This window comes from Sciurus vulgaris, assembly GCF_902686455.1.
Source record: "Sciurus vulgaris genome assembly, chromosome: 17".
Taxonomy (NCBI): Eukaryota; Metazoa; Chordata; class Mammalia; order Rodentia; family Sciuridae; genus Sciurus; species Sciurus vulgaris.
The window spans coordinates 29283220-29354917 of NC_136478.1; the positions used below are offsets into that span (position 1 = coordinate 29283220).

The 71698-nt window shown below is 50.8% G+C and overlaps 1 long non-coding RNA gene across 1 annotated transcript; it reads left to right on the forward strand.

Annotated features, from left to right (window-relative positions):
• Positions 1 to 41264: 41264 nt before the first annotated feature.
• Positions 41265 to 42621, forward strand: LOC306647946. The gene is made up of 3 exons (XR_013760225.1): positions 41265 to 41305; positions 42042 to 42123; positions 42262 to 42621. It is a non-coding gene; the product is annotated as an uncharacterized lncRNA (long non-coding RNA).
• Positions 42622 to 71698: the final 29077 nt, after the last annotated feature.

Here is a 71698-nt window from a genome sequence, read left to right on the forward strand (position 1 = left end):
GAGGTCCTCATCAATGATTCCACAATGGAGCAGCAAAGATAGTGGCAGAAAATCATCCCAATCATAACAATCATCTCCTCCTCCTCCTCCTCCTTCACCATCATCATCAACCTCACCGCTGTCACCGTCGTCACAGCCCACTAGCTGGTACTGGCAGGTTATTATCTGCCAGGAGCTAAGCCTTGATATCTATTATTTCGTTTAATTTTTACAGTTTTTACGATGATGCTCTGAGATGATTATCTTTATTATTTCCACAGAGGCACAGAGAGGACAAGCAAGTCGCCTAAACTCACACAGCATTGCCTTGCAGCCTGGCAACTGTCTGAGGCTTGAATAATGGCTCTGAGCCCAGACAGCAGGCAGCAGCCAGGACTGGGATGAATCCTGCCACATTCCTGGCCCAGGAAGCACACTGTCACTAGGACTGAGTGGACACTGCAGCCCTGTGGCCTCTGCTCTTCTTTCACCAGAATGTGGCTTCCACTGACAGATCCCTCTCTGCTCTGTGCCCACTTGGCATTTTTAGCTCCTGTGATCCTGTGATTCCTCGTCCGACCTGCGTGTGTGCGTACACAGGGTCCTGGCACTGCTTCTGAAACCCTGGGACTCCAGGGAGGTAAGTGTGCCTTTTGTGTGATAATGAGCTGACCAGTGGCCTTTTGTGTGATAATGAGCTGACCAGTGGCTGGGGCCTCTGGACAGTGTCAGGGTATATCTGGTCACCAGGAGGACTCAGGCAGGATTGGAGGGTGGGGACTTCAGCCCTGCCTCCTGCTGCCCCTGAGGAGGGAACCCTGGCTGAAGGCTGGGTGGCTCCTCGGTGACAGGAGGTCTCATCAGTCACGCCCCCTCAGGAAGCAACCTAAAGCCGCAGAAGTGCGGTAGGAGACTTCAGGAGGGCGGAGGGCGTGGAGATTCCCAGAAGGTGGCGCTCTGTCTCCCTCAGGCCTCCCCTGCCCTCTTCCCTTGACTCTTCGCAACATCCTTTAAAATAGGCAAATGTAAGTGAAGCATCTCCCGAGTTCCATTAACCACTCCGTCACAGCCATCAAGCCCGAGGACGGGGCCATGGGAACCCCCAGTTTACCCAGTCGGTGAGAAGCACAGGTAACACCTGGGACTTACGCCTGGCATCTGAAGCGGGAGGCCGACTTTTGGGACTGAGCCTCAACCTGTGAGGTCCGACCACATCCAGGTAGGTAGTGGCTCATGTACAGGATGCCCAGCTGGGGTCAGGAGGGCCCATTGAATGGTGTGTGATGGGAATCTACTGAGGGTCTGGTGGCAGAAGTGTCACGCTGAGTGACTGAGTGCTGGGAAGATCTTTATCCTGTCTCAAATAGCTGCTCACCCAAAGATGGGGCTGGACACATCCATCTGGCTGGCCTAGGTCATAAAGGTACACCCAGTTCCTGGGGCAGCCGGGGAAGAGGGTGTCCCGCCATCTTGCCTCTGTACCATCACGGGCTCTGCCCTGTTAGGATTCATGTGGTGGACAATCCCTGAGCATGGCTCTTCTCAAACTTTTTCATCTTGGGACCCTTTGGCATTTTTGTTTGTTGACTTTCTTCATTCTTTGGTCCTGGTAACTAGCTCTTCAAAATGTTACCACTTTTGAGGAAACTTTAGGTGACGTGTAGCTATTGATATTTGCCAGGTTAGAAATTAAAAATAAAAAGTTAATTGTGTCCTCATCTATTTAAAATAATGATGAATCCACCACATATTTAAATAGATCACCACAGCCGTGACATTCGTGGTCATTTTTGCTCTCTTTTCACTGCCTGACTTAATCTGGCGGCCGGATTCTCATTTCCTCCCGCGTGGATCTGTGGCGACATGTCAGGTCGCGTAGCCTCTGCGAAACGTGCCTGCAGACACGGAAGAGAATGTGGGTACAGAAGGCAAATAAGCTTCGAGTCAGCAGCATTATGAACGCAGCAGGTAAATTCCAGGATCCCCAGGGGTTCCCTGGCCTCACTTTGAGAACAGATGTGCCGGACAGAGTGAGTCGGTAGTCAGACAAGAGCCAGTACCTAGAGCATGTCCTCTGTCACCTGAGCCAAAGCTCCTTCAACTCATCGGCCTCTATTCTTCACTCAGACCTCAGAGCAGCACCAGTGTCACCTTGACCCCAGGTCCCCTTAGCCTGTCCGCATTCGCTCTGCGTAGGGAAGACGGCCCAGAGATCACCTGCCGTTCGCTGTCTAGGGGATTCCACCAGATCCGGGCAAGAGGCTCCCTTGCTCTTGGGTGGGATGACGGAGGGACATTCTCCACAGTGTCACTGAGGTCCTCAGAGGCCACAGGGTCCTCCATTCCCCACTCTTTTTGACGGGGTCCTTTCCTTATCTGCCTTACTTCCCCACTGCCAGCACATCCTGGGACCCTCTCCCCACTAAACTGTTGACCTTTGAACCTCCACCTCAGGGGTCTGCTTCTGGGGAAGCCTGCAGGTACTTCTGTAGTTTCTTTTTATTTAATTTTGATTCTTTCCACGTTTATTGGCACATGACAGCTGTGTGTGTTGATGGTATTTATTGTCACCTATTCCTACAGCACACTTTAGTCCCCAGAGCTCCTTGAGCCTCCGGCACATGGCTGGTCTCAGTTTAGCAGGGGACGTTGGTGGGATCATTTGTTGGATGTCTACGTCCCCTCTAGGCGGTGAGTGTCTTGGTGGGGAACTGTGACTCTTTTCCTCACTAACTAATTATTAACACTCCTTGGAAAGAATGCGTGTTGACTGATTGATGGATGGATTACATGGAGGCCACAATTTGCTGACTCGTGTTCTAGGACACAGGTGTCAACTGCCCCTGTGTGGTGTTTGAAGCATGAGGCTCCATTCCCGTGGAAGGCGTGTGTCCTGCCGCGGACATATGGTTGCCCTCCCGCTGGGAGCCACCTCCCCCGCCCTGGGGAAGCTGCCTTTTTCCTGTCCCTGGGTCTCTTCAGTAGACTGCTCAGCCTTAAGGCCGCGGCTCTGCCCTGTTCCCCAGCCGCTGGCTGCCCGGTCAGTAGCTGCTGCTGCTGTCCTCTGGCCTGTTCACTGACTGGGCCTGGGCCTGGAAGTCCTCCTTCCCATCTATCCTGCTGACATCGACGCTGCTCACGCCGTGGAACCCCAGGTCTCGCCACATCCTCCGTCTCGCCCCAGACTCAGGCTGAGGTCTCCCCAAGGGGTCACCTGGCTCCTTCCCTGACCACCTGTCACCTTCTAGGGCTGCCACAGGAAAGGACCACAGACCGCGTGGCTTTAGCGACAGAAATGCGTTGTCACAGTTCTGGAGGCTGGAGGCTGAGATCAGGTGTCCGCAGGTGTGGGTCCTTCTGAGCCCTCTCTCCTTGGCTTGCAGGTGGACACCTGGTCTGCCCTCCGTCTGAGTGTCCTGATCTCCTTTTATAAGGACACAAGTCTTATTGGGTCAGGGCCCAGGCATAGGACTTCATTTTAAATCGAACACCTCTTTAAAGACCTTGTCTCCAGATATGGTCGCATCCTAAGGTAGAGGGGGTGAGGAGTTCAACATGTGGATTTTGTCCAGCCCACAATGAGATGAGTGGCCAAGGTCCATGTGTCCCTTGGAATCTCCGGCTCCCTACGGCACCCAGTGGGAGGCCAGGGGGCTTGGCCTGCTAGCTCAGGTCCCTCCCCGTCACTGTGTCCTACTGTCTTCTAATTCCTCTGCATCTGTCCTCGCTAGAACAGGGCCCCTTCTCTACTGATGTCCAGTTTCCAAATGGGAATCGGGGCGCCAGCTCCCCCAATTTCACTTTTTCCTGCAAATCATCAAGCCCCTCGCCACTGTGATTTTGGTCCAGAGGGCGGAATCCAGCCATCTTGCTATCTTTCCTTCCAGAAGAGCATAATGGGAGAGCAGCATTTGGAACCAGCAGGCCAGCCTTCCGATTCAGCAAGATCTTTACCCTTCAGGGGCTTCGGCTTCCTCATCTAAGACCCCAGAGTTTGTTGTCAGAACTAAATTAACATGCATACAGTGTGTAGAGCTTTAATACACGTCGATTAGTACGTGCAAGCACATCTACCTGCGTTTGATGAATGCGTGAAGGACCTGGTGCTGTCAGCCCTCACATGTGACCACGGTGAGTGCTCTTACCTCTGGTTTTCTTCTCCCTCGCACGTTCCTGGGGCTCCCTGTCCTAGGTATCACCATCCCCCCTTCCTCATATCTGTCGCCTTTCAAGGAGTCTTCATTTCCCACTGCCCGGGGTCATGGGGGGCAGCTGCTGGGGAGGTAGGTCATGGGGGAGGTAGCATGTCCCAAATGGGCTTCTTGAATATTTAAAAAATCCTCTTCATATGATTATGCCAGGTGCCCGGCTAGTCAAGGGAAGAAGGAGGCTTTTACAGAAGGACGTGTTTTCTCTGGTTCATTTCTCAATGCTGGAAACACAGTCAAGAGGACAGATTCAAACCCCGGCTCTGACCTTCACTACCTTTGTGTCTTGAATACATTCTTTTTCCCTCACAGCCTCACTTTACTCAGTTTATACCAAAATAGTAACAGAAACTACTGTGGGCAGTTGAAGGAGACAATGCATACAAAATCCCCAGCAGGCCGAGTGTGGTTCTGCACACCTGTAATCCCAGCGGCTCCAGAGGCTGAGGCAGGAGGATTGCAAGTTTGAGGCCAGCCTCAGTAATTTAGCAAGGCCCTAAGCAACTAGTGAGATCCTGTCTCAGAATAAAAAATAAAAAGAACCAAGGATGCTGCTCCTTTGGTTTAAGTGCCCTGGGTTCAATCCCTGGTGTGAAAAAAAAAAAAATATATCTGGCAGATGATTCACACAAAATAGCTATTAAATAATAACATAAGTAAGTTCAACAGTCTGGCGATAAATCTAGTCACACAGACCAAAAGCCTGCCATGGTGCTGGCCACACACCTAATAAGCACAACCTCCCAAACACTGGTAAAAATACAAATAAGACGGAGTAGAAAATGCTGAAGTGGTCCCCACTACTACTGTTACAGAGGAAATTGGAACAAACCAAATGTTGGGGTTGGGCCTGGAACAGAGGCCACTGCCCCAGGGAGATGAAATTCCAGCCAGGAACCAGGGAGAGCTGGGAAGGAATCTCTCGGTCCCTGAAGGCAGAGGACAGAGGCACACTGTCTATCTCTCAGCCCTGTATTTAAGAAGAAAAACAGGAATTAGCATTTGGGGCCATCAAGATGCCTGGATGACTCACTGCCAGGCCAAACCTGGGCCCTGTCCAAAAGCTGCTTGCAAGGACAGCAGGGAGAACGGCGGTCACAGGCCCAGCGGTGTGATGACAGAGGCCTTGCCGCTCTATTTCCACTGCTTCTGCATCTACGGCAGCCTCTCCCTGGAGTCTGGCTGTTGGCCGTGGGGCTTGGGGAGTGGGGAGCTCTGGGTGTCCATCCCGAGCGGCACTTCTGTGTTCGGGAGCCAGCAGTGTGTGGGCGCGTCCCTCTCCCAGCCCACCACCCTCCCCTGACTGCCACAGCTGTGAGGCTGAGCCTCAGATTGTCCCATTATTGATCCCCGCCCCCCCCATAATGAACTGTAACAACAACTCCATTACTCCGCGCTCGCCCATTGGCTAAGGATAATATAAAATTAGCCAGCGTGCATGGGGCCTCTCAGGATCGATTTCCCTACTCAGATTACTTGTTACGAAAGAATAGAGCTGTCTCCCCCGTAATTGAACAAGTTAACTCCTTGTCTCATAAAATGTAAACCCGTATTGATTGGCTGTTGTGCACCAGGGTTGGGGGTGGGGCTGGCATGAGCACCAGGCGGTGGGGATGCGCCCCCCTCCCTGCCTCCCTCTCAGCAGCCCCCTCCCTCGCTTTACAGGCTGGGACAGCAAACCCTGGGATGGATGCTGGGCCTGTACGGGCACAGGGAGGGTGGTCTCTGAAGCCCACCTTAATGCCCTCAGCCCCTGCCTTTCCAAGACAAGGGCATTTACACCTGTCAGGCCCCTTGGAGCTTTGGATTCATGCAGATCTGGATTCGAATTCTGATTCTGCTAGATGATAACTAGATGTGACTTTGGCGCGGGTACCCGGTTCCTTGGAGCTCACAATAATAATAATAACAATAATAGCATTTAATAATATAATATTATTTCATATCTAATATTAATAGGATTTGTAATGTTATTTAATGTCAGTGAAGACAGAAGCTATAAGCACCTTAGCAGTATTGGGAAGTTCCCAAGGGCTAGCCCTGGGCGGGACCAGGCAGGCAGGCCCTGGGCGTCCATAAGTGATCACGGCCTTTGGTTTTGAGCTTGTTTTCATGCTCGTCAGTACTAGAAACCCGTCCAGGCAACTTCGAAAGCTAAGACACACCATTTTCAATTTGAAGGGTAAATGGAGCCTTTAAGGAGCGGGAGAAAAGTCTAGTTTCCAGTCCCTCTGACTAACTTTCTTATGCGGTCAGAAGCCGCGGGCTTCATGATGACTGTTTTTAAACTGGAGGGACGAGTGCCACCCAGAAAGGAAGAGCTCATCCTGGCCACCACATCAGCTCGCCAGCCACACCTGGCCACACCTGCCCCCTCCTCCTGTGGCAGCCCCAGCATCTCACACAGCCTCTGCAAACCCAGCCAGTGGGACCATCAGCTGCCGGGAGGGTCTCAGGTTCTCTGGCTTTGGGACCATTGCCCATGGCCTACTCACTCGACAGCGGGCAGTTGGTGCCTGGGCAGGCCAGTTTCCAAGGCAGTCATCCCTGTTGACCTTGGCAGGAAGATGCAAGGGGAGAATAGGGCGCAAGGCCAGAAGGAAAAGGAATAAACTGCAGCCTACATTTGAACTCTGGGCTCATCATTTATGGCTAGGGAAGACAGAGGCCGTGAAAGGTGGTCTGGACAGATGGATTTGGCCTTTGCATAGGGGTGAGGGTGTGAGGCTCCTTGGGCAGCTGGGAAGAACAATGCTCACCCAGAAATTGCTTCTTTGTCATGCAACTTGAGAATTTTTTGTTTGAATAATAATGTCAATAGTAGTAATAAGGTCAATGCTTACTGGGTGGCCTTATTATGTGTCAAGCTCCATCCTAGGACTCGATCAGTGTTTGCTGACAGAAACCTGCCAGCAACCCTCCATCAGGGTGACATTACTAATAGGCATCGCTTGGTCAGAACCTCTGTGCATGTGTCGGGGGGATTGTTGTATGACCTTCTCATTGGTCCTCACCACATGGTAACATCTGCCGTTGGGACAAAGTCTTAGTCAGCTATTTTTTCACTGTAACCAAGAGACCTGACAAGAACAACATAAAGGAGGAACAGTTTATTTTGGCTCACAGTTTAGGAGGTTAAGTCTGTGGTCGGCCAACTCCATAGCTTTGGGCCCAAGGTGAGGCAGAACATCATGGCGCAAGGGCACGGAAGAGGGAAGCAGCTCAGGACTTGGCAATGAGAAAACAGAGCTCTGCCCACCAAGGACAAAATGTAAACCCCTGACGCACACCTCAAGTGACCTACTTCCTCCAGCCGCACCCTACCCGCCTACAGTTACCACAGTTGGTTCGTATCAGTGGATGAATCCAGTGATGATACTAAGCCGTTCACCTCTGAACCTTCTTGCATTGCCTCACGTGAGCTTTGGGGGACACCTCACATCTAAACCACAATGCTGATCAAGGCTCGCCAGGACCTGCATGCTTGGCCCCAGGTCCCCTGGCTGCATGTGACCTTGTTCCTCTTCCAGGTGTGTCAGTCTCCTCAGGGTCCTAGAGCAACCAAACCCTTCCTTCTCTAGGGCTCATATACCCAGGGGTCCTTTTGCAAAGCGTTCTTCCTGAGGCTTATTACCCACATCCGGGATGATACACGACGTGTTACCTCTTCCCCAGAGCCCTTCCAGGCCACCTAGGCCCTAAAGTGGCCACCCTGCCCTCTCTGTCACTCTTCCCTCTTTATTATCTGCACAGATTCGTCCCCACCCAAAGCATGTGCTTGTTTATGTTTTTATCAAATGTGTTCCTCCCTGGGACATGAGCTGCTGACGGCTGTGCTTGGGTGGACTTATGCCTTCCCTTCTCGTTCTGGAGAGTCTCCGACTTGAATGGGCGGGAGGATTTGCTGGACTCAGCCCGGCAGGCACGAGACACGGCAAGGAAGCAGGTGATCGGGGCTGCAGAAGGAAAAGCCAGGACAATGTCTTTTCAGAAAAGGAATCAAGACCAGCCAAACAGTGAAACGCGATGTCATCCCTACCTCTGTCACTGAGCTCTTCTGAGGAAACTCACCCAACGGAGATGCTCAGCAGAAGGTCGGAGATGCTCAGCAGAAGGTCAAGGAGGCATTTTGAGGTTCTTGGTTTTAAAAATTCTCTACAAGCTCTCTTTCCCAAGGACCCTGCTCCCCAGAGCCTGGGCCCTGTCTTGGATTGGGGCCTATATTTCCTACCATGGAGTAATGATAGGAAGGAAGGAAGATAGGAAAGGAGGGAGGGAGGGAGGGAGGGAGGAAGGAAGGAAGGAAGGAAGGAAGGAAGGAAGGAAGGAAGGAAGGAAGGAAGGAAGGAAGGAAGGAAGGAAGGAAGGGAGAGAGGGAGGAAGGGAGGAAGGGAGGAAGGATGAGAGGAAGGAAAGAAGGGAGGAAGGAAGGATGGGAGGAAGGAAGGAAGGAAGGAAGGATGGGAGGAAGGAAGGAAGGGAGAGAGGGAGGAAGGGAGGAAGGAAAAGAGAGGAGGCAGTGAGGAAGGAAATTGGAAGAAAGGAAGAAAACATGCCCAAGTTCTCAGGGTTTTACTAGAAATCTAAAAAACCACATTTTCTCATTTTGGAGCAACTTCTATACCCTTACCCTTGATTTTCCTGCAGAAAAAAAAAATCATTTTTAAGTATATTGTAATATATGCCTTTTATAGAAAAAGTTCAAAGCTTAAAGCAAATCAAAAGAAAATGAAATCATCCTTAAATCCATGATCTCACTGTTCTGGGGACCACAGCTGTTTTGTTGTGTATTTCAGATTGTTTTTCTGTTTGGATGAGATACACGTAAGCACCTATCCTGCCCACATGGGATATTAGTCCTTCTATTTTATGATATGCCTTTTATTTATCATTATACTTTGGGTACTTCCCCATGTCAATGAATATACATTCAAAGTAATATTTTGTAGAAGCTAAGCAAGGCAGTATTTTTCAAACTGCAGGGCAAGACCCATCAGTAGGTCAGAAAATGAGTTAAGCGGGTCGAATATTTAAAAGTAAATGAAGCAGGGGCTGGGGGTGTGGCTCAGTGGTAGAGCCCTTGCCTAAGACATGTGAGGCACTGAGTTCAATCCTCAGCATCATGCAAAAATAAATATAATAAAATAAATATAATATAATAAATATAATAAAATAAATATAATAAAATAAATTGTGTCCATCTACAACTAAAACATTTACAAAATAAATAAATAAAGCAAAATAGCATTATATAGAATAGAAAACTATGACTTTATCATATTAATAAAGATGAGAATTTTTAAAAAATTCTGTGTACTCTAGCATCTATGTGTATATCAGACTGTGATATAATGTATATTTATTATGTGAATTCTGAAAAAAAAGTTTTATAACTTCTGATATGCTCTCAGTAAGATTCATCAGAACTGATTTAACCTGTCCCCTAAGTTTAGACATGTGTTCTTTGTTGTTGAATTCAGTGTGGTTTTTTTTCTAATTATTTCCTAAAATTTTCTAATGAGATTAGGTGGGTTGTAGGGGTTTGCCCGTTTTCAATGTGTTTTCCAGAAAGAATGAGTCGATGTGTATTCTGATTAGTTATAAATGTAAGTGTTGATTTACCTGTACTCTGACTACCACCAGTTTCTATCACCACTGGGCTTTATTATCATTTAATAGCACCAACCTGGTAGTTTCAATATAACATCAAATAACTAAGAATAGTAACTATTGTGCTTTGTGGCTAACTATGCTCCAGGTTCTTTGTGAAGTGCTTAATCAGCTCATTATCTCCTCTGAGGCTTGCATTCACCTTCTGAAAGATGTGCTACTCTTATTTCACTTGCAGGTGAAGAAGCCGAGGTTTAACAAAAGATCTGAATTCTGAAAAATTGAGATTTGCATTTATGCCTGACTGTCAAGGGCATGTATATTTGGTCAGCTTTCCATGACTGTAACAAACTGAGATAATCAACTTATAAAGACAAAAGGTTGATTTTGACTCACGTTTCCAAATTTCCTGTCCATGATTTATTGGTCTTGTTGCTTTGGGGACTATAGTGAGGCAGCGCATCATGGCAGGTAGCACATGGAGGAGTAAAACTGCTCACACACGGCTGTGATGTGAAAGAAAGAGACCAAGATCCCACAGTCCCTTTGAGAGTAAGCTCCCAGTGACCTAAGGCCTCCCATTAGGCTTCACCTCTTAAAGGTTCTGCCATATCCTGAGAGCACCACACTGGGGACCGAGCATTGTTAGCACAGGTGACTTTGGGGACCCTCAATATCTCAAGCATAGCACCATACATCCCTTTTACCATTGTTCTCAGTGGATGCTCAGAGTTAGGACTGATCGCATAGCGGATATCTGCTGAGGTGGAAGATCTTCCATATGTTTACCAAACAGTGCAAATTCAAAGCATTTTCGAAAACATTTGAGTGATTCTTCAAAGTTCTTACATTGATTCCCTTGGGACGTAGGGTGCAGAATTTGGCCCCAGGATTGAAAAAAAAAAAAAATAACTTGTTTAACTGGGTTATGCATTCACCAGGGATGTTCTTGGGGGATATATAAAACCACAGGATAAACAAGCAAGATCTTCTTGAAGCCTTAATTTATGCCAAAATTTTGAGGGGAAATGTAACAACCACTGATATACTACAGAGTACAAAAAAGTTCAAACACCAAACTTCAAATAGATTTTCTCTTGCTGCAGGCAGTTGTATCAATCAGTACGGGCTAGGTTATGCTGTGGTAACAAACAGTTCCAAAATCTCAGTGGCTTAAAGCAACAGGCTTTATTTCTTCGTGAGGTGACATGACTATTGCCTGTCATCTGGGGGCTCTGCTCCACTTCCCCTTCACTCCGGGATCCAGGTCAGTGGAGCAGATTCCTCTTGGAATGCTGCTCGTCACTAGGGAAGAGGGAAATTGTCTTCTGCAAGGTCTTAGGCCAGAGACTACCTGTGATTTCTACTCACAACGCTTCCGGCAGAACTAGTCACAGTGCCTCGCCCAAACTTCCATTAGGAGCAGGAAAAACAATCCCACCAAGTGCCTGAAATGTAAAGAGCCAGACGCATTTGGGGACTGTGCTAGTGACTGCCATGGTTGTTTGGGGACTTCATCTCTTGCCTTGGTATTCTGTTGAGATTATCCCATGACATATGACAAAACAACATTAAAACTTCTCTATTTATTATTTAAAAGAAAAAAGGCGGAAGATTTTTGTGTCATCGAAGGTGGTGGGATGTTCCATAGTGACGAGACTCCAGGGCCTTCCAATCCTCGTGACCTCCTGACATAAATCTACCTCATGGTTCAGGATGGCTGATCAAGCCTCAGCTGTTCTGTTTCTATTCCAGCTAGCAGGGGAAAAAATTATCTATTTAAAAAAATTAAGAGTTTTATTGAGATGTAGTTCACACACTATATAATTCATTCATTTAAAATATATACAGCAAAGAACTTTCTCATATTCACAGGCCTGCCTGAGCAACCATGGCCAGGGTCAGCTTTAAAACACTTCTGCCGCCTCAGAAACACCTCCCACTTGCTTTAGCTGTCACTTCCCTGCACGCCCACCCCTCTCCTGTTCTAGGTGACCACCAATCTGCATTCTGTTTCTGTAGCTGGCCCTCTTCTGAACATTTCATATGAATGAAATCATACATGGCTGTCGTAGTGAAGTTTTTCCCCATTGTGACCCAAAACCCTGAAAAGAACAACTAGAGAAGGAACAGTTTGTTTGGGGACTCATGGTTTCAGAGGTCTCGGTCCATAGTGGGTCAACTCCATGCCTCAGGGCCTGAGGTGAAGTGCAGCATAGAGGAAGAGTGTGGTGGAAGAAAGCAGGTCAGGACAAGGCCGCTAAGAGGCAGAGAGAGAGAGAGAGAGAGAGAGTGCTCTGCTTAACAAAGACAAAATACAGATCCCCAAAGCACACTCCCCAGAGACCCACCTCCTCCAGCCACACCCTGCCTGCCTGCAGTGACCACTCAGTTATCCCTATCAGGGGATTGATGCACTGGTTAGGTTAAGGCGCTCCTAACTCAATCACTTCACCTCTGAACCTTCTTGCATTGTCTCACACATGCTTTCGGGGGACACCTCAGAGCTACACCATAGGAGTGGACTTCTGAACCTGGCGTCTTTTACTCAGCACAGTGTTTTCAAGGTTCACGCACACTATACACACATCACATTTCCTTTCACGGCTAGGTAATATTCCATGGTACGCACGCACCGCATTGTATTTTCCCATATCAGTTGGGAGGTTCCCATCTTTTAGTTTTTATGAATCAAGCTTCTGTACACATGTATGTGTAAATTTCTTTGTGGACGTCTCTTTCGAATTCACTGGTGTGTACCTTGGAGTTGAATTGCTGGGTCGTGTGATAACTACTCCATGTTTAACCATCTGAGGACCTTCCAGGCTGTTCCAAAGCAGCGGCGATGGCTTCCACTCCTACAGCAGGGTGTGGGGGCTCTGGTAGCCCACCTGCTCACCCTGCTTGGCAATGTGACTCTTCGGCTGCAGTGCTTCTAGTGGCTATGCAGTGGCATCTCATTATGATTTTTATTTTAATTTCCTTGATGACTAATGATATCCAGCACCTTTTCATGTCTTACTGGCCGATTATATGTCTTCTTTGAAAAAATATCTATTCATCTCCTTTAGCCCATTCTTCAATTAGGTGATTTGTCTTTGCGAGACTGCTTTACATATTCGACGCTGCAAGTACCTTTGCACATATATAATTTGCACAAATTTCTTCTATTCTGTGGGTTGTCTTTCTTCTTGATGACATCCTTTCTAGCAAAGTTTTTAATTTTGAAGTTCAATTTTTTTCTGTATTTTTTTTCTTTTTCCCTCAGTCTTTTGGTGCCATAGCTAAGAATCCTTTGTCAAGTCTAGGGTTACGAAAGCTAAAGAGTCTTATAGTTTTAGCACTTACATTAAAGTCTCTTATTCGTTTAGAGTTAATTTTTGTAAATGGTGTGAAATGAGTGTCCAATTTCATTCTTTTATATGTTTCTATCTGATTTTCCCAGTTTTTGAAAAGACTATTCCTTCCTCATTGGTCTTGGCACTCTTGTTAAAAATTAGCAATATTACAGGATATAAGATCAATGTGCAAAAATTAATTGTATTAATCGAATTAATCAATGTGAAAATTGCTTACATTCAATGAGCAATTCAAAACTGAAGCTGAGACAACAATTTCATTTATAGTATCATCAAGGAGAAAATAAGAATAAATTTTTCCAATAAGTGCCAAACTTACACAAACTACAAACCAATGTTAAAAGAAATTACGTGAAATCTAAACAGGAAAAATATCTCACGGGTTTCCTGGGCATGAAGACTTAGCATGTTACCACGTCTCTATTCCCCAAATTGATCTCCAGTTACTGTCACCCCGTCAGAATCCCAGCTGACTTCTTTGTATTAATTGATGAGGTTATTTTATAATCCATATGAAGCTTGAAGGGACCCTGACTAGCCACAACATAACCACAACAATCTTAAAAACAAAACAAAACCAAAAAACCAGAGCCAGGGACTTAGGCTGCTCGCATTCAAACCTACTGCGAAGCGCTGCTGACCAGGACGAGGTGGGACTGTGTGGTGCCGGCCCAGGAGGATCAGAGAGGTCACGGAACAGAACTGAAAGTTCCAACGTGTGTTTATTTATGGTCTTCACCTCAAATTCAAGACATAAATCGTATTGGCTTTGCATTATGGCAACAAAATCCCCGAGGTAGCTAAGTTTATACAGAGAGTCTGTCCAGTTCATAGTTTTGGAGGGTTCAAGGCCTGGGGCCCACATCAGTTCAGTTCTGGTGACACTCCCACATGGAATGGCAGGTGGCCATGGTGGACGTGCACCTAGGAGCAGGTGGTCACAGCAACAGCCAGGGGCAGAGAAGAGGAGGCTGTGCAGGGCCCGCCTTGCTCCTTAGTACGACCCTCGGGTAATAACTCAAGGGACTGCAAGGGAGCTGCCCTACGCCCCATGACCTACGCCCCGCGGCCTATATTCCTCACTCCAGGCCCCACTTCCCAAAGATTCCATCACCTTCCATGGTGCCACCGCAGGGACGGAGCCTTAATCACAATGACCCCTTGGGGGACACCAGTACCACACCTCGAACATAGCATAAATGAAATGCTAACAATTTTTTTGACTCATTGTACACAAATGGGGTACAACTTTTCATTTCTCTGGTTGTACACCAAGTAACCACGCATGTACAAAGGGTAACGACGTCTGTCTCATTCCATCATCTTTCCTTCCCCCCGCCACCTCCCCACCCCTCATTCCCCTCTACACAATTCATCCTTCCTCCATTCTTCCTCTCCCCCCTCTCCACCCTCTGTTATGTATCATCATCCACTTATCAGAGAAATCATTCAGCCTTTGGTTTTTTGGAATTGGATTATCTCACTTAGCATGATATTCTCCAACTCCAACTATTTACCTGAAAATGCCATAATTTTATTCTTCTTTATGGCTGAGTAATATTCCATTGTGTATATATACCACAGTTTCTTTATCTATTCATCTATTGAAGGGCATCTAGGTTGATTCCACAATCTAGCTATTGTGAACTGAGCTGCTATAAACATTGTTGTGGCTATATCTCTGTAGTATGCTGATTTTAAGTCCTTTGGGTATAGGACCAAAGAGTGGGATAGCTGGGTCAAATGGTGGGTCCATTCCAAGTTTTTTGAGGAATCTCCACACTGCTTTCCAAAGTGGCTGCACTAATTTGCAGCCCCACCAGCAATGGATGAGTGTGCCTTTCTCCCCACATCCTCACCAACACCTATTGCTGCTTGTATTCTTGATAATCGCCATTCTAATTGGGGTGAGATAGAATCTTAGGGTAGTTTTGATCTGCATTTCTCTCATTACTAGAGATGTTGAATGTTTTCCCATACCTCTGTTGATTGCTTGTAAATCTTCTGCTCAGTTCCTAAGCCCATTTTTTGACTGGGTTATTTGTATAAACACTGACAACTTTTTAACCCTTGGTTGGCCCAATTCCTTCACTTTCTCCTGCATCACAGAAGGCACGTGGTCTGTAAACTCTACAAGGTATTTGAGAAGAGTGCAGGTCACCATGCAGAGGGATGGATATCATCTCTCTTATCCCATTTGTTTACTTTTTTGTTGCTTTGCTTTCAGGGTATTTTGAGGAATTGTGTTTCCCAAGCACCAGGTAAATTGGATTTACCGATTTTTATCTTGTTTTAATTGGGCAAGTGGGTGAAGATGATTCCCCCGAACCAACCACTATTAAAGGTAGTAGTGATAATACCATAGAAGTGAAGAAGGACACGGTGGCTGTCACTCCTTGTCTTCACACAGAGCTTGCCCAGCCCCATTATGAGGTAAGTCAATGGTTTCTAAAAGAAATCTGAAGAAAGTTGGCCAATTGAAATGGAGGGAAGCTAATTTGAAATGTGGATTTCTATCCCTGTCACTGATATCAACCTCTCCCTCAGGGTGCATTGTACCATGAGATGTTCACTAATGGTAGTATGAGGCCCTCTCAATTAGAATAATATTTAAAAGACTGCTCATTTTATCTTCGTCTCATTGTTTTAATAAATATTTTTTTGTGTGCATGACTTACAAAGTGCAAGTATCCATTCGTGTACTCAACAAAGCACTGATCTAGAGACCCTGAGGAGGTAGCAATTGTCTTAATCCACTCAGGTTACTATAACAAAATACCTTAGACTTGATCATGTATAAACAACAGAAAGTTATTGCTCACAGTTGTGGAGGGTGTCAAGTCCAAGATCAAAACCCCAGCAGACTTAATACTTCTGTTTGTCCTCACCTGGTGGAAAAGGCAAAGAGTTCCTCGAGTCTCTTTTATAAGAGCACTAATCCTGCTCATGAGGGTGGAGCCCTTATGACTTAGCTACTTCCCAAGGTCCCACCACCTCTATCACATTTCACGTTAGGTTCCCACACAGAAACCTGCGGGACTACTGACGTCACAGTAGTCGTAAACCACACAACCTTGTTCCTCTCCGGGAGCTGACACGGTAACAGGAAGGGGCTGATGACACCTAAGGAAAGAGTATACAGATTACTGCACGCAGGACATGTTTGGGCACCTGTGTATGGGTGTGTGCATACATGTGGACGCACATTTTTTTCTCTTTGTGGTGGATGACTAAAAATAATTGGTAACCGCAAGTCTAGACATTTAAACACTCTCCTTTGTCATGCGTGGCACTTTGAAGGAGAGATTTGAGAGGTACTAACCTCAAACTTGACCCAAGAACAACGATGGCCTTATGTGCTCTTCTGTTCATCCTTCTTTGTGTTATTTAGAAGGAAACCAAGTTCAAGAACCAGTATTTAGTGTATTCATTTTGGTGTATCCATTTTGTATTGTTGTGTAACAAACAAATAACTAAAAACTTAGCAGAATCCAATAACATGCATTTTTTTTCAGTTTCTGTGGGTTGAGCAACACACATTTATTTTCTCACTGCTGCTTCGGGTCAGAAATTCAGCACAGCTCACCTGGGTCTGTTACTTCGAGGTCTCTTCCGAAGCTGCAGTCGAGGTGAAGCCGTGGTCTCATCTGAGTGCCCAACTGGGGAGGATCCACTTCTAAGCTCATGCATTGGCAGAATTTGGTTCTGGGCGGAGGACTGCTTCTGTGTCTGTTCCCTGTTGCTATATCTAAATACTTGAGACCGGGTAATGTGTAAAGAAAAGAGATTCATTAGGTTCATGGTCCTGAAGGCTGTGAATCCCAGGAGCGTGACATGGCATCTGCTCAGTTCTGCTGAGGGATTTTGCCTTTGCTGAGCACCACATGGTGAGACTAGCTTTAGTCTCTCTTCCTTTTCTTAGAAGGCCACTAATGCCATCATGGGGCCACCCTCATGACCTTATCTAATCTTAACCACCTCCTGAAGGCCCCTTAATATCAGCAGCACATGAGTTCGGGTTTTAGACTTCAGCACATGACTGTGGAGGGCAGGTTGAACCACAGCAGACTGTTAGGCTGGGGATGTGTTGGCCAGAGACACCTCCAGTGTCTTTGTCACATGGGCGTGTCTGGCATGGCAGCCTGCTGCATCAACAAGTGCACAAGCAGAGAAGACCAGAGAGAGAGAGAGCTGGCTAGCAGATCACGGTGCGATGTAACCAAGTTACACCACCACCACCTTTGCCACATTCCTGGGTTACAGGCCAAATTCCTCCCACGCTCCCAGGGTGGGGTGGGGCCCCGGCTGGTGACCAGCTAGAGGTGGGCATCGCTGGAGGCCAGAGTGGGTAGATGGTGTCCGGGTGGTGACCCACGTCACTTTCTGGCTCTGGGGGCCTAGTGTCGTTCAGAAGAGAGTAAGGGGAGACGGGCTGAGGTCCCTGCTCCTAACCCCTGCTGCCACCCCTCCTGCTCCCTTTATGCTTCTCCTTCTGCGCACTGGCTCTCCTGCTGTTGGAATGAGATCACCTCTCCACCTACCAACAGCCCCTGCGCCCTTCAGAGCCCAGGCCAAAGGCGCCTCCACCACAAGCCTTCCGGAGCCCTGGTGGACCAGACTCCTCCACTCCTACGGGTGCTGAGCAGCCCCTCACCATGGGCCCATTTCACCCTGGTAACCATTTATGTCCATCTCAAGTGCATCCTTGCTGATGCAAGGGATGGAGGCTGGGTTAAGCAAAATAAGGCCCTTCACTGGCTCAGAAAATGGGAACGTCCAGGGCGGGCTGACTTCAGGCACAGAAGACCGGCCCAGTGGACCTGGTCTTCGCCATCAGTCGCTCTCCTCTTGGGGGGCAGCGACATGTTTTGTCTGGTTCTATAACTAAGCCAACGAAGCCCAACTCCAACTTACAAAGGAAGTGGCTCTTTGTCACTGAATTGCAGCTCGTGGCTCTGATCAGTTTGCCCGTCCAGCCTTGAGCCCATCACAGTGACCAGGTGACATGACGTGAGTCCAGGTGAGGCTGGTGGGTACTGTTACCAGAAGCAGCAGAAACGATGCGCCGTGGCCCGGAAGCCCCCAGGCTGTGCGGTCTACTCCCCGACAGACTGCGAGTCCCTGGCAGAAACAGCAGTGGTGCCCCCTCAATTTGGTGTTCCCAGCACCTGACCCGGGACCTAGCACATAGTAGGTGCTCAGTCCATGTTTGTGGAACAAACATGGAGTGAAAAACGCAATGGAATAGAGTGAAAGCAGACGTTTTCTGCAGAGGGCTGGGGAGTGAATCGGCGGGGCTCCTCGGACCTGCCTTTGCAGCAGGAAACGGGCCATGCGCACCGATCGTGCGGCTGTCCTAATAAAACTTTATGCTCAGCGACATCGGAGCTCCAGCACCCGCTGTACCAAGGCCCCGGGGCTGACCGCGGAGCTGGCTTTGCTGACTCCTGCCACAGACAGCAAGTGCTGTGTCCCCGGAGCTAAAAATAGCCCTGGCGGGGGTCGGGTTCACACCCTGCCGAGCCCACTTCGTGGTGCATTGTCGTGCCCTAAACATGTGAAAAGGTAACATTTAATTTAGGTCGTGCATCTGCAGCGGGCGGGGAGCCGTCAGCAAGCTGTATTTAAATTTCTGCGTTCCGCGCCAGTGCCTCTAAAATTGTTAAAGTCGTCGCCTTTGCAGTTTTATTCAGCCTCCGCCGCTCCCGCCGAGCTTGACGAGAGCGCCTGGCGTTTCCTCGGGGGCGGTGGCTTTGCCACGCGGGATCCCGCCGCCTGCAGCCGCTCCCGGGGAAGCCCAGACGGTCCCAGCCCCCGGGCCTTTGTGACGGCGCCCGGCGGCAGCAATTGTGCTTGTAATCGACTGCCTCTAAGCAGGTGAGCATTTATCTCAGTCAGTTACCCCTTATAATTACTGTATTGAACCTAGTTGTCTATAAAATGAATGGTTTGTTCAGACACTTTACCCAAAGAGTTCATTAGGGGTTAAACAAAATGCAATCCCATTTGCAAAGAGTATAATAAATTGTTTCATCTGTGAATTTAGCTGTTCTCCCTAATGCAGACATGGGTGTTACAGTGGCTTTCCCTTGATAGGGTTATGGGTTAATGAAATGCCTTTTTTGTTGCTTATTTTCCTCTCTTCTGTGCTGAGTGATAAGTAGCTAACCAACGAAGCTTGTAATTACAATCTTACAGAAACCGGGCCGATCTGTATATAAATCTCACCATCCAATTACAAGATGTAATAATTTTGCACTCAAGCTGGTAATGAGGTCTAATACTCGTGCATGCGATAATCCCCTCTGGATGCTGGCTTGATCAGATGTTGGCTTTGTAATTAGACGAGCAGAAAATCATTATTTCATGTTCAGGAAAAAATTAGGTTGGTGGGAAGTTAATTTTCTCACCGCTCTCTGAAGCGTAGACAAGAATTTAATGATTTAATCATGATTGTTAGCTCTTTTGCAATCAATTTGTAATGATTGTGTAGCAACTCTCTTCAAGGGAAACTGCTTTGGAGGGTAGTTTGCAAACAGCCGTCCAGGGGGGCTGGCCTTCGAGGGACACGTGACTCCAAGCCCATTAAAGCTGTCTTCATCCTGACTCAGAGAGCAGCGCCTTCCCCTCTGGCCGCCCCAGCAGGGTCTGGGGAGAGGGAGACAGTCAGGGTGTTAGACGTCCAAGGGACTCCAGGTTCACCCCCAGGAACGGCAGAGGGGCTCCTCAGCGGCCCAAGCCACAGGAATAATTTTGTTGGTATCTTGCAGTGTAGCTAATTCTTTCCGTTTAGCTGTTTCATTCTAATTTTAGCTTAGGGACGCCTACCTGGTTGGCTCGACAGACAGCCCCAGGTAGAGGTCTCCGCCTCACCTCCCAGAGGGCCTGGCATTCAGTGCCTCGCTCAGTCCGAAGGCCTGTCCTGGGGGAGGGAGGGGGGAAGGGCTGGGGAATAGTACTGGCCAAATTAGATGGTTACATTGTGCGCATGTACCAACACGTAACAACAAATCCCTCCACCGTGTCAGGACTGCAATGCCCAATTTAAAAATGTGGACAAGACAGCAGAGGCTCCTCCTGTCTCAGCCTATTCCTTCAGGTTCCAAAGAAGCTCCTCTTCCCGGGTTGAACCAGGGCCTCTTGGGGAGGCCAAGAGCTCTGGGTTTGGGGTCCCCCTCTGGCCAAGCCAGCTCAGATCTCACATGGGTTTGGGGAGGGGAACAAGATCCTGACAGCAGCCTTCACGATCCCCTCCTGTGCCTGGGACCTGCGCACTTCTTGCCAAGCAAAGGCTCCTCGGAGACCCTGGTAGCCAGGACCAGTCAGTTCACAGACTTCGCCTTTTTCAAAAAAGATCAGGAGAACCTTTAACTTCAGGCGACTTCCGTTTGCAGCCCTGTTAAAACTCTTAAGGCTGAGAATGAGGAAGGCTGACCTCCTGCTCGAAAGGAAAGATAGAGGGAGAACAAACTCTAATTAATATTTCAATAAATTATCCCCCCTGTATTGACTCGGGCTTCCTCCTGTGTGTTCGCTCAATGATTTATTTTCTCAGTGCCCCAAACCCATTTCCCTTCTCAATACTAGATAGTGTGATTATCACTGGGAGGTGTTTGGTTGTTCATTCGAGTCAATTCTAGATTTTATTAAGCCTTAGCCAGATGCTTAAGGTTGCGCAGAGGATATCCTGTCTGTGCTGGCTGGCAGGCGGGCGGGGAGGAGGAGATGACAAACAGCGTTAACATTTATTACTACATTTTATTGAATTTCATTGACTCTGTCAATGGTAAATGCATCATTATTTTATGTACAGAGAAAGCAAAAAGTCATTGCCAATAAAGTATGTACAATGCTTCTTGAATCATTTAGAATTTTATTTCATACTTAATGAATATGCTCTTTTATACTTAGGTAAACAGAGGATTTTTGTCATAAATCACTCTCCTGCACACATGAAAAGGAAAATATAAGTGAAATAAATTGGCAAAGGTAGTCCTGGATCCTCTTCGTCTTCAGAGACCAACTCTCTGAACGGAGTCATTGATGTCTGTGTTTCCTTTAAAGACTGTGTGGCACTGTTACCTTCCAGATTTTCTTCTAGGAGCCGTGAGACCCTTGCACACAGTCCTGTGGACACTTGCAGGCAGCATGGGTGACGTCATAATTGCTCCTGGCCAAGGCTGATGCCAAGGTCAATGGTGTTCAAATATCTTCAAAAAGCATTCATCTCAAAATGGATGGAATGCGATTAGTATCCGGTCTTGGACACCAAGGACAGTTTTTCAGCCAGAGCAGGTGGGGTGGAAGCAGAGGGACTTTGAGGTGGGTGTGGCAAGGGAGAGAGAGCAAGGTCAAGGTCGGCAGTTCTGGGGAGGGCTGAACTCTGCACTCAGAGTTCCAGGGCTTCGGTGGGGAAGATCCCGGGTCAGTTCTATAACACGGGAAGCCCAGGAGGAAATGAGGAGAGAGCTGATGCTGGCAGGTCCCTCGAGTCCCCAGAGTGCAAGTAAAGCAAGAGGACAGAGAGCCAGTGGGGCGAGGGAGAGGGCACTGGGCACCATCAAAACGGTGGCAGACGTCTCCACTCCGGGCAGGTGGGCTTCTGGCCACACCCTTCTCATGCCCTCTCCTGGCCTCTGTGTTGTTTTTCCTACTTGGGTGCCCGTGCTCATCACCCTCTCTGTCCTCAATACTGCCCTGTGCTAATGCCACCAGTGGGGAGGAATGTGGCTGGAGGGATTGCTGTATGTTAACGTAGAGATTTCTTGAGGGACTTTTCAACTTGCATGTAGCTGTCCCTTCACTCTCAGTATCCAGTTGTCCTGCACTTGATTTTATTCCCATGTTTTTGTGAGTTCCATCCTGCCACAGGGCCTTTGCACATGCTTTGGCCTGCTGCCAGATATCTGTTTTCCTTTTCTCCTCATCCTTCAGGTGTGGGCTCAAGCATCATCTCTTCAGGGAAGGTTTTCCAGTACCCTAAGCAGATCCACATAGGGCCTTCTCCCAGCATCGTGTGGGTATGGCAGAAAGCAAACGCAGGTCCCTGCCCAGGTCCTGCAATGTATATAATGGACCACAGAGCACCTAGTAAGCCCTTTGGAAAACGATGCCAAAGGACATTGGTTGGGAATTGTCCCTCCTCTTTCTCCCAGGCTTTCCACTCTCAGCTCCAGCCACTGGGTCCTTTGTTCCTGGGAAACTAACTGCCTGCCCCTCTCAATCCCTTGCCTCAAGGTGCCATGATCATGTTCTGCTGGTTTCACCTCCTGAGGACTCTGGGGTCGTTCATCTGGACTCTGCAGCTATGCTGAGAACCCCCAAGAGAGCAGGGAGGGGCGAGGCCCTTTTATTCTGCCATTCGGGGGCCAAACACTTGGAGGGTCCCAAGCCGTCCTTGGGGTCGGTTCCTGTCCATGTCTTTCCCTTAACCTCACCTTCTCTCCAATCACTGGTCTAGTTTTCTTGTTTTGAACAAGGAGTTCAAAATGTGGCAAAATAGTCATGGCGTCAAAGTACCGTCTTCACGGTAAGAGACTGTACGGGCAGCAGCGTTAAGCACATCCACCTGTCGTGCCCCGACATCGCCGTGCAGCCCTGGACGCTAAGCCCTAAGTCCCCATTCCATCCTCTCCCTCAGCCCGTGCCCACCACGCTGCTTTCGGCCCACACGTCTGACTTGCATACGTGCCTCACGGAGGCTGGCCTCTCCTCGTGGCCAGCTTACTCCCCTACCACAACGCCCCGAGGGCCGTGCGCCTGGGAGCCAGGGTGAGCCCCTTTCCTCGTTAAGTCGACCGAATCCCTGGCGTGCACCCAGCTTTTGTTAGCCTTTCATCCTTTGATGGACATGTGGGGTGCTTTCGCCTTGGGCTCCGTGAAGAATGACACCGTCAACACGGGTCTACAGACGGTCCTTCCAAGACCCTTGCTGTTCTTTCGCATCTCCCAGGAGCGGAACGGCCGCACCGTGTGGCCATGCTGTTCAGTTTTTTTGAGGGACCGGCCACCAGATTGTTTTTCCCAGCAGTTACCTGGCTCTCTGTTCCCACTACGCACAACCGTTCCAGGTTCCCACAGCCTCACCAACCTTGGTCCCTTTCTATGGCCTTGCCTCATTCAGCAGCCTCGGTCATGGTGTCGAGCTGCTGACAGTCCCACCCCGAACTCTCCCACTCAGAGAAGAACTTGACTTTTTAGGTGGAGCTCAGCGAATCATGCTGAAGCGCCGACTGTGGACAAGAGGTACGTCAAGGGCGTTGTAGGCAGACACGGGGATGATCAGGGAGGGTGGGTCCGAGGCCCTGTGTTCCCACTGCCTGGCTGTGCTTGTCACTTCTCTGTCGAGCCTTACCTGTGACCCCGGAACGACAATCATGGGTCTACGTCGTGGGATCCTAATGTACCTGGTGTACGAGGAGGGACTGCGTAGTGGCTGGCGAGTCTTCTTTCCCTTATTCTGAATCACCCTTATTTGCTACCCAGGAAGGAATAACAGCACGCGCCTCTTTCAGGCCACGGGGTACCATCTTGAGCAACAGGTGGCTCCCTCCCAGACCCAGTCTAGCGCGGGGAGAACCGTCCCAGATACGATCACAAGTTTCTCTGGATAATGAGAGTGCAGAATTCTTCTTTCACGTTTCCCCCCCATTTTACAAGCTTTGAAGAGAGAACATAATTATTTTATCACCATTGTCAAATGCTATCAGAATAGTAATGATATTTCAAATTACCACAGACTTCTAGTTAAAATAATAAAGTCACTTTTCTCCTCCTCTTCGCCCTATAAAAGTCCGTGGAAGCCGATCACAGACTCGGAAGGGCAGTGACAAACTTGAACCTCGCCCTTCTTTCTCACGCGTGGCACGGAGCCCTGGGCGGTGGGCAAGGCCCTCCTGGGACCCCAGGCGGGACCTCTTTTCTGAAAAGGGAGCCTCCCTTCCCAGGAGGCTGCTGCCCTGGTTCCAGAGGTGGGAAGCGAGGGTGGCGTGGAGAGAAGCGGCAGAAGACAGAGGCGGGCACAGCGTGGGGGAGGGGGGGTTCTGTCCGGGAGGAGCTGTGAGGTGAAGGGGAGCCAGCGGTGACCCCGAGCCCAGTGCAAAGAACCTGGGAACCAGGGACCCGGGCTTCCCAGCTGGAGAGCTGAGGGCCCGCTCTGAGCACAGCCAACAGAGCGAGTGGGCAAGGGCCTGAGACCCCAGCTCTAAACCAGGCGTGGGCGCCCCCACGGCCCCTGCCCGGGCCTCCCTCACAGTCCCAGCCCAAAACCTTCTGCATCCAAGAAGGAAGAGTCAGAGGGACCGTCATGGGCCCTGCGTTCACTCTGGGGAAATCAAGGTGGACAGCAGCAAAAGCAGCCCGCCTGTACCCACCATGGCAACCCGGAGGAGCCGGACCAGGGTCCATCCAGAGACGGGCTGGACAACATGGCCGTCCAAAACAGACAGACAGACAGAAACTCAGAGAGCTGATGGAAAAAGCAAAGCCAGGAGAGCAAAGACGGGCAAGGGGAGTCTTCCGAGTCAGGTGCCCGGATGGAAGCGGCAGGAACCTCATAGAATCCACAGGGATGTGGCCAGGAGATTAGAGAAGACCACGGAAGTGAAGAGGAAGAGAATACAGAACAGAACTCTAACGACGAGAGAAGACGACAGACGTGGAAGACAGGGGGGCCACACGCACCCTCCCAGGTGGGACCTGAGAGAAGAACAGAACAGAGAGAACAGAGATAAACACTCAGAAGGCGTCAAGGAACGTTGGTGAGACAAAGTCTTGAACTCTATGTTGAATGGGTGCAGGAAAATTATATATTTTTAAGGACTATCTTGCTGAAGTTCTTTAAAAAGGGAAAAACAGCTTAGTGAGGTGGCACACGCCTGTAATCCCAGCAGCTCGGGAGGCTGAGGGCAGGAGGATTGCAGATTCAAGGCCAGTCTCAGCAATTTAGCGAGGGCCTAAGCAACTCAGCTAGAACCCTGTCTCTAAATAAAATGTAAAACCGATGGATCCAAAAGAAGTCTGGGTGGGAGGTTGGAATACAGGGGTTGAGTATCTTCACCCCCATGTCAATAGATAACTGAAGAGCTGCGGGGTTTGCAGCCCAGAAGAGAACGTAGGTGCTGCTAACCCGAGGTACAGAATTCAGAGCAAGACTCAAAAGTGGCCCCGGTTCCGAGTGGGCAAGGCTGCTGGGAGAAGGGTCTGCAGTCGGAGTGGCTTGAAGCAACGGGAGCTTCTCCCCTCGCGGTTCTGCCGGCAATGTGGTCAGGGCGTGGGTGGTTTGCTGTTCCATTTGAGGGCTGCGGGCAGCTTGCTGGCGGTCTTTGGTGTTCTTCACCTGGCATTGGGCCTTGCGTGCCTGGCTCTGTCTCCAAACACCCCCTTTCATGAGGACATCAATCATACTGATTGGGGTCTCTGCCCAATGACCTCACGTTAACTTGATTATCTCTGTAAAGACCCTGAGGTCACACCCTGGGGGACTTGCAGACAGAGCTTCAATATATGAATTTCGGGGAGTTATAATTCAACCCTTAACAAGAGGGGGGGGAGGGAGGGGCAGAGGGAGAGCCTGCAGGCGGATAAGAGGCACCTGGGAAGTGGGAATCTGGTAGCTTACACAGCGGAGCGGCTCGGCCCTCGGCCTTTGGCAGTGCCTGGAGACTGTGATGTCCCAGGTGGAGCTGACTGGTGCTACGTGCGCCCCTTGGTGGAGACCAGGGATGCTGTGGTGTCTTCCCAGGCACAGGCAGCTTCTCCCTCCACTCACAACGAGTGAGCCAGGTCCGGAGTCTCGGGAGAGCCCCGCTGGAAGCATCCTTCCCGCTGGGATGGACAGCGGCAGTGGTCGAGGGGCCGGGAGCTCCGGTTTGCCCTGACTCCGCCTAGGGTTCATCTACACGGCATCTTTCCATGCGAGATGGGGGCAGCTCATTCCCACGGAATCAGCTCTCATGGGGGCGTTATAGGATCTGTATGGAGCAAGTAGGGGTCCCTGCGGGCTACCCATTCTGATGTGGCCACTCTGTGCCACCTGTCACCAGCATGACCAGCAGATACTCCTCTGTGCCTGCATCTTGGGGTCCCCCTCCTCGTCAGCTCCGAAGTCACCCTGCCTTCTCGTCCCACCCTCGGAGGCTTCTTGGCTCCACATCCCCCTCCCTGGAGCCACCTCCATTGGCCTTCTCTCCCTTTGCAGATTTCTCCTCTCCCTGGTCGGGAAGCTGCGCGTGGGTGGGGCCCTGGACCCGCGATCACTCTGCTGTGCCAGGGCCTGCGTGCCAGGAAGCCTCTTTCCCTGCCTGTTGACGGCCTCAAGCGCTTTGATAATCACAGGAAGTGGTAGTCCCTGCGCCGCCTCCCTGGGCGGCTGCTCCCCTGGCCGCCCTCTCAGGGACCACAATTCATCCCACCCGAGCTGACGAGCTGACGGGCCCATTCCCGTTTATTTGCACATCATGAGCTGTGTCACCCTCGCTTACCCTCCAGACAGTAAGTGGTTTGAAAAATGCAGCTCTAACAAATATCCGAGAGAGGATGAGAGAGGGACAGGAGAGTGAGAGAGGAGGGGGACCAGACCTTTGAATTCAGAATCCAGAACCCTCAGATAATGAATAATAACGCCCTCGAATCAACCTCCATCAGCAGCAGCCGCGGGGACATGGCTGCGGCCCGCCAGACTCCTGGATTGGCGCCTCCTGCGCTATGGCTCCTTCTCTGCTCTTGATTTTTTTTTTTTTTTTTTTTTTTTCTTCTTTGGGTGCAGTACTGGGGATATGGGGATTGAACCCACGGCCTGGAACATTCCATCCCTGCTCTAAATCTGAGTTCTCCGAGAAGGGGGCTAACTCAGAGATCGTTCTCCAGTTAAGAGAAATAATGACACTGCTGATTGCCTTTGACCTTCAGAATCGGGAAGTCCCTACCCCTGCTTTCCCATCTCCATGTCCCCAGGGCAGGGACGGGAGAACAGAAAAGGCCCCCACGGAGCCCCATCCCCCCTTGTGAATCTAGAATGACTCTCAAGGAAACAGGCAGCTCAGGAAGGTCAGTCCTTCTACGTCTTAAAGCTCATATGAACCATGACTTGATAGTGGGGCTTCTAAAAACCCTGTGTGGCTTGGCCAGTGCCACCCCCACATTTTGGTGTAGTTTAAAACTCCACCCCAGCTATGACATGGCTCGGCTGGCCATGGGTTCTTGGTGAAGAGAAGGCATCCTTCCTCTGGGCAGACGTAGCCCCACGCTGGTCTGGGTTGCACATTGTGTGTGTGTGTGTGTGTAGAACATAGGCTGCATTTTGGTCGCCAGTTGGGAATCTTTATGCAGTACACATCTTGCACAACCATACTTGACAACTTGCTGTTACAAACCAGGAAAATCTTCCAGTGTGTGGAATGGGAGAGGTGGGTGATATCCAACTTTAGAAAGCTGGGGTTGTATCTAGAAGCTGGTGGGCTGTACCAAAGCCAAGAGGTTACAGACTGGTAGGGCTCAGCACCCAGGCTGCTGTGGGAGAAACCCACCCAGGAGAAGGGCTCAGGGCTAAGGATGGGGAGTGTGCCAGCCCTAGCACCTGTGTGGGTGGCCGGCCTGTGGGAGGGGACTCACCGGCTAGGGCAGGGCAGGAAGCATGGACCACCTCGAGTCATGGCCACTGCCCACATGGTAGGATTCAGCTGTGAATGTGGGGTGTGGCCCCGGCTCAGATCATGCTTGAACCCTAGTTCTGTCACCGTGGTGGCTGGGGTCTTTACCTAGCAAGTGTTCCCTCCCAAACTTAACGGGCAGAGTATGACTCTGGGCTTGGCCATGTGACTTTCTTTGACCAAATGGGACGTTAGTCATTGTGAAGCCCACAGAGGCCTGACCTGTGTCTGCCTGCCTGGGCTCCTTGTCCTGTCCCTGCCCTGGGGACATTCCCCCAGGGAGGGGGATTTGAATGTGCTCCCCCCTGAAGTTCTCCCGCTAGGAGGCGGGTCTTTGGGAGGCGATTAGGAATAGATGGGTCACAAGGGTGGGACCCCACGATGGCACGAGTGGCTTTAAAGAAGAGGAGGGGGCCTGAGGTCGCGGGCTTGCTCTGCCTGCACCGTGACACCGGGGCCATACTGCGATGCACCCAGAAGGGGTGCATCCAGCCTCAGCCCTGGGACTTGCCAGCCTCAGCCCTCCAGTCAAAAACAAAGTCTGCTTTTTATAAATTACCTGATCTCGGCGATTTGGTTACCCCAGCCGAAAGCGGAAATAAAGAAGAGACACCATTATGGAGACTCCCTCCTCCCCAGCATCCGCGCCCTGAAGGACAGCCGAAGCTCGCAGACGTGGGTCTCTGCTCTCGCCTGGCCCCCCGGGTGCTGGTCCCCAGGGTCCGTGTCTCACGGCCCACCCTGGGGCCATTGGTTAAAGTGATTCTGATTTCCTGGAGGCCGAGGCCAGTGGTACCCAGCACCCAGGGTTCCGATGGTCGGTGGCAATAAAGAGCTGATCCTTTCCGCTTGGCCTGAGCCTCGGGTGACTCGCCCACTGCGATGGGTGTTGCTGCTCTGGAATCAGCTGGGGACCAAGAGGAGCTGCTGGGACCTTCTTCCAGTCAGATGGAGCCTGCTGTGACGAGGCCCACCCGAGGGACTCCCAGCCTCCAGGCCCACCTGGGCCGCGGGGGAGGGGAGGGTGGCCCCAGCCAGGAGCCCCACGTGCTGGTGACGGAGGCCCCGAGGAGGAGTCCGTCCCCCATTCGGGCCCTCCTCCCCATTACCTATTCATCAAAAATCGCCGGGCGCTTGTGCATTTTTCATTACAAGAGTCAACATTTGCCACGTTAATAAAGCAAGGGGCTGCTTTTCTCCTCTCAGAAATAGAATATGTAACGACATGGCCCCTTTGATGTTTCCCAGCCAATACAATATGTATCTGAATGAGGCTGAAAGGCGGCCTGTTAGGCCAGGCCAGGCGCGGCCAGCGAGCGGCCAGGGGCTGAGGGGCAGCGGGCCTCGCGGGACGCCCCCACCCCCGTGGCCTTCTCCCCACCCAGCCCCCGAGAGAGCCCTCGCTGGAGCCAGAAGAGCAGCTCGCGGGACCCCTTCACCCCTGGAATCAGCCCAGCTGTGACTGTGCCGTCCACAGTGGACTGGTCGACCCCGGGGCCCGAGGACAGCGGGAAGCCCAGGTCCTGGACCAAGGCTGGGGTGCAGGTCAGCTGGAGGGTCCACCCACAGTGTCACAGAAGGAGGGCGGGTGGTGGAAGACACGCTCCTTCCTTGTCCTCCTCGGGTGGGACCTCGAGTGTGCGTGTGCTGAGGCAGGACTGGGCTTGTCACCAGAAGCAGCTGCCTGTCCTGAGCACCTATGATGCCCTACTATGCACGCACCCCTAGGAACCGGCTGGTGGGACACTCCCCAGCTCTGTCCCCACGGGGCTGACACTCTAGTTGCAGAGGCGCCCACAGTGACACATGAATATCCGAGGCTCCGTTCAAAGCCCTGACTGTCCTGGAAGCCGGTTACAGGTAGTGGGGGCTCTCCTGTCCCCTTGTGAGCCCACGGCGGCCACGTCCCATCCCCAGAGAACACGCTGACCTCAGAATCGTCAAGACATCAGTTTCTCTGGCCGATGGCACCCACCCCCACGTGCACCTCCCGGAGGGATGGAGAGAAAACCAGCAGGGTCCCCTGTCTCCCGCCCCGCCCGCCTTCCAGCCAGCTGCCTGCCAGCTCTCGCCCTCCTGCAGGGCAGTGCCAAGACCGGCTCAGCAAAGGCTGGGAAGGTGCACTAGCTCTTCTCCTCGCTGCCCTCTGTGCCCCTGCCTCTTCACTTGTAAAGCGGGAATGAGGACATGCCCGTCTCGCGAGTCCTGAGTGTGAGTGTGGTATGTGCCTGTGGCCGTCACTCGGTAGCTGCGGCTGTCTTGGTCCACTCCCTGAAGCTGATCACCTGTCCCCTGTGCCTCCACACATCCCACGGGTTGGGGACTGTGAGCAGAAGTGTAGCCAGAGTCCCCAGGGCTTGGAGGGCTGGGATACCGCCGGGTGAGACCTGATGGCGCCCTCGCAGCCTGGGCGGGCGGGGGCAGGCACTGCACCCCGGCTCCCCAAGCTGCCCTGCTCCAGCCTGGGTTGTGCTGCGTGGAGCTAAGCTGCTTGTGATGGGCTCCAGCCTCCGTCCGCTCTCTGGAAGGTCCCCATACCCGGAAGGACACGAAGGCTCTTCAGGTGGAAGGATGGAGCCTCAGGGAGAGGCGGCCACAGTGGGAGGAGCTGGAGCCCAGGTCTGAGGGCTCAGGAGGCCTTGGCTGTGCCGCCTGGGGCCCTGGCCTCCTCAGCCGCAGGGTCCTCTGAGGTGCTGTGTGTGCAGGGTCGTCAACACCAGAATCCAGACCACCCCTCCAGTGGAAGGAGCGATGGCGACCGAGCCTTCCTGAGAGCTGCAGCAAGGTCTGAAGTGCCCTGAGCCGGTTCAGGCCCGGGTGACGCATCATTTCTATACTCTCCTCAGTATGAAGAAAATGAGAGCATAAAACCAAGCATCCCTAGATGGGCTGGAAGAGCCACAGAGGATCTGAGGGTTTTCTTATGACCTGAATAAAGGGAAGGAGATAGCTGTGCAATTATCTGCAGAATGAGCAGGTGGAGGAAGCAGTATGGGCAAAGGCCCTGTGGCAGCCATGAGCTTTGGGCATTGGAGGAACAGGAAGACTAATAATGTAGTTGGAGCAAGGTGAGCAGAGGGAGAGGGTGGTATAGAAGGAGGGTCTGGCACAGCACCAGACCACAGAAGTCCAACTGGCCCAGCCCAGGAAGGTCTTTTAAGCTTTGTTCTCTAGGAGAAGACTCAGCAAACCTTTTCTCGGGAAGACCTATAGTACATGATTGAGACCTTGCTGGGCCTTAAGGGCACTGCTGCAGTGACGTCATTGTTTAACTATGCTGTTAAAACACGAAAATATTCATACGCCTTATGCAAATGCAGGAGGTCATGTTCCAATAAAACTTTATTTACAAGAACGGGATTCAGGCCTGTGGAATGTGGGCTTGATTTGCTCTCAGGCCATAATTCATTGACCGGGTTTGAAGTAATAGGAGGCGATAGAGGGGTTTTATGGTCGGGCCCGTGCGACCGGATGTCATCTTCCTTGTTAAAGGAATCTGTGATTGCTGGGGAGATAATGGATGGCAGTTAGGAAATAGAAATGCCTGTTTTTAAAAACCTGCTATGGAACTCCTGGTGAGTGCTGCCGTCTTGGACCTGGAAGTTAGCAGACGGGAGGGAGACCAGAGGGATTTGGGAGATGAAACACGGGCTCCTCCTGAGCGCGGTGGCTCTGGGGTGCAGCTATTAGCACTGTCATCTGCACCTTTGCTTGACACAGGGGCTGGCAGCCCTGGCAGCCACCAGGCCCAAGCACAAGGCTTTGCAGAAATTGCCTTCCTAGTTCAGATCACTTAGAAAAGCCCAGGCTGCAATTATAAAGCTTCATAGCTGTGCAGCATCCATAAAAAGAGGTAATTTAATATTTGGTTCAACTTCAAGAGGTAACTTAGAATTATATATACCCCATTAAAATATAATGTTTTTCCCCCAAACTAATCAAATGGCTAAATCAATTGTTGGTGATTGCAGTCCCGAGGATCAATGGGAATAGAAAATGTATTCTATATTTTCCTTGTTACATAGAGTTAGAGCCCTATTTTATTAATGTTCATCCTTTAGAGACCAGATTTGTGCATTCGCTAAAATAAACACTATAGTCTTTAGGGTTTGGTTGGATGGAGAGCGCAGAAGTATAAGAGTAAAGAATGGTTCACGAGGAGGCAGCCATCCCTGACCTCTCCTGGGTGATGGGAAGTATCCAGGGCTGGGAAACAGAGACCTGAGTCCTGCATCTACCACTCATGAATTGAATGGCTTTGGAATATGTCCTTTCTCTTCTTAGTCTCTCCATTTGTCAAATGAAGAGTTTGGATGTGATCAGAAAGACAAATAGGTTTTGTACTAATTTAGCTCACTAGTAGGCACTGTATGGAGTTTTGCTTGGGGGAAGGATTCTGAAGCCATACCTGGCTTCAGAGGAAGGTGTCCTGATTAATATGATTTGTTTAACTTGTCTAGGCTAAGGGATGCCAGGATAGCTGGGTGTGTTTAATCTGTTTGGTGTTCCTGTAGTAAAATTCCTGAGGCAAACAAAATTTATAAGAAAAAAGGTTTATTTCAGCTCATAGTTCTAGAGATTCAAAGTCCAAGCTTAGGCAGCTCACATGGGTTTTAGTCTCTGAGGAAGGCCACAGGGCAGTGTCACATCATAGTAGGAGTAGGTGAGGAAGAATGAAGTGTAAAGGTCATGAACCGTGAGAACAATGGTGTCAATCTTGGTCTGAGAACCAGGAGTGTTCATGCCCAAGGGCAGGAGAAGGTAGATAGTGCCTTGAATCAGGAAGTTAGAGAACTGGGCTTGGGCTTTTATAGCAATCCTCTTTCCAGAATTGATCCAGGCCCCATGAGAAATACCTTCGTCCCCTTTGATGGCACACCTCCAGTTGACCTAAGAACCTCGCATTAGGTCCCACCTCCTAAAGGCTCCACCCCAGCTCCCAATACCATCCATCTCTCTGGAGAGTCATTTCCTGACCTATAAACCTAGGGTGAGATAAGCATTCTACAATCATAGCACTGGTAAGATTGTATTCTAGAAAAGATTGTACTTGATTCATAGACTTAGTAAAGAAAAAACACTGTCACCAAAAAGTGTGCATCAACCCATCCACCAAAGACCCAGGTAAACCAAAAAAGGTGGAGAAGGGCAGATTCTCTCTCTCCATCTTTTCCTGCCCTTGGACATGGACACTATGGTTCTTAGGCCCTCGGACTCAGACCAGGACTTCCACCAGGGTTCCCCGGTTCATGGCTCTTTGGACTTCACTCTGATTAGACCACTGACTTTCCTTGCTCTCCAGCTTGCAGATGACTTCCTGTTGCATGAGTCAATTCCAATCTCTCTCTCTCTCTCTCTCTCTCTCTCTCTCTCTCTCTCTCTCTCTCTCACACACACACACACACACACACACACACACACACACACGCACAGGGTCTGTGTCTCTAGAGGACCCTGTCTAATACAAAGGGACACACTGTGATTGATTAGTAATGTCTGCCATGGACATGGGTGAAGCATGCTGGAGGTCAGTTCATTGTGATCCCTGGAGTAGATGAAGTCTAAAGTCCCTTCTCTTCTAACAGACTGAGTAAGGGTCTATTGGTCTCATCCAATAATCCTCCTCTATGACTTGTAGGATCTTTGCCCTTCCGTGGGTGTATTTTTATGTGTCTCTTTGGCCAGTGTTGGTTGTCTGGGCCTCCTTGGGGAGCAGAGTCCATGTTCTGTTTTATAACTCAAGTGTGAATGCCAGCATGCCTAGTGTGCACTGGATAGTACAGATTCAAAGCTTCCTAGCCATGACTGCAGGGTCTGTGGAGGGGGACATTGACTTTAAAGAAGGACCATCCACTAACAAAATACCACCTGCATCTTCCTGATTTTCCATTTCCATGAGGGAGGAGCCAATCAAGAGGGAGCTCATTCTCAACTGCTGATCTCTCTTCCCCAGTGAGCATCACCTCCCCCTTGGCAGTTGCAGACAGCAGTGACTTCTAGGTAACAGAGAAATGGACAGGAAAGCTATTGGAAAGAGCTCACTGGACTGACAGGAAGACTGGAGAATTGGTTCAGAAAAAGGAGAGTAGGTCTTGAAGTTGGACAGTCTTGTGGGGGAGTGTCCAGTAGCCAAACTTGAACTCCATTCTCTTTTCTTGGAAGCAGAGACCTTTGATGTAAGACCTTCACAATGGAAAGAGAGAATATCCCAAAGAAGGACAGAACCAGATGACAGCAGAAGGGGGCCATGAATGTTGGGACCTCAAAACCAGACCACATCCAGAGCAGCAACTCTTTCTGCTCTTCTACCTGGACAGTGGGCAGGAGCCTCTTCCATCCTTGGTGGGGGTTGTCCGAGGTTGCTGTCTCTGCTGTTTTCGGATGGTAGGGTCTGACCACACCCACTGTGTGAGTTTCCTGTGGCTTCTACAACAGATCACCATGAGCTAGATGACTTCAAACAGCAAAAATTTGTCCCCTCACAGTTCTGAGGGTGAGAAGTCCAAAACTGTCAGCAGGAACATGGTTCCTCTGAAGGTTCCTGGGAAGAATCGGTTCTTTGCTTCTTCCTTCTGATGGTAACAGTGGACATCCCTTGACTTCTGACTCCATCATCTCCCTGGTGACATTGCCTTCTCTTCTGTCCATCTCAAATATCACTCAGCCTCTCTCCCATAGGACATTTATCACTGGATTAGGGCCTTTCTGGATAATCCAGGAGGATCCCTTCATCTCAAGATCCTTAACTTAATTGCTTCTGCAATTAAAGTCACTCTTGCCAGGTTGGGCGTTAGAATACATCTTTCCCGGGTCCACCATTCAACCCAATTCTCCTATGCTGGACAGTCTTCCTCGTGACCTATCTACTTCTTCCAGGATTCCAGGGGTGGCAAATATTCTCACATTTTCCTAAATTCTTTTTACGTGTTTTCTATCTAGGGAAGACATGTTTTGTTAGAGTTTTGTTTCCTGTATTTTTTATTGTGCATTATAGTTGTATATAATGGTGGGATTTGTTGTTACACATTTGTATGTGTATATAATATAATTATATAATTTGGTCAATATTTGTTACAGTTTTTAGATATCCAGAGTTCCTGCCATGTGCTGGGCATTTTTCCATGCAAGACTGCAACAACTCTACTAGGAAGAGACTGGATTTCTAACCCCAATTCCCTGTGGTCCAGTGGGTACATGACCCCCTATCCTAAGAAGCAATGGAGCAGGATTTCCTCCAGGCCCCTCTGGCTCTCTCACCTGAACACTTTCAGTGTGAACATCTCCTATTTGACAATCCTCGAGATTTATTCTAGCCATTTCTCTAAAAGATTTGAAGGAAACCCCTGAAGATTGGGTAGGAGGACAATATGAATGTCATCTCCTGATGTCACACCTAAGGTGGTCCTTCCCTGCTCCCCGAATGGCCTATATTTGCAGGCTGGGCCGGAACCCTGGGAGCTGTGCCTTCTCGTGGAGAGCTTGAAGGCATCATTTGTGGGCTCCCTGCCCTTCCAGCAACTCATCCCCAGTTCCTCCAAGAGGACCCAGGGTCCTTCAGAGTTCCTCTGTAAAAGTGGGAGACTCGGACCCCTTCCAATGAAGGTTAGATTTCCTTCTATTCTCAAGGGGCTACCATCAACCTGCAGGTATCAAAGAGTTGGCTAACTGGGCCCGGCATTCCCCCCATAGTGTGATATCCAGGATCCAAGACTGGAACTTTCTACATAGATTTCTGGTCTGGGCCATGCGTTCACTCTATAAGGAGAACTCTAACTGGTTACTGCACTGTGAGGATTGAGGGTGCTCTGGGCCCCTGAGCCCCAGAATGATGGAATGGGAAAGAACTGAGCAGCATAAAGCCAGAGGACATTCCCAGAGTTGGAAATTCCTCCAGTTCAAGCCAGCGGCTTCCCTTAGAACTTGGAGGTCTATTAGTAAACGTCTAGTTAAACATGTTCATATTCCAGATGGAAAAACCAAGGCCCAAGGAAAGACCAAGGCCTACCTAAAACCCCACAGAGCTCACCTTTCCTGTCGCTTTCCCCAATCCCCCAAGTGTGTGTGCAAAGCAGTGAACAGCCCAATGAGAGGGGGCCTGTGCAGACGGCAGGGACAGGTCCAGCAATTAGTCTGGAAAAGTGACAAGCATGTGAAAAATGACCACAAGAAGAAACCTAGACATTCCACAAAGAAAATTACCCCTCCTCACAGCCTCAAAGTTTCCCCATAGAGGATCCTGGCAAAATATCCAGAACACATGACATCTCGGGATTCCTTCACAGGCTGCCTTTAAATGTTTTCACCTGGGGAAAAGTTTTGTTTTATCTCACTTGAAAATAAGCACCATCAACCTAATGGTTCAAAGGGAATGCCTTCTTAGAAGGAGAAGAGCCACGTTTGCAGAGAAGCAGCCGCGCTCACTCTCCTGTTCATTCCTTTCTCAAGACTTACTTCAGTCATATTATGTGCACTGTGGAGACAAGAGTGAACAAGAAAGACCTCGTCCTGCTCCTAGGACATGGTGATGGTGATGATGGTGATGATGGTGGTGACAGAGATGATGGTGATGGTGACAATGTTATGGTGATGATGGAGATGATGGAGATGGTGATGGTGGTTATGGTGTTGATGGAGATGATGGAGATGGATGATGATGATTGGTGGAGGTGAGGAAGCAACGATGGTGATAACATCTGACCTTTCAGGGTGCACCAGGCCCATGCCACGCTCCTTCGCTGATTATCTCATGGTACCCTCTGCACCAAGACCCGAGGCAGGAGCTTCTTACAGGTAAGGAAGCAAGGCACAGAGGTGTGAGGGCACTCTAATGGTGCTCACTTGGAAACTGATCCAGGGACGGGTTCAGGAAGTCTGGTGGAACCTTAAACCATTCGTCTCTAAAATAAGTATATCATCACAACTGATGACGTCCTTCAAAGGCAAGTACAACTATTTCAGGAGAATAAAAAGGAAGGCCCTGTCCATGTGGGGCTCTCAGGAAAGCTGAAAAGTGATGTGTTAGTCGACTTTGCATCACTGGGAAAAATATAGGAGATAGAGCGACCTAAGAGGAGCCCCAGGGTTTCAGAGGGTTCAGTCCATCTTTATGTGGCTCCGTTGCTTTGGGCCTATGACATCACCATGCATCATGGCAGGAGCACGTGGCAGAGGAGCCCTGTTCACCTCACGGCAGCCGTAAAGCAGAGAAAGGAAGGGGTGGGTCCCAATGCCCCTTCAAGAGATGACCTTCTGGTGTGGAAGTCAAGTCATGATTGCTGCTCACACTGTTTTAACTGCCCACCACTGAGTGTCCCCGAATGGACCCAACATACTGGGTTAGGCCATGTAATGGCCCTCTGCACATGAACTTCTCTCTCCCTCGATCTCTGCTGACTGTCCTTTCCACGGGGCGCCATGGTTTTTTCCATGTCATCCCTACTGAACTCCATCTTCCCAGACTGACCCGTCATCCCAGACTCAGTCTGACTCCCCTGGCCCGGCCTCCAGGGATGTCGGCCCAGCTCTTCTAAAACACACAGTGTTGGGAGGGTGGGTCACAGAGCGGAAGGAGCCCCAAGGCTAACAGTGCAGGCTCATTGACAAACCTCTGTCAAATGCCAGCTCTGTGACCCTGGGAACGTCGCTCAACCTCTCAGCTGTGACTCCCATCTATAAAAGGGGACAACAGCATGGACTTCACGTACCTTTTCTGTGACTTCCGGTGTGCGTTTGCCCTCTGCTGGTGGGCTCCTCGGGACCCCACCTGAGTTGTGGGGTCATAGGCACAGGGTAAGTGCCTCCATGGCCAATAATATGCCTTCCTTGGGGAACCTGCTTCCTTCCCAGCTAACTTTCTAAAACCAGAGGCTCCTCACCCTCATCCCTACACTGGCTTGATGGTGCTCTATCCCTAGGACAACCTGGCCATGGGCCAGCTGGGAAAGATGGACAGTGTCAATCAGATTCTTGCATCTCAATGTTCTTTGCCATGAGGGCTCTGCCCTCGTGAACAGGTTCATCCACTCATGGATCAACGGACCAAGGGGCTATGGAGGGAGAGGCTTCATGATCAACAGTGACCTCTGTCCAGTTTGCTTGCTCTGCTCACCCTGTGATGCCTTCTACCATGTTATGACATCCAGTCACCCTCCGCACTAAGGTGTTATAGCAGCAAAAGGAAACTGATACACACTCCTAGTATCTGGTAGGGTTAAAATGTGGAACCTGGGCTCTCTGACTCCAGGGCCTAAATTCAACCACAGGATTATACCACCTCTATCAGTCTTTCCTGAAGGAGGGCTCCAACTGAGCAACGGTGAGGGTCCTCCATCCTCGGAGCTCAGAAGGACTCAGGTGGGCATCTAGGATATGGTGAGTGACCTTGAATGGGACCTCAGTGTGGGTGAGGGTCTGAGGGAGTGTGGGTTGGGAGAGGGCGAAACAGAGTGGTCATTCCAGGTGGGGGAGACCATGCACAGCCTACAGGAAGGCAGAGGTCTGTGAGAGGGGGAGCCAGGTGAGCAGGGACAGCAGGGGCCCCACAAAGGTGGGCTGAGAGCATGTGGATGCTACGGGCTCTGAGCTCACCACAGGGAAAGGGCGTGGAAGCAGTGGGCTGGTCCCAGCACATGTTCCCGGTCCCTCCAGGCCGGGGAGCTGCCTCCTTGGCTCCGATCCCCCATCTGTATAGTGGGACAGGGCCATACCCTTCCAAGGGTGCTGCGGGACAGAGGAGATGGTCCAGCCTCGCTCCCTGCTGGGACGCGGGGTCTCATGGGCCGGTGTGAGCTCGCCGTCCTCTACGGCATCTCGGGCCATAGGTTGTGTGGTGACGTCACCTCCTGGCTCAAGTTCAGCTCAGACTGAGCTCACCGGATACCAGAGCACCAGATCTGTGGAGGCAAGACTCAGCCCCAGGGAAGATGCCAGGAAAGGGGTTCCCTGTCCCTTAGGTCTCACAGTTCATTATGAATCTCCACCCAGGCAGGACTGTCACCAGGATCTGTCTCTTGTGTCGCCACCTAAGCCGTGACACCATTAGCTTGCAGGGTCCCATTCCAGGCCACGTCAGTCAGTCAGTCATCATATTTATTGACCCCTCACTATGTGGCCAATGCAGGACGAGGTATTGGGGACAGTGATGACCAATTCCCAGCTTTCAGGAGCTCACATCTAGTCACCAGTGACACGAAATCAGCGCCAGAGGGGCCAATGGGAACTTTCCCTATAAGTGATTCAAATGGGGGGCAGGAAGCAGGGCGGGAACTTCACAGTCAATGGGCACGTGGTGTTTGGCCTGTTTCAGCGAGGAGTTTTCTGTTTTATTTATCAACTTGTGCAGACTGGAAGATTTTACATAAACCCTAAAGTTTTCAATTTCTCTTGAAAACAATGAATCTGCTGACAGCCGGCCGGGAGCCTGCACGTGTCTCCTCCCCCTCCGAACCCCAACGGTCAGAACTTTAATCATGGCAGTGGCTCAAGGAGCCTGAGGGCTCCCAGCAGCAAGGGATTGTCCAGAACAGACTGGCACTTTTGACTCCTCCTAACTCTGCTGGCCTCACAAATCACAAGGGGCCAGAAGTGTGTTTCTACCTTGTGTCCAGAAGGGGCTCTTTGGGACCAGCACCCATGACCCCTCTGCCTGCCGGTGGGCATCAATATCTGGGCATGCGGGCCTTGCTCTAATTTGATCTACCCATATTACAGACTGGAAGACTGAGGTCTGGCGAGGGGAAGAGACTCGACAAGAACCAGGCCAGGTCCTATGCGAAGGACTCCCACATGTTGCAATGTTGCCCTGGTTAAATGGCTTGGCTGCGATGATGGTTGGATGTAGGAGCAGAGTCTGGCTCTGCCCCTGGCCAGTGTTGGAACTTGGGCAAGTTACAAGCGTCCCCACCCCATTGTAATGGGAGGACACTGGGACCTGCCTCTTTCTAAGGTCCTTTCTGGGTGATGCATCCAAAGTCCTCAGCACTGTGGCAAATCTTCAGAGCACGGTAGTGACTCCAAAACCTAGAATGTTTGCTGATGGAACTATTGAGGTTCAGAGGAATTAAGGCACTTATGGCTGAATTAGGTTTCAAGCTCGGGTCTTCAGGTTCCCAGGAAAGAGCTCACCATTCCACTTAGCTGCTTTGCTTCCTTGGAAACTTTCATCTTCACAATGTTCAACCTTCATGGTCTTGATGGTCTTGTGAAGGTCAAGGTCGGCCTGTTTGGAGCCTCAGAAAACATTGCCTACTGCTGGGTTCAGTAGTCAAATGAGGGTCCCTATGCTGGAGTCAGAACCCACACTGCTCCTTACGTGGGCTTGCTGTGTGGCCCTGGGCAACACTTCGCCCCACGCCTCATCTCCTCACCTGCACAATGGAAAGTTAAACGTCCTCCAAGAGTCTGCCCAGGTGTAAAACTCTCAGTGATTACCCTTCCCTATTCCCAAGGCAATGTGAGAAGTCTCTCAGATAACATGTGCAAGGATTTTGAAAATTCCAGATCTCACTGTGGCACTGTGGCCGAGAGCACAGCTCCGGAGGCCAGCAGCCCAAGGCTTGACTCCTCGCCCAGCTTTTCCTTGTTGACCTGGGGGTATGGACTGAATGTTTGTGTCGACGCAGACTTGGTCTGTTGAAATCCTAACCCCCATTGCTATGTGTTTGGGAGGTGATTAGGTGGTGAAGGTTGAGCCCTCATGAATGATGTGTATTAATCCATTTTCCATTGCTATAACAAAATACCCAAGGTGATCATGGATAAAGAAAACAGTTTATTTAGCTCATGTTTTGGAGGTTCAAAGGCATAGTGGCAGTATTGACCAGGCTCTGGTGATGACTTCATGGTGTCATGATGGATGGCTGATGGGCTAGTGCAGAGAGGGAGAAATCTTTTGTGGACAGCCAGAGCATACTGGGAGGTGTTTGGTTGTTCATTCGAGTCAATTCTAGATTTTATTAAGCCTTAGCCAGATGCTTAAGGTTGCGCAGAGGATATCCTGTCTGTGCTGGCTGGCAGGCGGGCGGGGAGGAGGAGATGACAAACAGCGTTAACATTTATTACTACATTTTATTGAATTTCATTGACTCTGTCAATGGTAAAATGCATCATTATTTTATGTACAGAGAAAGCAAAAAGTCATTGCCAAATAAAGTATGTACAATGCTTCTTGAATCATTTAGAATTTTTATTTCATACTTAATGAATATGCTCTTTTATACTTAGGTAAACAGAGGATTTTTGTCATAAATCACTCTCCTGCACACATGAAAAGGAAAATATAAGTGAAATAAATTGGCAAAGGTAGTCCTGGATCCTCTTCGTCTTCAGAGACCAACTCTCTGAACGGAGTCATTGATGTCTGTGTTTCCTTTAAAGACTGTGTGGCACTGTTACCTTCCAGATTTTCTTCTAGGAGCCGTGAGACCCTTGCACACAGTCCTGTGGACACTTGCAGGCAGCATGGGTGACGTCATAATTGCTCCTGGCCAAGGCTGATGCCAAGGTCAATGGTGTTCAAATATCTTCAAAAAGCATTCATCTCAAAATGGATGGAATGCGATTAGTATCCGGTCTTGGACACCAAGGACAGTTTTTCAGCCAGAGCAGGTGGGGTGGAAGCAGAGGGACTTTGAGGTGGGTGGGTGGCAAGGGAGAGAGCAAGGTCAAGGTCGGCAGTTCTGGGGAGGGCTGAACTCTGCGCTCAGAGTTCCAGGGCTTCGGTGGGGAAGATCCCGGGTCAGTTCTATAACACGGGAAGCCCAGGAGGAAATGAGGAGGAGCTGATGCTGGTCCCTCGAGTCCCCAGAGTGCAAGTAAAGCAAGAGGACAGAGAGCCAGTGGGGCGAGGGAGAGGGCACTGGGCACCATCAAAACGGTGGCAGACGTCTCCACTCCGGGCAGGTGGGCTTCTGGCCACACCCTTCTCATGCCCTCTCCTGGCCTCTGTGTTGTTTTTCCTACTTGGGTGCCCGTGCTCATCACCTCTCTCTCTTCAATACTGCCCTGTGCTAATGCCACCAGTGGGGAGGAATGTGGCTGGAGGGATTGCTGTATGTTAACGTAGAGATTTCTTGAGGGACTTTTCAACTTGCATGTAGCTGTCCCTTCACTCTCAGTATCCAGTTGTCCTGCACTTGATTTTTATTCCCATGTTTTTGTGAGTTCCATCCTGCCACAGGGCCTTTGCACATGCTTGGCCTGCTGCCAGATATCTGTTTCCTTTTCTCCTCATCCTTCAGGTGTGGGCTCAAGCATCATCTCTTCAGGGAAGGTTTTTCCAGTACCCTAAGCAGATCCACATAGGGCTTCTCCCAGCATCGTGTGGGTATGGCAGAAAGCAACGCAGGTCCCTGCCCAAGGTCCTGCAATGTATATAATGGACCACAGAGCACCTAGTAAGCCCTTTGGAAAACGATGCCAAAGGACATTGGTTGGAATTGTCCCTCCTCTTTCTCCCAGGCTTTCCACTCTCAGCTCCAGCCACTGGGTCCTTTGTTCCTGGGAAACTAACTGCCTGCCCCTCTCAATCCCTTGCCTCAAGGTGCCATGATCATGTTCTGCCTGGTTTCACCTCCTGAGGACTCTGGGGTCGTTCATCTGGACTCTGCAGCTATGCTGAGAACCCCCAAGAGAGCAGGGAGGGGCGAGGCCCTTTTATTCTGCCATTCGGGGGCCAAACACTTGGAGGGTCCCAAGCCGTCCTTGGGGTCGGTTCTGTCCATGTCTTTCCCTTAACCTCACCTTTCTCTCCAATCACTGGTCTAGTTTTTCTTGTTTTGAACAAGGAGTTCAAAATGTGGCAAAATAGTCATGGCGTCAAAGTACCGTCTTCACGGTAAGAGACTGTACGGGTCAGCAGCGTTAAGCACATCCACCTGTCGTGCCCCGACATCGCCGTGCAGCCCTGGACGCTAAGCCCTAAGTCCCCATTCCATCCTCACCCTCAGCCCGTGCCCACCACGCTGCTTTCGGCCCACACGTCTGACTTGCATACGTGCCTCACGGAGGCTGGCCTCTCCTCGTGGCCAGCTTACTCCCCTACCACAACGCCCCTGAGGGCCGTGCGCCTGGGAGCCAGGGTGAGCCCCTTTCCTCGTTAAGTCTGACCGAATCCCCTGGCGTGCACCCAGCTTTTGTTAGCCTTTCATCCTTTGATGGACATGTGGGGTGCTTTCGCCTTTGGGCTCCCGTGAAGAATGACACCGTCAACACGGGTCTACAGACGGTCCTTCCAAGACCCTGCTGTTCTTTCGCATCTCCCCAGGAGCGGAACGGCCGCACCGTGTGGCCATGCTGTTCAGTTTTTTTGAGGACCGGCCACCAGATTGTTTTCCCAGCAGTTACCTGGCTCTCTGTTCCCACTACGCACAACCGTTCCAGGTTCCCCACAGCCTCACCAACCTTGGTCCCTTTCTATGGCCTTGCCTTCATTCAGCAGCCTCGGTCATGGTGTCGAGCTGCTGAAGTCCCACCCCGAACTCTCCCCACTCAGAGAAGAACTTGACTTTTTAGGTGGAGCTCAGCGAATCATGCTGAAGCGCCGACTGTGGACAAGAGGTACGTCAAGGGCGTTGTAGGCAGGACACGGGGATGATCAGGGAGGTGGGTCCGAGGCCCTGTGTTCCCACTGCCTGGCTGTGCTTGTCACTTCTCTGTCGAGCCTTACCTGTGACCCCGGAACGACAATCATGGGTCTACGTCGTGGGATCCTAATGTACCTGGTGTACGAGGAGGGACTGGCGTAGTGGCTGGCGAGTCTTCTTTCCCTTATTCTGAATCACCCTTATTTGCTACCCAGGAAGGAATAACAGCACGCGCCTCTTTCAGGCCACGGGGTACCATCTTGAGCAACAGGTGGCTCCCTCCCAGACCCAGTCTAGCGCGGGGAGAACCGTCCCAGATACGATCACAAGTTTCTCTGGATAATGAGAGTGCAGAATTCTTCTTTCACGTTTCCCCCCCATTTTACAAGCTTTGAAGAGAGAACATAATTATTTTATCACCATTGTCAAATGCTATCAGAATAGTAATGATATTTCAAATTACCACAGACTTCTAGTTTAAAATAATAAAGTCACTTTTCTCTCCTCTTCGCCCTTAAAAGTCCGTGGAAGCCGATCACAGACTCGGAAGGGCAGTGACAAACTTGAACTCGCCCTTCTTTCTCACGCGTGGCACGGAGCCCTGGGCGGTGGGCAAGGCCCTCCTGGGACCCCAGGCGGGACCTCTTTTCTTGAAAAGGGAGCCTCCCTTCCCAGGAGGCTGCTGCCCTGGTTCCAGAGGTGGGAAGCGAGGGTGGCGTGGAGAGAAGCGGCAGAAGACAGAGGCGGGCACAGCGTGGGGGAGGGGGGGTTCTGTCCGGGAGGAGCTGTGAGGTGAAGGGGAGCCAGCGGTGACCCCGAGCCCAGTGCAAAGAACCTGGGAACCAGGGACCCGGGCTTCCCAGCTGGAGAGCTGAGGGCCCGCTCTGAGCACAGCCAACAGAGCGAGTGGGCAAGGGCCTGAGACCCCAGCTCTAAACCAGGCGTGGGCGCCCCCACGGCCCCTGCCCGGGCCTCCCTCACAGTCCCAGCCCAAAACCTTCTGCATCCAAGAAGGAAGAGTCAGAGGGACCGTCATGGGCCCTGCGTTCACTCTGGGGAAATCAAGGTGGACAGCAGCAAAGCAGCCCGCCTGTACCCACCATGGCAACCCGGAGGAGCCGGACCAGGGTCCATCCAGAGACGGGCTGGACAACATGGCCGTCCAAAACAGACAGACAGACAGAAACTCAGAGCTGATGGAAAAAGCAAAGCCAGGAGAGCAAAGACGGGCAAGGGGAGTCTTCCGAGTCAGGTGCCCGGATGGAAGCGGCAGGAACCTCATAGAATCCACAGGGATGTGGCCAGGAGATTAGAGAAGACCACGGAAGTGAAGAGGAAGAGAATACAGAACAGAACTCTAACGACGAGAGAAGACGACAGACGTGGAAGACAGGGGGGCCACACGCACCCTCCCAGGTGGGACCTGAGAGAAGAACAGAACAGAGAGAACAGAGATAAACACTCAGAAGGCGTCAAGGAAACGTTGGTGAGACAAAGTCTTGAACTCTATGTTGAATGGGTGCAGGAAAATTATATATTTTTAAGGACTATCTTGCTGAAGTTCTTTAAAAAGGGAAAAACAGCTTAGTGAGGTGGCACACGCCTGTAATCCCAGCAGCTCGGGAGGCTGAGGCAGGAGGATTGCAGATTCAAGGCCAGTCTCAGCAATTTAGCGAGGGCCTAAGCAACTCAGCTAGACCCTGTCTCTAAATAAAATGTAAAACCGATGGATCCAAAAGAAGTCTGGGTGGGAGGTTGGAATACAGGGGTTGAGTATCTTCACCCCCATGTCAATAGATAACTGAAGAGCTGCGGGGTTTGCAGCCCAGAAGAGAACGTAGGTGCTGCTAACCCGAGGTACAGAATTCAGAGCAAGACTCAAAAGTGGCCCCGGTTCCGAGTGGGCAAGGCTGCTGGGAGAAGGGTCTGCAGTCGGAGTGGCTTGAAGCAACGGGAGCTTCTCCCCTCGCGGTTCTGCCGGCAATGTGGTCAGGGCGTGGGTGGCTTGCTGTTCCACCTGAGGCTGCGGGTGGTTTGCTGTTCCATTTGAGGGCTGCGGGCAGCTTGCTGGCGGTCTTTGGTGTTCTTCACCTGGCATTGGGCCTTGCGTGCCTGGCTCTGTCTCCAAACACCCCCTTTCATGAGGACATCAATCATACTGATTGGGGTCTCTGCCCAATGACCTCACGTTAACTTGATTATCTCTGTAAAGACCCTGAGGTCACACCCTGGGGGACTTGCAGACAGAGCTTCAATATATGAATTTCGGGGAGTTATAATTCAACCCTTAACAAGAGGGGGGGAGGAGGGGCAGAGGGAGAGCCTGCAGGCGGATAAGAGGCACCTGGGAAGTGGGAATCTGGTAGCTTACACAGCGGAGCGGCTCGGCCCTCGGCCTTTGGCAGTGCCTGGAGACTGTGATGGTCCCAGGTGGAGCTGACGGGTGCTACGTGCGCCCCTTGGTGGAGACCAGGGATGCTGTGGTGTCTTCCCAGGCACAGGCAGCTTCTCCCTCCACTCACAACGAGTGAGCCAGTCCGGAGTCTCGGGAGAGCCCCGCTGGAAGCATCCTTCCCGCTGGGATGGACAGCGGCAGTGGTCGAGGGGCCGGGAGCTCCGGTTTGCCCTGACTCCGCCTAGGGTTCATCTACACGGCATCTTTCCATGCGAGATGGGGGCAGCTCATTCCCACGGAATCAGCTCTCATGGGGGCGTTATAGGATCTGTATGGAGCAAGTAGGGGTCCCTGCGGGCTACCCATTCTGATGTGGCCACTCTGTGCCACCTGTCACCAGCATGACCAGCAGATACTCCTCTGTGCCTGCATCTTGGGTCCCCCTCCTCGTCAGCTCCGAAGTCCCCTGCCTTCTCGTCCCACCCTCGGAGGCTTCTTGGCTCCACATCCCCTCCCCTGGAGCCACCTCCATTGGCCTTCTCTCCCTTTGCAGATTTCTCCTCTCCCTGGTCGGGAAGCTGCGCGTGGGGTGGGGCCCTGGACCCGCGATCACTCTGCTGTGCCAGGGCCTGCGTGCCAGGAAGCCTCTTTCCCTGCCTGTTGACGGCCTCAAGCGCTTTGATAATCACAGGAAGTGGTAGTCCCTGCGCCGCCTCCCTGGGCGGCTGCTCCCCTGGCCGCCCTCTCAGGGACCACAATTCATCCCACCCGAGCTGACGAGCTGACGGGCCCATTCCCGTTTATTTGCACATCATGAGCTGTGTCACCTCGCTTACCCTCCAGACAGTAAGTGGTTTGAAAAATGCAGCTCTAACAAATATCCGAGAGAGGATGAGAGAGGGACAGGAGAGTGAGAGAGGAGGGGGACCAGACCTTTGAATTCAGAATCCAGAACCCTCAGATAATGAATAAATAACGCCCTCGAATCACCTCCATCAGCAGCAGCCGCGGGGACATGGCTGCGGCCCGCCAGACTCCTGGATTGGCGCCTCCTGCGCTATGGCTCCTTCTCTGCTCTTGTTTTTTTTTTTTTTTTTTTTTTTTTCTTCTTTTGGGTGCAGTACTGGGGATATGGGGATTGAACCCACGGCCTGGAACATTCCATCCCTGCTCTTAAATCTGAGTTCTCCGAGAAGGGGGCTAACTCAGAGATCGTTCTCCAGTTAAGAGAAATAATGACACTGCTGATTGCCTTTGACCTTCAGAATCGGGAAGTCCCTACCCCTGCTTTCCCATCTCCATGTCCCCAGGGCAGGGACGGGAGAACAGAAAAGGCCCCCACGGAGCCCCATCCCCCCTTGTGAATCTAGAATGACTCTCAAGGAAACAGGCAGCTCAGGAAGGTCAGTCCTTCTACGTCTTAAAGCTCATATGAACCAGGACTTGATAGTGGGGCTTCTAAAACCCTGTGTGGCTTGGCCAGTGCCACCCCACATTTTGGTGTAGTTTAAAACTCCACCCCAGCTATGACATGGCTCGGCTGGCCAGTGGTTCTTGTGTGAAGAGAAGGCATCCTTTCCTCTGGGCAGACGTAGCCCCATGCTGGTCTGGGTTGCACATTGTGTGTGTGTGTGTGTAGAACATAGGCTGCATTTTGGTCGCCAGTTGGGAATCTTTATGCAGTACACATCTTGCACAACCATACTTGACAACTTGCTGTTACAAACCAGGAAAATCTTCCAGTGTGTGGAATGGGAGAGGTGGGTGATATCCAACTTTAGAAAGCTGGGGTTGTATCTAGGAAGCTGGTGGGCTGTACCAAAGCCAAGAGGTTACAGACTGGTAGGGCTCAGCACCCAGGCTGCTGTGGGAGAAACCCACCCAGGAGAAGGGCTCAGGGCTAAGGATGGGGAGTGTGCCAGCCCTAGCACCTGTGTGGGTGGCCGGCCTGTGGGAGGGGACTCACCGGCTAGGGCAGGGCAGGAAGCATGGACCACCTCGAGTCATGGCCACTGCCCACATGGTAGGATTCAGCTGTGAATGTGGGGTGTGGCCCCGGCTCAGATCATGCTTGAACCCTAGTTCTGTCACCGTGGTGGCTGGGGTCTTTACCTAGCAAGTGTTCCCTCCCAAACTTAACGGGCAGAGTATGACTCTGGGCTTGGCCATGTGACTTTCTTTGACCAAATGGGACGTTAGTCATTGTGAAGCCCACAGAGGCCTGACCTGTGTCTGCCTGCCTGGGCTCCTTGTCCTGTCCCTGCCCTGGGGACATTCCCCCAGGGAGGGGGATTTGAATGTGCTCCCCCCTGAAGTTCTCCCGCTAGGAGGCGGGTCTTTGGGAGGCGATTAGGAATAGATGGGTCACAAGGGTGGGACCCCACGATGGCACGAGTGGCTTTAAAGAAGAGGAGGGGGCCTGAGGTCGCGGGCTTGCTCTGCCTGCACCGTGACACCGGGGCCATACTGCGATGCACCCAGAAGGGGTGCATCCAGCCTCAGCCCTGGGACTTGCCAGCCTCAGCCCTCCAGTCAAAAAACAAAGTCTGCTTTTTATAAATTACCTGATCTCGGCGATTTGGTTACCCCAGCCGAAAGCGGAAATAAAGAAGAGACACCATTATGGAGACTCCCTCCTCCCCAGCATCCGCGCCCTGAAGGACAGCCGAAGCTCGCAGACGTGGGTCTCTGCTCTCGCCTGGCCCCCCGGGTGCTGGTCCCCAGGGTCCGTGTCTCACGGCCCACCCTGGGGCCATTGGTTAAAGTGATTCTGATTTCCTGGAGGCCGAGGCCAGTGGTACCCAGCACCCAGGGTTCCGATGGTCGGTGGCAATAAAGAGCTGATCCTTTCCGCTTGGCCTGAGCCTCGGGTGACTCGCCCACTGCGATGGGTGTTGCTGCTCTGGAATCAGCTGGGGACCAAGAGGAGCTGCTGGGACCTTCTTCCAGTCAGATGGAGCCTGCTGTGACGAGGCCCACCCGAGGGACTCCCAGCCTCCAGGCCCACCTGGGCCGCGGGGAGGGGAGGTGGCCCCAGCCAGGAGCCCCACGTGCTGGTGACGGAGGCCCCGAGGAGGAGTCCGTCCCCCATTCGGGCCCTCCTCCCCATTACCTATTCATCAAAAATCGCCGGGCGCTTGTGCATTTTTCATTACAAGAGTCAACATTTGCCACGTTAATAAAGCAAGGGGCTTTTCTCCTCTCAGAAATAGAATATGTAACGACATGGCCCCTTTGATGTTTCCCAGCCAATACAATATGTATCTGAATGAGGCTGAAAGGCGGCCTGTTAGGCCAGGCCAGGCGCGGCCAGCGAGCGGCCAGGGGCTGAGGGGCAGCGGGCCTCGCGGGACGCCCCCACCCCCGTGGCCTTCTCCCCACCCAGCCCCCGAGAGAGCCCTCGCTGGGCCAGAAGAGCAGCTCGCGGGACCCCTTCACCCCTGGAATCAGCCCAGCTGTGACTGTGCCGTCCACAGTGGACTGGTCGACCCCGGGGCCCGAGGACAGCGGGAAGCCCAGGTCCTGGACCAAGGCTGGGGTGCAGGTCAGCTGGAGGGTCCACCCACAGTGTCACAGAAGGAGGGCGGGGGTGGAAGACACGCTCCTTCCTTGTCCTCCTCGGGTGGGACCTCGAGTGTGCGTGTGCTGAGGCAGGACTGGGCTTGTCACCAGAAGCAGCTGCCTGTCCTGAGCACCTATGATGCCCTACTATGCACGCACCCCTAGGAACCGGCTGGTGGGACACTCCCCAGCTCTGTCCCCACGGGGCTGACACTCTAGTTGCAGAGGCGCCCACAGTGACACATGAATATCCGAGGCTCCGTTCAAAGCCCTGACTGTCCTGGAAGCCGGTTACAGGTAGTGGGGGCTCTCCTGTCCCCTTGTGAGCCCACGGCGGCCACGTCCCATCCCCAGAGAACACGCTGACCTCATCGTCCATCAGTTTCTCTGGCCGATGGCACCCACCCCCTGCTACCTCCCGGAGGGATGGAGAGAAAACCAGCAGGGTCCCCTGTCTCCCGCCCCCCCGCCTTCCAGCCAGCTGCCTGCCAGCTCTCGCCCTCCTGCAGGGCAGTGCCAAGACCGGCTCAGCAAAGGCTGGGAAGGTGCACTAGCTCTTCTCCTCGCTGCCCTCTGTGCCCCTGCCTCTTCACTTGTAAAGCGGGAATGAGGACATGCCCGTCTCGCGAGTCCTGAGTGTGAGTGTGGTATGTGCCTGTGGCCGTCACTCGGTAGCTGCGGCTGTCTTGGTCCACTCCCTGAAGCTGATCACCTGTCCCCTGTGCCTCCACACATCCCACGGGTTGGGGACTGTGAGCAGAAGTGTAGCCAGAGTCCCCAGGGCTTGGAGGGCTGGGATACCGCCGGGTGAGACCTGATGGCGCCCTCGCAGCCTGGGCGGGCGGGGCAGGCACTGCACCCCGGCTCCCAAGCTGCCCTGCTCCAGCCTGGGTTGTGCTGCGTGGAGCTAAGCTGCTTGTGATGGGCTCCAGCCTCCGTCCGCTCTCTGGAAGGTCCCCATACCCGGAAGGACACGAAGGCTCTTCAGGTGGAAGGATGGAGCCTCAGGGAGAGGCGGCCACAGTGGGAGGAGCTGGAGCCCAGGTCTGAGGGCTCAGGAGGCCTTGGCTGTGCCGCCTGGGGCCCTGGCCTCCTCAGCCGCAGGGTCCTCTGAGGTGCCGTGTGTGCAGGGTCGTCAACACCAGAATCCAGACCACCCCTCCAGTGGAAGGAGCGATGGCGACCGAGCCTTCCTGAGAGCTGCAGCAGGTCTGAAGTTGCCCTGAGCCGGTTCAGGGCCCGGTGACGCATCATTTCTATACTCTCCTCAGTATGAAGAAAATGAGAGCATAAAACCAAGCATCCCTAGATGGGCTGGAAGAGCCACAGAGGATCTGAGGGTTTTCTTATGACCTGAATAAAAGGGAAGGAGATAGCTGTGCAATTATCTGCAGAATGAGCAGGTGGAGGAAGCAGTATGGCAAAGGCCCTGTGCAGCCATGAGCTTTGGGCATTGGAGGAAACAGGAAGACTAATAATGTAGTTGGAGCAAGGTGAGCAGAGGGGAGAAGGGTGGTATAGAAGGAGGGTCTGCACAGCACCAGACCACAGAAGTCCAACTGGCCCAGCCCAGGAAGGTCTTTTAAGCTTTGTTCTCTAGGAGAAGACTCAGCAGAACCTTTTCCGGGAAGACCTATAGTACATGATTGAGACCTTGCTGGGCCTTAAGGGCACTGCTGCAGTGACGTCATTGTTTAAACTATGCTGTTAAAAACACGAAAATATTCATACGCCTTATGCAAATGCAGGAGGTCATGTTCCAATAAAAACTTTATTTACAAGAACGGGATTCAGGGCCTGTGGAATGTGGGCTTGATTTGCTCTCAAGGCCATAATTCATTGACCGGGTTTGAAGTAATAGGAGGCGATAGAGGGGTTTTATGGTCGGGCCCGTGCGACCGGATGTCATCTTCCTGTGTTAAAGGAATCTGTGATTGCTGGGGAGATAATGGATGGCAGTAGGAAATAGAAATGCCTGTTTTTAAAAACCTGCTATGGAACTCCTGGTGAGTGCTGCCGTCTTGGACCTGGGAAGTTAGCAGACGGGAGGGAGACCAGAGGGATTTGGGAGATGAAACACGGGCCTCCTCCTGAGCGCGGTGGCTCTGGGGGTGCAGCTATTAGCACTGTCATCTGCACCTTTGCTTGACACAGGGGCTGGCAGCCCTGGCAGCCACCAGGCCCAAGCACAAGGCTTTGCAGAAATTGCCTTCCTAGTTCAGATCACTTAGAAAAGCCCAGGCTGCAATTATAAAGCTTCATAGCTGTGCAGCATCCATAAAAAGAGGTAATTTTAATATTTGGTTCAACTTCAAAGAGGTAACTTAGAATTATATATACCCCATTAAAATATAATGTTTTTCCCCCAAACTAATCAAATGGCTAAATCAATTGTTGGTGGATTGCCAGTCCCGAGGATCAATGGGAATAGAAAATGTATTCTATATTTTCCTTGTTACATAGAGTTAGAGCACATATTTTATTAATGTTCATCCTTTAGAGACCAGATTTGTGCATTCGCTAAAATAAACACTATAGTCTTTAGGGTTTGGTTGGATGGAGAGCGCAGAAGTATAAGAGTAAAGAATGGTTCACGAGGAGGCAGCCATCCCTGACCTCTCCTGGGTGATGGGAAGTATCCAGGGCTGGGAAAACAGAGACCTGAGTCTGCATCTACCACTCATGAATTGAATGGCTTTGGAATATGTCCTGTTCTCTTCTTTAGTCTCTCCATTTGTCAAATGAAGAGTTTGGATGTGATCAGAAAAGACAATAGGTTTTGTACTAATTTAGCTCACTTAGTAAGGCACTGTATGGAGTTTTGCTTGGGGAAGGATTCTGAGCCATACCTGGCTTCAGAGGAAGGTGTCCGGATTAATATGATTTGTTAACTTGTCTAGGCTAAGGGATGCCAGGATAGCTGGGTGTGTTAATCTGTTTGGGTTCCTGTAGTAAAATTCCTGAGGCAAACAAAATTTATAAGAAAAAAGGTTTATTCAGCTCATAGTTCTAGAGATTCAAAGTCCAAGCTTAGGCAAGCTCCATGGGTTTTAGTCTCGTGAGGAAGGCCACAGGGCAGTGTCCACATCATAGTAGGAGTAGGTGAGGAAGAATGAAGTGTAAAGGTCATGAACCGTGAGAACAATGGTGTCCAATCTTGGTCTGAGAACCAGGAGTGTTCATGCCCAAGGGCAGGAGAAGGTAGATAGTGCCTTGAATCAGGAAGTTAGAGAACTGGGCTTTGGGCTTTTATAGCATCCTCTTTCCAGAATTGGTGAATCCAGGCCCCATGAGAAATACCTTCGTCCCCTTTGATGGCACACCTCCAGTTGACCTAAGAACTCGCATTAGGTCCCACCTCCTAAAGGGCTCCACCCCAGCTCCCAATACCATCCATCTCTCTGGAGAGTCATTTCCTGACCTATAAACCTAGGGTGAGATAAGCATTTACAATCATAGCACTGGTAGATGTTATTTCTAGAAAAGATTTGTACTTGATTCATATACTTAGTAAAGAAAAAAACACTGTCACCAAAAAGTGTGCATCAACCCATCCACCAAAGACCCCAGGTAAACCAAAAAAGGTGGAGAAGGGCAGATTCTCTCTCTCCATCTTTTCCTGCCCTTGGACATGGACACTATGGTTCTTGAGGCCCTCGACTCAGACCAGGACTTCCACCAGGGTTCCCCGGTTCATGGCTCTTTGGACTTCACTCTGATTAGAGACCACTGACTTTCCTTGCTCTCCAGCTTGCAGTGACTTCCTGTTGCATGAGTCAATTCCAATCTCCTCTCTCTCTCTCTCTCTCGCTCCTCTCTCTCTCTCGGCTCTCTCCTCTCTCCTCACACACACACACACACACACACACACACACACACGCACAGGGTCTGTGTCTCTAGAGGGACCCTGTCTAATACAAAGGGACACACTGTGATTGATTAGTAATGTCTGCCATGGACATGGGTGAAGCATGCTGGAGGTCAGGTTCATTGTGATCCCTGGAGTAGATGAAGTCTAAAGTCCCTTCTCTTCTAACAGACTGAGTAGGGTCTATTGGTCTCATCCAATAATCCTCCTCTATGACTTGTAGGATCTTTGCCCTTCCGTGGGTGTATTTTATGTGTCTCTTTGGCCAGTGTTGGTTGTCTGGGCCTCCTTGGGGAGCAGAGTCCATGTTCTGTTTTATAACTCAAGTGTGAATGCCAGCATGCCTAGTGTGCACTGGATAGTACAGATTCAAAGCTTCCTAGCCATGACTGCAGGGTCTGTGGAGGGGGACATTGACTTTAAAGAAGGACCATCCACTAACAAAATACCACCTGCATCTTCCTGATTTTCCATTTCCATGAGGGAGGAGCCAATCAAGAGGGAGCTCATTCTCAACTGCTGATCTCTCTTCCCCAGTGAGCATCACCTCCCCCTTGGCAGTTGCAGACAGCAGTGACTTCTAGGTAACAGAGAAATGGACAGGAAAGCTATTGGAAAGAGCTCACTGGACTGACAGGAAGACTGGAGAATTGGTTCAGAAAAAGGAGAGTAGGGTCTTGAAGTTGGACAGTCTTGTGGGGGAGTGTCCAGTAGGCCAAACTTGAACTCCATTCTCTTTTCTTGGAAGCAGAGACCTTTGATGTAAAGACCTTCACAATGGAGAAGAGAGAATATCCCAAAGGAAGGACAGAACCAGATGACAGCAGAAGGGGGCCATGAATGTTGGGACCTCAAAACCAGACCACATCCAGAGCAGCAACTCTTTCTGCTCTTCTACCTGGACAGTGGGCAGGAGCCTCTTCCATCCTTGGTGGGGTTGTCCGAGGTTGCTGTCTCTGCTGTTTTTCGGATGGTAGGGTCTGACCACACCCACTGTGTGAGTTTCCTGTGGCTTCTACAACAGATCACCATGAGCTAGATGACTTCAAACAGCAAAAATTTGTCCCCTCACAGTTCTGAGGGTGAGAAGTCCAAAACTGTCAGCAGGAACATGGTTCCTCTGAAGGTTCCTGGGAAGAATCGGTTCTTTGCTTCTTCCTTCTGATGGTAACAGTGGACATCCCTTGACTTCTGACTCCATCATCTCCCTGGTGACATTGCCTTCTCTTCTGTCCATCTCAAATATCACTCAGCCTCTCTCCCATAGGACATTTATCACTGGATTAGGGCCTTTCTGGATAATCCAGGAGGATCCCTTCATCTCAAGATCCTTAACTTAATTGCTTCTGCAATGTAAAGAGTCACTCTTGCAGGTTGGGCGTTAGAATACATCTTTCCCGGGTCCACCATTCACCCAATTCTCCTATGCTGGACAGTCTTCCTCGTGACCTATCTACTTCTTCCAGGATTCCAGGGGTGGCAAATATTCTCACATTTTCCTAAATTCTTTTTACGTGTTTTCTATCTAGGGAAGACATGTTTTGTTAGAGTTTTGTTTCCTGTATTTTTTATTGTGCATTATAGTTTGTATATAATGGTGGGATTTGTTGTTACACATTTGTATGTGTATATAATATAATTATATAATTTGGTCAATAGTTTGTTACAGTTTTTAGATATCCAGAGTTCCTGCCATTGTGCTGGGCATTTTTCCATGCAGACTGCAACAACTCTACTAGGAAGAGACTGGATTCTAACCCCAATTCCCTGTGGTCCAGGTGGGTACATGACCCCCTATCCTAAGAAGCAATGGAGCAGGAATTTCCTCCAGGCCCCTCTGGCTCTCTCACCTGAACACTTTCAGTGTGAACATCTCCTATTTGACATCCTCGAGATTTATTCTAGCCATTTCTCTAAAAGATTTGAAGGAAACCCCTGAAGATTGGGTAGGAGGACAATATGAATTGTCATCTCCTGATGTCACAACCTAAGGGTGGTCCTTCCCTGCTCCCCGAATGGCCTATATTTGCAGGCTGGGCCGGAACCCTGGGAGCTGTGCCTTCTCGTGGAGAGCTTGAAGGCATCATTGTGGGCTCCCTGCCCTTCCAGCAACTCATCCCCAGTTCCTCCAAGAGGACCCAGGGTCCTTCAGAGTTCCTCTGTAAAATGGGAGACTCGGGACCCCTTCCAATGAAGGTTAGATTTCCTTCTATTCTCAAGGGGCTACCATCAACCTGCAGGTATCAAAGAGTTGGCTAACTGGCCCGGCATTCCCCCCATAGTGTGATATCCAGGATCCAAGACTGGAACTTTCTACATAGAGTTCTGGTCTGGGCCATGCGTTCACTCTATAAGGAGAACTCTAACTGGTTACTGCACTGTGAGGATTGAGGGTGCTCTGGGCCCCTGAGCCCCAGTAATGATGGATGGGAAAGAACTGAGCAGCATAAAGCCAGAGGGACATTCCCAGAGTTGGAAATTCCTCCAGTTCAAGCCAGCGGCTTCCCTTAGAACTTGGAGGTCTATTAGTAAACGTCTAGTTAAACATGTTCATATTCCAGATGGAAAAACCAAGGCCCAAGGAAAGACCAGGCCTACCTAAAACCCCACAGAGCTCACCTTTCCTGTCGCTTTCCCCAATCCCCCAAGTGTGTGTGCAAAGCAGTGAACAGGCCCAATGAGAGGGGGGCCTGTGCAGACGGCAGGGACAGGGTCCAGCAATTAGTCTGGAAAAGTGACAAGCATGTGAAAAATGACCACAAGAAGAAACCTAGACATTCCACAAAGAAAATTACCCCTCCTCACAGCCTCAAAGTTTCCCCATAGAGGATCCTGGCAAAATATCCAAGAACACATGACATCTCGGGATTCCTTCACAGGCTGCCTTTAAATGTTTTCACCTGGGGAAAAGTTTTGTTTTATCCACTTGAAAAATAAGCACCATCAACCTAATGGTTCAAAGGGAATGCCTTCTTAGAAGGAGAAGAGCCACGTTTGCAGAGAAGCAGCCATGCGTTCGCTCTCCTGTTCATTCCTTTCTCAAGACTTACTTCAGTCATATTATGTGCACTGTGGAGACAAGAGTGAACAAGAAAGACCTCGTCCTGCTCCTAGGACGATGGTGATGGTGATGATGGTGATGATGGTGGTGACAGAGATGATGGTGATGGTGACAATGTTAATGGTGATGATGGAGATGATGGAGATGGTGATGGTGGTTATGGTGTTGATGGAGATGATGGAGATGGAGATGATGATTGGTGGAGGTGGAGGAAGCAACGATGGTGATAACATCTGACCTTTCAGGGTGCACCAGGCCCATGCCACGCTCCTTCGCTGATTATCTCATGGTACCCTCTGCACCAAGACCACGAGGCAGGAGCTTCTTACAGGTAAGGAAGCAAGGCACAGAGGTGTGAGGGGCACTCTAATGGTGCTCACTTGGAAACTGATGGAGCCAGGGACGGGTTCAGGAAGTCTGGTGGAACCTTAAACCATTCGTCTCTAAAATAAGTATATCATCACAAACTGATGACGTCCTTCAAAGGCAAGTACAACTATTTCAGGAGAATAAAAAGGAAGGCCCTGTCCATGTGGGGCTCTCAGGGGAAAGCTGAAAAGTGATGTGTTAGTCGACTTTGCATCACTGGGAAAAATATAGGAGATAGAGCGACCTAAGAGGAGCCCCAGGGTTTCAGAGGGTTCAGTCCATCTTTATGTGGCTCCGTTGCTTTGGGCCTATGACATCACCATGCATCATGGCAGGAGCACGTGGCAGAGGAGCCCTGTTCACCTCACGGCAGCCGTAAAGCAGAGAAAGGAAGGGGTGGGTCCCAATGCCCCTTCAAGAGATGACCTTCTGGTGTGGAAGTCAAGTCATGATTGCTGCTCACACTGTTTTAACTGCCCCACCACTGAGTGTCCCCGAATGGACCCAACATACTGGGTTAGGCCATGTAATGGCCCTCTGCACATGAACTTCTCTCTCCCTCGATCTCTGCTGACTGTCCTTTCCACGGGGCGCCATGGTTTTTTCCATGTCATCCCTACTGAACTCCATCTTCCCAGACTGACCCGTCATCCCAGACTCAGTCTGACTCCCCTGGCCCGGCCTCCAGGGATGTCGGCCCAGCTCTTCTAAAACACACAGTGTTGGGAGGGTGGGTCACAGAGCGGAAGGAGCCCCAAGGCTAACAGTGCAGGCTCATTGACAAACCTCTGTCAAATGCCAGCTCTGTGACCCTGGGAACGTCGCTCAACCTCTCAGAGCTGTGACTCCCATCTATAAAAGGGGACAACAGCATGGACTTCACGTACCTTTTCTGTGACTTCCGGTGTGCGTTTGCCCTCTGCTGGTGGGCTCCTCGGGACCCCACCTGAGTTGTGGGGTCATAGGCACAGGGTAAGTGCCTCCATGGCCAATAATATGCCTTCCTTGGGGAACCTGCTTCCTTCCCAGCTAACTTTCTAAAACCAGAGGCTCCTCACCCTCATCCCTACACTGGCTTGATGGTGCTCTATCCCTAGGACAACCTGGCCATGGGCCAGCTGGGAAAGATGGACAGTGTCAATCAGATTCTTGCATCTCAATGTTCTTTGCCATGAGGGCTCTGCCCTCGTGAACAGGTTCATCCACTCATGGATCAACGGACCAAGGGGCTATGGAGGGAGAGGCTTCATGATCAACAGTGACCTCTGTCCAGTTTGCTTGCTCTGCTCACCCTGTGATGCCTTCTACCATGTTATGACACATCCAGTCACCCTCCGCACTAAGGTGTTATAGCAGCAAAAGGAAACTGATACACACTCCTAGTATCTGGTAGGGTTAAAATGTGGAACCTGGGCTCTCTGACTCCAGGGCCTAAATTCAACCACAGGATTATACCACCTCTATCAGTCTTTCCTGAAGGAGGGCTCCAACTGAGCAACGGTGAGGGTCCTCCATCCTCGGAGCTCAGAAGGACTCAGGTGGGCATCTAGGATATGGTGAGTGACCTTGAATGGGACCTCAGTGTGGGTGAGGGTCTGAGGGAGTGTGGGTTGGGAGAGGGCGAAACAGAGTGGTCATTCCAGGTGGGGGAGACCATGCACAGCCTACAGGAAGGCAGAGGTCTGTGAGAGGGGGAGCCAGGTGAGCAGGGGACAGCAGGGGCCCCACAAAGGTGGGCTGAGAGCATGTGGATGCTACGGGCTCTGAGCTCACCACAGGGAAAGGGCGTGGAAGCAGTGGGCTGGTCCCAGCACATGTTCCCGGTCCCTCCAGGCCGGGGAGCTGCCTCCTTGGCTCCGATCCCCCATCTGTATAAGTGGGACAGGGCCATACCCTTCCAAGGGTGCTGCGGGACAGAGGAGATGGTCCAGCCTCGCTCCCTGCTGGGACGCGGGGTCTCATGGGCCGGTGTGAGGCTCGCCGTCCTCTACGGCATCTCGGGCCATAGGTTGGTGGTGACGTCACCTCCTGGCTCAAGTTCAGCTCAGACTGAGCTCACCGGATACCAGAGCACCAGATCTGTGGAGGCAAGACTCAGCCCCAGGGAAGATGCCAGGAAAGGGGTTCCCTGTCCCTTAGGTCTCACAGTTCATTATGAATCTCCACCCAGGCAGGACTGTCACCAGGATCTGTCTCTTGTGTCGCCACCTAAGCCGTGACACCATTAGCTTGCAGGGTCCCATTCCAGGCCACGTGTCAGTCAGTCAGTCATCACATATTTATTGACCCCTCACTATGTGGCCAATGCAGGACGAGGTATTGGGGGACAGTGATGACCAATTCCCAGCTTTCAGGAGCTCACATCTAGTCACAGTGACACGAAAGTCAGCGCCAGAGGGGCCAATGGGAGACTTTCCCATATAAGTGATTCAAATATGGGGGCAGGAAGCAGGGGCGGGAACTTCACAGTCAATGGGCACGTGGTGTTTGGCCTGTTCAGCGAGGAGTTTTCTGTTTTATTTATCAACTTGTGCAGACTGGAAGATTTTACATAAACACCTAAAGTTTTCAATTTCTCTTGAAAAACAATGAATCTGCTGACAGCCGGCCGGGAGCCTGCACGTGTCTCCTCCCCCTCCGAACCCCAACGGTCAGAACTTTAATCATGGCAGTGGCTCAAGGAGGCCTGAGGGTCTCCCAGCAGCAAGGGATTGTCCAGAACAGACTGGCACTTTTGACTCCTCCTAACTCTGCTGGCCTCACAAATCACAAGGGGCCAGAAGTGTGTTTCTACCTTGTGTCCAGAAGGGGGCTCTTTGGGACCAGCACCCATGACCCCTCTGCCTGCCGGGTGGGCATCAATATCTGGGCATGCGGGCCTTGCTCTAATTTGATCTACCCATATTACAGACTGGAAGACTGAGGTCTGGCGAGGGGAAGAGACTCGACAAGAACCAGGCCAGGTCCTATGCGAAGGACTCCCACATGTTGCAAATGTTGCCCTGGTTAAATGGCTTGGCTGCGATGATGGTTGGATGTAGGAGCAGAGTCTGGCTCTGCCCCTGGCCAGTGTTGGAACTTGGGCAAGTTACAAAGCGTCCCCACCCCATTGTAATGGGAGGACACTGGGACCTGCCTCTTTCTAAGGTCCTTTCTGGGTGATGCATCCAAAGTCCTCAGCACTGTGGCAAATCTTCAGAGCACGGTAGTGACTCCAAAACCTAGAATGTTTGCTGATGGAACTATTGAGGTTCAGAGGAATTAAGGCACTTATGGCTGAATTAGGTTTCAAGCTCGGGTCTTCAGGTTCCCAGGAAAGAGCTCACCATTCCACTTAGCTGCTTTGCTTCCTTGGAAACTTTCATCTTCACAATGTTCAACCTTCATGGTCTTGATGGTCTTGTGAAGGTCAAGGTCGGCCTGTTTGGAGCCTCAGAAAACATTGCCTACTGCTGGGTTCAGTAGTCAAATGAGGGTCCCTATGCTGGAGTCAGAACCCACACTGCTCCTTACGTGGGCTTGCTGTGTGGCCCTGGGCAAGTCACTTCGCCCCACGCCTCAGTCTCCTCACCTGCACAATGGAGAAGTTAAACGTCCTCCAAGAGTCTGCCCAGGTGTAAAACTCTCAGTGATTACCCTTCCCTATTCCCAAGGCAATGTGAGAAGTCTCTCAGATAACATGTGCAAGGATTTTGAAAATTCCAGATCTCACTGTGGCACTGTGGCCGAGAGCACAGCTCCGGAGGCCAGCAGCCCAAGGGCTTGACTCCTCGCCCAGCTTTTCCTTGTTGAACCTGGGGGTAATGGACTGAATGTTTGTGTCGACGCAGACTTGGTCTGTTGAAATCCTAACCCCCATTGCTATGTGTTTGGGAGGTGATTAGGTGGTGAAGGTTGAGCCCTCATGAATGATGTGTATTAATCCATTTTCCATTGCTATAACAAAATACCCAAGGTGAGTCATGGATAAAGAAAACAGGTTTATTTAGCTCATGGTTTTGGAGGTTCAAAGGCATAGTGGCAGTATTGACCAGGCTCTGGTGATGACTTCATGGTGTCATGATGGATGGCATGATGGGGCTAGTGCAGAGAGGGAGAAATCTTTTGTGACAGGAAGCCAGAGCATGGGGAGGGGTCTGTCTCACCGCCTTCTTCTCCTCATTGTCCTCCTCCTCTCCTCTTCCTCCTCCTCTCCTTCTCCTCCTCCTGTCCTCCTCCTCCTCCTCCTCCTCTCTTCCTCCTCTCCTTCTCCTCCTCCTCGTCCTCCTCCTCCTCCTCCTCTCTTCCTCCTCTCCTTCTCCTCCTCCTGTCCTCCTCCTCCTCCTCCTCCTCCTCGTCCTCCTCCTCCTCTCTTCCTCCTCTCCTTCTCCTCCTCCTGTCCTCCTCCTCCTCGTCCTCCTCCTCGTCCTCCTCCTCCTCTCTTCCTCCTCTCCTTCTCCTCCTCCTCGTCCTCCTCCTCCTCCTCCTCGTCCTCCTCCTCCTCTCTTCCTCCTCTCCTTCTCCTCCTCCTGTCCTCCTCCTCCTCCTCCTCCTCCTCGTCCTCCTCCTCCTCTCTTCCTCCTCTCCTTCTCCTCCTCCTGTCCTCCTCCTCCTCCTCCTCCTCCTCGTCCTCCTCCTCCTCTCTTCCTCCTCTCCTTCTCCTCCTCCTCGTCCTCCTCCTCCTCCTCCTCTCTTCCTCCTCTCCTTCTCCTCCTCCTGTCCTCCTCCTCCTCCTCCTCCTCCTCGTCCTCCTCCTCCTCTCTTCCTCCTCTCCTTCTCCTCCTCCTGTCCTCCTCCTCCTCCTCCTCCTCCTCCTCCTCCTTCTCTCTTCCTCCTCTCCTTCTCCTCCTCCTGTCCTCCTCCTCCTCGTCCTCCTCCTCCTCCTCCTCCTCCTCGTCCTCCTCCTCCTCTCTTCCTCCTCTCCTTCTCCTCCTCCTCTCCTCCTCCTCCTCGTCCTCCTCCTCCTCCTCCTCCTCCTCTCCTCTTCCTCCTCCTCCTCCTCCTCCTCGTCCTCCTCCTCCTTCCTCACTTTCCCAAGAACTAACTAGGTTCCCCCAAGAACTACATGAACCCCTTCTGAGGGCAATGTCCCCTGACCTCCCACTAGGCTCCACTCCGTAAAGCTTTCAGCCCTCAACGCTGTCACACTGAGGACGGAGCCACCAGGATGCAAACCTTTGGGGGACAAGCCATTTTCAGACCATACAAATGGAATCAGAACCCCTATAAAAGGGTCCCCAGGGCACTCTCCTGCCCTCCCGCTGCCATGTGAGAGGCCAAGTCTGCAGGGGGACCTGGCCAGAAGCCGACACCCCGTCACCCTGACACGCCGGCACACTGGCATCCAAGCTGCCACACTGAGAGAAATAAATGCCTGTCGCTCTCGCCACCCAGGCTACAGGGCTTTGTTCTAGCAGCCTGGACTGACTCGGGGCGGGAGCCTTTCTTAAACTCTCTTCTAAGTCTCCTCGGGTGTCGGGAGCATGATGACAGGTCCCTCACTCATACTGTCGTGAAAATTAAACAAGTGGGGATGCTGAGAGCGGCTCCTGGCGCCGAGGAGTGCTCAGTAAACACCAGCGGGCTGCCAGGAGCCGCTGCCACTCCGAAGCCTCCAGGCCTGAAGAGCTGCTCGCGCGGAGAGGAGGGCCCCCGGGGCAGTGTGGGGACGGCGGACGCTAAGGAATCAGCGCGGACTCGGGGGTGCAGCGTGGGCGAGGAAGGGTGGCGGGCCGGGAAGGGCTGGGGAAGGCTGCTGGGAGGACCGTGCAGGACGGCTGGCCGGGAGCGCGGCGGGAGGGCGGCTTGCAGGACAAGAACGTGCACCGCACCTGCTTCACGCGCATTCAGCTCCTGAATGATGCCTCTTCCAGGGCGTTGGGAACGAGGTGGACACCATGATTCAGTGTGGCAGCTGAGGCCATGGGCAGCACGTCGGGAGTGCGCGGTGACAGTCCCAGCCCTGTCGCCCTGAAGCTGTGACTTGGCCAGGAAACATAAGCTGAGCATTACTTTTCTATTACTTAAAAACGAGGCTGATGTTGTCACCTCACCCTGAGTGGTTGTGAAGATCAAATGACCTTCTGCCTAACAAGGAAGCCGTCCTGGGAAGGGGCGGTCACTGTTGTCCTGATTCTGTATGGTCTTGCACTGGGCAATTGTAGGGAGCACGTCATGTGAGACAGAGCCTCTGACAGGGAACTGCACGTGATTCGAGGGATATAGGATCTACACTGCATCCAGGTTCCCCAGGCGAGGGATGACCCTATTTAAGAATTCAAAATATCCCCAACAGGCCATTCAAAGTATGGTCGGTGTACACGCAGCAGCCCACAAATGCTTCACCAGCAATCTGCAATGAGGCAATGCCAAAGGTCAAGAGGAAACGTTTAGAAGCATTTCCAGCAATTTTACGTTGCTACCACCTCCAAATGTCTGCTTTGTAGACCTGTCTCGTGGAACGGGTACTGATCGGTCCAATTGTTGTTGAACTTGTAAACTGCAGGTGACTCAAACAGCATACCAGACCTATGCCTAGGACCAGGTGTCAATCTACGGTGGACTGGAAGTGTTAAAAAAGGGTCCTTTGCAGTTTCTCTCTTTTTTTTTAATTTTATTCTTACAGACTGCATTTAAACTCCAAAAATGTCAGGGAAATACAACATGGGGTTCAATTGCACTCAAACACACATTCACTTCTCTCTTATAACCACATCTCAAAAAAGAAATTAAGTCATTTGTTTAAATGTCAAAAAGAAAAGGATCCTTTGCATCAGATAGTTTGAGAAATGCTGTTTCATAGGCAGGCAGAGATCTCAAATCTTGACTAGGTAGATAAGCCATTCAGGATCCTCTAGGAAAACAAAAGTGGTCTAACGTGGAGGATTTAATAGAGGGAATTGATCAAGCAGGTAATGGAAGATCTGGGAAGCCCAGCAAGGGACGACCACACAACTCTGAGATTAGCGATGGAAGGAGGTCCTACCACTTGTAGGACTGGAGGAAAAAGAGGATGTGGGACAACCTAGCTCAACCTTGAAGACTGTCCATGGCTAGGGCTGCCCAGTCACAAAAGCTATGGCAGGGGTCCTGTCACTGCCAAGTTCACGACTGGGAACACATAACAAGAAATGCCTTGACGTTCCACCCCATCCTCCAGTCTCCTGCCAGTGCCCTCCATTGACTGGACCTACCCAGGAACCAGTTGCCAAGCGAGTTGGGAAACTGACAGCCAGGAAGTCAAGTAAATAGATCTGAGAGCAGACAGGGCAACCGTGTTCCTGGGGCAAGAGAGCAGGACACAAGCCAGATGGAAGTGACCTCCAACCTACCTCTGAACGTGGTGAGAGGGTGGTGGGTTTAGACCTTTTATGTCCATCCTTCTCACCATCCCTCCCTCTTTGCTGAGAAGACCAGGTAACCTGAGACTCACTTAGACCTCTAGAGTTCGGAAGGATGGAGGTGGAGGACGGAGCGTGTGTACCTTTGGCCCCGAGGGCGGGAATAATAAGCTAGATTAAAGTCTATTTCTCTAGTATTGCCCTCAACCTCCCTCTTGTGGAACAACTTCAAAGTAGAAAAAAAAAAAAAATCCATGAAGTGCGTGGTGCCCTCCATTTGCAGAGGAGATTGAGGAGTACTTAGGAAATGGAGAAAAGAACTCCAGGGGAAAGTTAAAGCAGAAAACCAAAATCAGAAATTTGAGAGAACACTTGTAAAAAGAATTTGCCAGGCTGGGATGCAGGGAGAAAATTGATATTAATGAAACATCATGAGCGAATTAAGAAAGCCAAAGTGCTCTCAGATGTCTGTGGGGACTGCTCCTCTCACTGGCTTTTGGAAAAAGTTAACATGTAAAACTTCCTCATAAACAGAAGTATTTTAAGAATTTCAACTTGGAGACATGCCTAGCTAGCATCGCTCATGCAGTTGGGAATACCTTTGATTAATTCCGGCTGGTAATTAGGTGGGAGTGTGTTTGTACCAAGTGCTCCCAAGAGCAGCATGAAGGGTGAGGAGGAAGGCAGGGTTCCCAGGGGACAGTCCTCCCTTCCCACCTTCCTGCCTGGAGAGTGAGTGAGCTAGATGGAAATTTCTGGATTTATACAGGAGACCAGTACCCTCTCAACTAGTTCACATCATCTGCTAGACTGCTATCAAAACCACCTTGGGTGTGACTTTGTGAGACACCAAGCGAGTATCTCATCAGGGCATGCCTCTGAGAAGAGTCTCTCCCTAGGGACAAGCCCTGGCAGTCATATTTATATCACAAGATTTTAGTCATGGACATAACTGATTGGCCTGGGGTGGTCACCTGACTAAAGCTGAGCCAATCTCCCTCCAGAATTTGGAACTGGGTTTGCAGATGCTAGTCAGTTTCTACTTTCTCCTTGAGGTGTGGCAGTGTAGCCAAACGCCTGCCTCTCACAGAGAAGAGAGCATGCAGAAAAAGAAAGATGGAGAAGATGCAGAGAAAAGGAACAACTCAAGGCCTGGGGAGTAAGAGAGAGCCTGGTTACCAGTCTGTAGGTCCTGTCCCCCTTCAGGCCCTGTTTCAAGGTGTTTCCTTGGGGTGTGACAGATGGATCCCATAAATAGTCCCCCTTTTCATTTCTTATGCAAATTTGAAGGGTTTTCTGCTCTTTGTCACCAAGACCATGAGAAGATGGTGGTAGGTACATCACAGCCTAAGTGGGTCCTGGTTCCTACTTGTGAGACTGGTCGTAAATACTTCCTGGGTACTCATTTCAACTCAGGCAAACATCTATGTCATGGCTCTCCATTCTCCTTCTATGGTTTGAGCATTTATGTCCCTTCCAAAATTTACATTGAAACTTAATTCCTAGTACAAGTCTTTGAAGGTGGGGCCATTAAAAAATAATTAAGGGCTGTGCCCCATGAATGGGATTAGTGCCTTGCAGCAGGGCTGGAGGGAACCAGCTGCGCTCTTTACCACCTTCTGCCAGATAGGAACACGCGGCCTTCCAGTCACCATCTTGGAAGCAGAAACCAGGCCCTCACCAGACACTACATCTGCCAGCACCTTGATTTTGAACTTCTCAGCCCTCCTAATTATGAAAAAGAAGTTTATACAGTCTATAAATTATTCAGTTTAAGGAATGTTATAACAGGAGAAGAAACAGATGAAAACACTCCTATCTGGGAATGCCAATAAAGAGAAAAGAGAGTGAAACACCGTGTGAGGTGGTGGCTCTCCAAGGAGTCATCCCCTGCCCATCTGCCATGTGTCCCACCGTTAAATTCATTCCACTCTGTGTAAGTCAGCACAGGATGACCCACAAGGAAGGAAAGTTGCCCACTCTACAGATGGCGTGACTAAAGCTTAGAGCTTACGTGACTACTTGCATCATCTTGCAACCTGGGCATGTATTTATAATCAATAATAGCAAATTAGCTTCAGCACCAACTTAAGACCTGTGACCCAGGTCTGACTCAGTACCTGGTAGCATCCCATTGGCAAGGCTTTGGCCCGCCTGAGGAATCCTGCAGTTATCTGAGGGAGATGATTGTCAATCACTCCCCAAAGTGCATGCACTTGCGAATTACTTAGGAAGTTTATTGAAAAAGAGTTGATATCTGGACCACATTCCTGACCCTGGATCAAGTCCCTGGATCTGGGAGTTGGACATCATTCTTTAAAAAAAATATATGGAGATGGCCGGGCATGGTGGCACAAGCCTGTAATCCCAATGACTTGGGAGGCTGAGGTAGGAGGATCTTGAGTTCAAGGCCAGCTGCAGCAAAAGCACAGCACTTGGTGACTCAGTGAGACCCTGTCTCTAAATAAAATACAAAATAGGGCTGGGAATGTGGCTCAGTGGTTGAGCGCCTCTGAGTTCAATCCCCGGCACCAAATATATATATATATACACACACACACACACACACACACATATACATACACAAACATACACACTAAGATGATTGTGATGTGTTGAAAACTACTGAGCAGTGTGAATTACTTTTGGAAAAGAGCAGAGATTCGTTTAGCTGGAGAATACCGGATCTTCATTTTTGAACATGGACCATGAACTTCTTGAGTTCCTTCCTGGGGATAGGTCAGAGCAAGAGGGAAGAATGTCATAGAATGGAACAGAATTGTGTTCAGATGTTTCCTGTTATCTTTGATGTCACACTAGCTTAGACTGTCTGAAATCCAGTCATGGTACTTAATTATAATTTGGACCCAACATGGGAATATATGAATATTCTCAAAGTATGAGGAAATGGCATCTTTCAGTAGGGGACCTTTATAAATAAGACTTCCAAAAACCTTCTTTGGCCTGCATAAGGGAATCAGCCCGACACGCGCGCGCACACACACACACACACACACACACACACACACACACATACCAATGATGGTGTGTGTTAATGATACACTGGATTTTAATTAGTCAATAAAGTCGCTGTCTGGGGACCTCTGTTTGCTGAACACTGTTGCTGGCATATGGTGGAGGCTCAATAAATATTTGTTGAATCTATGAATAAATGAACATATTGTCACTGTAGAACTCACCACATGCTCTTTGGATTATAGAAGTTCTTAAAAAGAGTGTTAGATGTTGAGATCCAAACAAAAATGAGCTGACCTCCCTCCGTTTAGAACCTGGGGGATCACAGGCTAGAAGTCACGGACTGGGGCTCAGCGGTCTCCACTGTTTTGCTCTCAGTGTTCTTGAGTACAAAGGGCTGGGGGCAGGTGTGTACATGTGTCCTGTACCTGGGGACGGCCATCTCCACTCGGCTTCTCCTCTGGGCACCACTCTTCCAGAGGAAACATGAGCAGGCCAGGGCTTCTCAGCCTTGCCAACTGAGACAGCAACAAGGGCAGAGAAGCATGAACTCCTGACCCCACCTCCCGATTTAGTGACATTCCTAATGCCTACAGGGGTATCTGAAATTTCTTGAATTATTTAAAAAATTTTATTCTGGTATTATAGTCTAGCTGATAACCAATCTCAATAGAAAAGGAAATTGCCTCCCATGCCAGTCCTCCTCTGGTCCAGTCTTTTTTGGTTGTATACGTTGGCATGATGGTGTCTGCCTTAGGGCTGTGGCAAGGTGGGAATCCAGGCAAGTCACTCACTGTCCTGTGGTAGGAAACTCGCCCACCTTGCATTGCATTCCAGCCTGGACCTCCAAAATCCTTGGATGGAGCTGAAGTTCTTGTAGAGAAGAACCAAGCCTCATGGTTCTCCTTCCCAATCCAGTTGGTCTTGCTCATTCTTTCTGGAGTATTTAAATCCCTCAATCCTTCACTAGTTAAACAGCCAATGGGTTTTGATGATACATTGAGGGGAATTAGTTGGAGGGGAGAGATCAACAACCCTTCCCTTCGTCGACCTGCGGATTGGAGCCTTTCAATATGGCGGCTTTTGAAATGCTGCCAACCATGGCAGAGGATCCATGGGCCTAAATCTGCCCTCATGGCCACATTTCCTGGAACCAATGGGCTGGTCATCTGTGCAAATGGGAGGGGCAACCTTCGGGCAAGGCTTTCCCAGAGAGGAGCTCAGCTTCCCCACAGATGTGCTTTATTCTAGAATCTGTCTGGCAGACCATGTGGTCAGCTGTTTGTTCTCAGATAAGAGGGCCTCTGAACAGCTCTTTTTTCATGGAATTTTGTTTTGGAACTTTCAAACTTTGAGAACCATATTCGCCACTAAGACCCTGATGGATTTACTTCATCCTTCTTTTTTAGTTTCTTTCATATCTTTGCACAGCAGTGTTGGGGTTCAGGACTGACCTCAGCACTTTTAGGATTCAGTGAACTTTTTCTGGCCCTTTCTTACCTTTTCCCCTTTCCCAGGTGCTGCAAACTGACACTGGGGTGCAGCCAGTGCAACTATGAGTACAGCCTTCTGGGTGTAAGTTACACTGAGCAGTAGTGGGTGGTGGAAAGCAGGCAAGTACACAAAGGCATGAAGCTGAATGTGTGGCCTTGAGGTGCACTGATGGGAACACAGGACCCCACTGCTTGCCTCTCCTGTGTCCTTGGGCAAGCCACTCGACTTCCTCCTGCCTCTGCTTCCTTGTCTAAAAGTGGAGTAAGCATAGAACTTAACTTGGGGAGTAAAAGATAAAATGAGATAATTCATGAAAAGCTCTCTGACTGGCACACAATAAAATAAAACTGCTTCCGTAATCACCACCATCATCACCACCACCACCACCATCAACATCACCACCACCATCAACATCACCATCACCACCACCATCACTATCACCATAACCACCACCACCACCATCACCATCACCACCACCATCACCATCACTATAACCACCATCACCATAACCATCACCACCACCATCACTACCACCATCGCCATCACCACCATTGCCATCACCACCATCAGCATCAGCACCACTATCATCACCACCACCACCACCATCACCACCATCACCACCACCACCACCATCACCATCATCACCACCATCACCATCACCACCATCAACATCACCACCACCACCATCACCACCATCACCATCATCACCACCATCACCATAAACACCATAACCATCACCACCACCATCACCATCACCACCATCACTATCACTACCATCACCATCACCACCACCACCATCATCAACACCACCATCATCAACACCACCATCACCATAACCACCATGACCATCATCACCATAACCGTCATCACCATTATCACCACGATCTCCACCACCATCAGCACCACCACCACCATCACCATCAATATCACTGTCACCATCATCACAATCTGAGCTTGCAGAAATACCCACAGTGGACTTTCCTTAGAGACCTTGGCCCCACTCATTGAGAGGGTCAGTGGGAGTTCCCTAAATATTGAAGACTTTGGAAGAGTCTGGAAGGGTGGGAAGGTGGTGAAGACATGGGGGCAGGTGATGAGTTGGAGAAAAAGAGAGGGCAGTCCTGGTGAGGGACTAAGGGGTAATCAGGAGTTAGCAAATGACACACTTGGCTAGAGGGGGTGCGAGAGAGATGGGGAGATGAGACGGGGAGGTGAACGAGGTTGGGCCTGGCGGGCAGGTTCAGGGATGGTGGGCACCATGTGGTTTTTTTTCTCTCTTTTTTTTTTTACTTTAACTTATTTGATCAGAGAAAATGCATGCTCAGGAAGAACAATCTGCTTTCTAGGAGAGAACAGACACCCTGAGCCAGGAAAATCTTCAGCCTTAACAAAATGGCCAACACCACCATGTGCTCGGATATTCCATTTGTCAAATCATATCCTTTGCTTCGACAGCAAAGCTGAGGCCCTGTGATCGCTGCTGGGAAGCAGATGTGTAGGACATTTTATTGGACAGTATTGAATTTGTTCAGACCCCTGCAATTTCCCTGGAAGGGGCCATGGATATGGGGTCAATTTACCCTCCGACCCGGAGCCACAAAGTTGATAATCAGCTGCCAGAGTCTACGGGGGAGATGAACTGCTTTGTGGAGCTGTTCAATAAATCTACTATTAGCAGGGAAAGTGCTTACATTCACTTAAAAAAAATTAACCACCAAAATAAGAACAGTTGATTGACAAGGCGTCAATAAAGCAGCGCGGGTGCACCCTTGACCTCTCCCACACCTGCCAATCCGTGTTTATTAGAAATCAGCTCCTATAAATAGAGAAAACAGCAAGCTGCTTCTCAAATGTGCAATTGTGAAATGCTAAACTGTTTACTATGGGTTCTGGGCTCAGTCGAGTTGGCCGTTGACCTCTGCTACACCGGAAGTAGAGGGGTTGCTGCCTGGAGGTGGTTAATCGCTTCTGCTTCCACCTTCGAAGTGTTTCCCACCTCAGATCGATTCTTCCTTGTTGCTCACTAAATGAACCCCAATTTGTTTTCAGGGTAGCAATATGCTCCAATTAAATTAATGGCCTTCTCTTTCTTTAAAGCTGGGGTTGTCCACACCATTCTGACCAATGACACACAAGCTAAGCATTTTGGGGGAATCCTTACTGTTCTCATACATGAACTACCTCTTTCGTTTTCTTTCTTCCTTCTGTTTTCTTCCTGCCTAGAATGTGGATGTAAGACCAGGGGTACAGCAGCCATGTTGTGACGATGAGGTTATGAACTGGAAGGATGGTGAGCACTCTGCTAGCTAGGTTGCAGCCAAAAGATGGGCATGGCTGAAGTCCCTGGTGTTGTGGTGGAGGCATTTACAACCCCAGGCTGCCAGCTCATAGACTCTGTTGGCTGATAAAAATGAACCGGTTTATTAGGTCACTGTGGAAAGACTGTCTGCTAATTGTATCCGACCACATCCTTAAGGGACAAACCTTCTCTAGACTCTTCTCAGCTTTATTCTGTAAGTAGTAGGTGAGGACCATGTGCCCGACATTAATTGATATTCCACGTGGGTAAAGTAAACAATGCAGCAACTACACTCTTCATCATCCCGGATATGAGGCAGCTGTCAGACTCACTTAGAGCATGCAATATGTAATGATATAAGAAAATTATAATGTAATAATGATATCAATTAACTTAAAAATACATGGACACTCTAGATTATTATCTCCAACCTACTTATTCCCCTGTGTCAATTTCACTGAAATCTTCACTAATTAAAAAGTCGGGACTTCAGTGTAAAATAGAGTGGCTCTTGAACCAGGTGGACTGGACTCGGATCCAGAAGCGAGCTGCCCTTCCTGGCTATGGGACCTGGGTCAAGTCTCTACAGGTCTGAGCCTCGCGTGTGCCACCTGTGAAATGGGGTCATGGACTCCTCTAGGCCGGCAGAGCTTCTAAGGTGCATACACCCAGCTTGGCCTGTGCCTCTCCTTGAGTCTTTTCTCTCGTGTCCCACCCAGGTGTCCAACACCATTCCCACACCCACCAAACCCACTGCACTCTTGCCTCTGAGCCTTGGTCCGTACCATTCCCCCACCCGGAATCCTGTCACTCGGTTTCCACCCCGAGGGTGCTGCTGGCCAGCTCCTGGGCCCTCGATGACGTCCCCTCCCTGCACGGTCTCATCTCCCTGGGCCGTCCCTGAGGAAGGCCGTGTGCTGCGTGCTGACAGCAAAGGCTTCGTACCAGGCAGATTCCGTCAGTTTTCCCCT